Source organism: Malaclemys terrapin, chromosome 4, assembly GCF_027887155.1.
Source record: "Malaclemys terrapin pileata isolate rMalTer1 chromosome 4, rMalTer1.hap1, whole genome shotgun sequence".
Taxonomy (NCBI): Eukaryota; Metazoa; Chordata; order Testudines; family Emydidae; genus Malaclemys; species Malaclemys terrapin.
In genome coordinates this window covers 87044425-87116140 of record NC_071508.1, presented here as the reverse complement: position 1 = coordinate 87116140, position 71716 = coordinate 87044425, and the positions used below count along the sequence as shown (strand labels likewise).

General features: G+C 46.8%; 2 protein-coding genes across 2 annotated transcripts; both read left to right on the top strand.

Moving 5' to 3' along the window:
- Positions 1-29349: 29349 nt before the first annotated feature.
- Positions 29350-56942, top strand: MED6 (mediator complex subunit 6). The gene is made up of 8 exons (XM_054027869.1): positions 29350-29431; positions 36573-36732; positions 38773-38864; positions 49018-49100; positions 50453-50561; positions 51263-51378; positions 55769-55796; positions 56450-56942. Exons 1-8 carry the CDS (start codon positions 29350-29352, stop codon positions 56578-56580), a joined length of 801 nt encoding a protein of 266 aa, XP_053883844.1. The 3' UTR covers positions 56581-56942.
- Positions 56943-67970: 11028 nt separating this feature from the next.
- Positions 67971-70566, top strand: LOC128837046 (disintegrin and metalloproteinase domain-containing protein 20-like). The gene has a single exon (XM_054027868.1). It carries the CDS (start codon positions 68017-68019, stop codon positions 70282-70284), a length of 2268 nt encoding a protein of 755 aa, XP_053883843.1. The 5' UTR covers positions 67971-68016; the 3' UTR covers positions 70285-70566.
- Positions 70567-71716: the final 1150 nt, after the last annotated feature.

Here is a 71716-nt window from a genome sequence, read left to right as displayed (position 1 = left end):
TTCCATGGTACTAAGCAGGCTAAGGTCTGAGTGCACCAAACCCCAAACTTAGTTTAACACTGTTTAATGTTGGACAATAATTGAATTATGTCCCTTTAGCCTATATTCCATCTAAAATAATACAACAGAACCACCTGTAAATCTGCTAAGTCTCTTGATTTTTTTTTGTAGGTAACAGATCTTTGGGTTTTCTTACATGTCTTCAGGGAAATTGAAGCAATCTACTGTTTTTTCTCATGCCAGGCTCAGGCGTTTTGTGTGTGGGGAATTCATTTGAAATCAGAGATTGATCTAGGAAATATCCCTGGCACTAATGTGCATCCAAGTCATCTTCTGTTCCTTTCACTTTTCTCATAATTAGATTAACCAAATCTAGATTCACTGGACGATCACACAGAGAGAAATCGAAACAAATATTCTCCCCCTCCCCCTCTTATTAAATGTCCACATTTTTCAGACTTCTCATTTAATCCCCTTCAAGTTTGAAAGATTCTATCAGAATTTCTTGGGCCTACAGCTCACTATTCAGATTCCCTGAGGTCAGAGAGAAAAGCTTTTGTAAAAATAAAACAAAACAAAAAGGGAATGGATCTGTTGGATTCCCCCCTTTCCATTGTACAACCATAAGATATTATTACTATTTTGGCTTTGAATACAAGTACAATGCTGTTGAGAATTGCTTGACATTCATAGATTTTAAAGCCAGAAGGGACCATCCTGATCATCTAGTTTGACCTGTATTACATAGAACCTCGCCCACTAATTTCAGCATCCTACCATTGGATCTTATTCTACCTCCTTCTGTTGGAATAAAATAGCCACATACTATCAGAAATCTCCTCTTCTTGTAGGTACTTGTAGATCACAAGCAGGTCACCTCCTAACATAGTCTTAGATAAATTAAATAGACTGCGCTTCTTTAGTCGCTCACCATAAGGCACGTTTTCCAGACCTCAAATCAATTTTTTAGCTCTTTTCTGAACTGCCTCTAATTTATCAACACCCTTTTTGCAATGGGGACGCCATAAGCGGGCAGAGTATTCCAATAATGATGTCACTAATGCTATATATAGAGGAAATGCACCTCCCTACTCTAATTTATATGTCCAAGGATTACGTTCATCCTCATAGGGTATGGCTACACAGCAGCTGGGAGCATACTTCCTGGCATGGGCAGACAGACGCACGCTAACTGTGCTTGAGCTAGCACACAAAAAATGGCAGTGTGGCTGCAGTGGCACAGGCAGCGGCTCGGGTTAGCCACCTGAAAACAAAACCACCTGACCTCCTGGGTATGTAGTCAGGTGGCTACCTGAGCCCCTGCCTAAGCTTCTGTGGCCATGCTGCTATTTTTAGTGTGCTAGCTCAAGCAGAGTTAATGCATGTCTGTCTATCTGTGCTAGGAAGTGCACTCCCAACTGTGGTGTAGACATACCCTTGGCTACAGCATTGCCCTGGAAGCCCATGTTGAATTGGGCTATCTGCTGTGACCCTAAAGTCCTTTCCAAGATCGAGTCCCCCATCTTGTAAGTGTGACATCCATCCTTTGTTCCTAAATGAAGGACCTTGCATTTAGCTGCATTAAAATGAATGTTGTTCAAATGATCCAGCACTTCAGATTGCTCTCTATAACTGACCTGTCTCCTCATCCTTATTTACCACTCAATCAATTCTTGTGTCATCTGCAAATGTTACCAGCAATGACTTTATATTTTCTTCCAGTTCATTGATAAGGATACCAAGTAGCATTGGACCCAATGACAGATCTTTGTGAGACCCCACTAGAAACACCGCCATTGGAGGATTATTCCCCATTTACAGTTATTTTTTATTATCAGTTAACCAGTTTTTAATCCATTTTCTGTAGTCTGCATTGAATTTGTATAGTTCTATTTTTCATCAGAATGTCATGAAGGACAAAGTCAAATTTCCCAACAGAAGTCTAAGTATATTATGTCACACAATTACCTTTCTCAACAAACTTGTAACCTCATCAGAAAATGATATAAAGTTTGTTTGACAAGACCTTTATTCCATAAACCCATGTTGATTGGCATTGAGTATGCTACCAACTTTTCATTCTTTATTGATTGTGTCCCATGATTTACACGGGATCAATGCCAGGCTAACTGGACTATAGTTTCCCAGGTCACCCTGTTTACCTTTTTTACATATTGACACAACATTAGTTATTTCCCACTCTTCTGGAACTCCCCCAGTGTAATAAGATTTCTTACAAATCAACATTAATGGTTCAGAGAGCTCTTCAGCCAATTATTTTAATACTCTTGGATGCAAGTTATCCAGTCCTGCTGAGTAAATATGTTTGTTTAACATTAATGGTCACTGTTTAACATCTTCCCTAGTTACTGATGGAATAGAAAGTATCTCATTATCACTGTAAGATATGACTACATCATTCTGCTTCTTTCTGAATACAGAACAGAAATATTTATTAAATACTTATGCCTCTCTCTAGCACTTTGTAGGTTAACTAAGTTAAACATTGGGAGTAATACAAGCATATCTCCACAATGCATTTTAAGATTTGGAAGTTTACATTTCTTTCTTTCTTTCTTTCTTTCTTTCTTTCTTTCTTTCTTTCTTTCTTTCTTTCTGTGTGTGTATGTATATATATGAAATCTATCAAACTCTTTAGGATCGCCACAATTGCAGGCACCTCCATATTCCATATTCCATCTAAAATAATACAACATATTTGGGTTTTGTTACAGCATAACTGTAAAATGGGAAGGCACCTGCTTGTGATGGCTTGTGCCTTAATTATGCAAATATATGCAAATTTCAATCTCATTTTCTGTTACAGAATATTTGCAGGTTTATAAGCATCTCACGTTGTGCTTTGACATTCTGCTATTGTTTATTTAAGATTATTGCTCTTGCATTGACCACACATCTGGTTATGTTACTCTGAAAACGAGTGCTGAAATATGTAGACCTGTAAGAACTGTTAGCTATGCTTGTCCTTATTAGCAAGAACACTTGTGTTATGCTCTGGGACACAGGGAATTAGGCCAACCTGCTGGGAGTTGTGGGATATGTGGGGGCTGCCTTCTTATTGTTTGCTTGCTAATTTCTTTAATGTTATGTTTGCTTTATTGATCATAATTTTTTTTTGCCCTTAGTGTTTTTTTCAACAGGCGTTCATATGTATCCTAATTTACGAAATGCTTAAGGTGCTGCATAAACTACACTCTCTTCAGTGAAATCATTCTTAGAAACAGGGTGATACGCATTGCACACAGATGCTGATGACAGCTGGAGGCACTGTGAAAAGAAACAAAACCCCACTAGTTGATTACTCAAAACCCTGTTACCAGTGACCCCACAACATGATCAATACTGTAACAGTAGCCAGTACTGTTAATGGATACTGACCCCTGTTATATGACTGGGGTATTAACCTTTGTAATTCAGACTCAGGTCAAGTGCCTGGAGCCCAGGATTAAAGTTCAATCTCTTACCAACACTCCTATGTATTGCAACCTTATTATAAATACCACCCGCACCAACAAACCCAGGTCCCTGGTACACATCAGCTAGCACCATCTAGTGGAATAGGGGTTATGTAGGCTTGACATTTAACCACTGCTATTACAGAAGGATGGGGAGTCGGGACAGGTTTAATTTCATTTTGTAAACAGAAGGGCATATGGCAAATTCATATTATGTATTAAAAATGTAATGGGGAAGGAAGGGGAGGAGAATGATCAGACCCAAATGGGTTGATATCCCTTCTTCTAAGCATTTACCACACAGAGGAGGTGACATTTAAATTGTGGGGAAAACTGTGTTGAAACAAATCAGCAGAGCACCATCAGGGCACAGGAGTTGATGGAAACACACCACTAATTGATTATAATAGAAATACCCCTCTCCCCTAAGAAAGCTATGTAATATATGTTCTTCAGGCTGAAGGAGAGCAGTGCCCTTTCACACCACAAGAACCATTTCATATAGCAGCTGACTTATGTATACTGTTGGCATTATGACTGGGTAGCTTTGCGAATGCATTTTGAGAGATGAAATCTGGACATAGCCTTAGCTCCCTATAAATCCAATGTTTATAAATTATCTAGTCACCTGCCTGAGAACTCAGGGTTACCTAAGAAGGAAGATGGCTCCAAACAGGTACTGGACCGCAGAAGTTGTTATACAGAAGAATATTAAAGGAGAGCGAGCCAGCAGTTAGTGTCAATGACACTACGTGCCACATGCAGTCTCCTCTACTCAATCAGGTATGAAACTCAACTGGGCTGAACAAAAATATTTACAATTTCAAAATTTAATGCCTTCCTTTGACCTGGGTGTCTGAAACCTTTTAGGTGAAAAACAAGGCCTCAGGGAAACTAATAAATTCATGGATTTTTTCCAATAGATGGATTGAAAAAATTAGATTTTAGACTAAATGGGTATAAAAGATCGGGGGGAGGGATATTTATTTTAACAAATGGCACATAGCCAAAAAGGGAGAAGGGTAAATGAGTCCATCTTTCCATGTCCACCTTTATAGCTGTCCAAATTGGGACAGTATTCAATTTGAAATCCTTAGGTAAATCTGAGGAGACCATTACACCAGGTTATTTGTTCTGATGTAAGGGCCATTTGGAAGGCGTGAGAGACCCAGAGCAAAACAAAACTGCAAGCCATAACTTCTGATCGAGGGGACATACACTGCAGATGGGAGCGTGCTACCTAGCACAAGCAGACAGATGTGCACTAGTTCTGCTTGTTAAAAATAGCCATGTAGCTGGGGGTAGGAAGGGCAGCAGCTTGGGCTAGTTGCCTAAGTACAAACCTGCCAGGACCCCCTGGGGGTATGTAGTCGGGCGGCTTGCTACCCCCAGCGACACTGCTTTAGCATGTGACTGTCTACCTGCAATAAGAGGAAGCGCCCTCCCAGCTGCAGTGCCAGTGTACCCTCAGTGTAACTTATGCTAGCCTGAAACATGATGTGAAGTGGTCACTTATTTTCATCAGAGCTGGTAGAGATGTGGTAGGCTTAGTCACAAAGGCTAGTAAGCCAGATGTACATAATGTTCCTCGCCTACCACCATTATTCCCTTTACCTTTCATGACACTCATATTGAGCAATTTGCTGCAGCTATAGGTAGCTTGGGAGGGAAAGGTGAAAGCAGGCATTCCTGCCTTGGCCCGTGACTGAGGTGAAAAGTTTCAGATGGTGCCCAGCTGACCACAGCTCCTATAAATGGATTGACTTAGAGCAATCAAACTCATTTAGCAGTAAAGTCTTCGTTAAATCTATATCTTTCTATTCCTTGGATTAGGAAAGGCCATTCAGCATGAGTGAATACCTTGGCTGCCTCTATGGAAATGAAACTAGTGCCAGCAGTGTATTTTTGGGAATGGTAAACTAGATTGTATAACCCTGTAAGATTCCCTGAAGCTCTCTGCAATGAGTCATCACTAAACCTGATGACTCACCCCTGAGCCTGAGTGACATGGAGCCCCCAGGTTATCAACCAAGGCTCAGCCAATCCACAGGTGCAGGTCTAACCAGGTCACCTCAAGGCCAAGTATATAGACTCCCAAAGAGAGGAGCCACTCCTGCCTGCTCAACATTGCTTCCTGGCTGGAAGTATCCTCTGCCATTTGGTGGTTCTGACAGACTTCCTGCCCCAGCCCTGTTTCAACCCTGTTCTTGGTTCCTGCTCTGACCCCTGGCTCCAGTCCTGGCCTGACCACTTGGCCTCACTGTTGCTACTCCAAGCACTGGGCCTGACCATCCACTTCTCAGTTTCTGACACTGTCTTTCTCATTACAAACCGTGGGTCTAGTGTGTAAGGGAGTAGTCTGCTTATCAATTAGATCATGTTATACATAGCATGCAAATGACACCCGCTTAGCTATGTATTTCTATATTAGGCCTTAGACCATTTTGGGGCAGGAATAACCTGGCAGTCCTTCAGCAGTGCTTTCATTCATGCAGGATCAAATTCCACTGTGCTGATCGCCCTGCTTGTCATTTTGTACCTTGTGTTTATACCAACAACACTTTGCATATCTACAGTATGGCATCAAGGTTATTAACATGTCTTTATTATGTATGGGTGGAGTTTATTTGGGGATAGCATTGTAGAATGTATAGCTTGTCTATATTCCTTTCCCAATGCTTAGGGTTACCATTCGTCCGGATTTACCCGGACATGTCCTCCTTTTTGTGCTAAAAATAGCGTCCGGGGGGAATTTCTAAACCACTCAAAATGTCCGGGATTTCCCCCCCAGGCAGAGCAGAGCGAGCGGCTGGGAGGGCTGCAGGAAAGTCACGGGCTGGACTCCGGAGCAGCTGTAGAGGAGCTCCTCCTCTCCCTCCCCCCTCCCTCCCTGCATTCTGAGCCGGCAGCTCCTCCTCCCCTGCAGCCCAGTGCCCCGCTCCCGCAGCACTGTGCAGGGGCAGGGACCGGGTTGTGTGTTGTGCTGGGGAGCGCAGCCACGTGTCCGGCTCGCACAGAGCCCAACACCATGTTCTGAGCAGCAGGATAAGGGGGCCAGGGGGCAGGAGAAGGGGCAGGGAGGTTCTGGAGGGGGCAGTCAAGAAACGGGGGGGGTCGGGAGTTCAGGGGGGGGCTTTTTGGGGGGAGTGGAGAAAGTTTTGGGCAGTCAGGGTACAGGTAGGGGGTAGGGTCCTGGGGGACAGTTGGGGGGGTCTTAGGAGGGGGGCAGTTAGGGGACAAGGAACAGGGAGTCTTAGGTAGGGGGGTGGGGTTCTGGAGGGCAGTTAGGAGCAGGGGTCCCAGGAGGGGGCAGTCAGGGGACAAGGAGCGGGGGGGGGTGGGGGGTTGGGAGTTCTGGGGGGGGGCTGTCAGGGGACAGGAGTGGGGAGAGGGATCGGAGCAGTCAGGGGACAGGGAGCAGAGAGGTTTAGATGGGTTGGGAGTTCTGGGGGAGAGCAGTCAGGGGGCAGGAGTGGGGAGAGGGATCGGAGCAGTCAGGGGACAGGGAGCAGAGGGGTTTAGATGGGTCGGGAGTTCTGGGGGGGACTGTCAGGGGGTGGGGAGTGGTTGGATGGGGCGTGGGAGTCCCAGGGGTCTGTCTGGGGGTGGGGGTGTGGATAAGGGTTGGGGCAGTCAGGGGACAAGAGGCAGGGAGGCTTAGATAGGGGGTGGAGTCCTGGGGGGCAGTTAGGGGCAGGGGTCCCAGGAGGGGGCAGTCAGGGGACAAGGAACGGGGGGAGGGTTGGGGATTCTGGGGGGGGCGGGAAGTGGGAGGGGCAGGGGCGGGGCTAGGGCGGGGCTCCTCCCGTCCTCTTTTTTGCTTGCTGAAATATGGTAACCCTACCAATGCTCCTATTAGTATTATTTATTATTTAGATTATGATAGCACCTAAAAGTTCCAAATAGGGTCCCATTGTGCTAGGTACTTGTAGCGGGGTGGTCCCCTGCTCCACCCCTGGAAGGGTTAAAGCCAGCCCTGGGAGAGGGCTGAGGCTGTGAAGCAAAGCCTGGGCTGATTGGGGAAGACAGTAACAGCTGGGGCCACCCCCGAATCAGGCCCAGCTGGTCCCTATAAGAGGCTGCGAGCCAGAAGCCCGAACAGGCTCTCTCTGCTTGTAGAGAGAGAAGGGCCTGGCCATTAAGGAGGCGAGCAGGGCACTGGGAGTGGAGCAGGGCTGGGGGAAGGCTAGAGGAGCTGGGGAGCTCCAGCCTGGAAAACCCCCAGGCTGCGGGCCTAGCTGAGGGCCTAAGACAAGTACTGGGGTTGCAAAGGGGCAGCCCAGCAATAGGTAGAGGCAGCAGGTCCAGACCCAACCTTGCCTATGATGAGTGGCTGACACTGCAGTCTGCCCCAGGGCGCGGGGGCGAGTTGGTGACTGGCAGTAGCCTACAACTGAGGCGCGGTGGGGGTAGTGGGTTCCCCTGAGTGGGGAGACCCGGAGAAACAGTGCGGGTACTGCCAGGGGGCCAGCGATAGCGCGACACCGGCCGACAGGGTGCTCCAGAGGCTGGAAGCTAATTCCCCAAGACGACCAGCAGGAGGTGCCGCCGGGTAAGTCTGCGCCTGGTTACAGTACTGTACAAACAAAAGACAGTCTTAAGAATCAGTTGCAACAAGAGATCTATGTCTGTACTGCAGCTGAAAGACGTCATTCCCAACTTGGGTAAACATACCTGCACTTCTCTGCTTGAGCTAGTGTGCTAAAATGGCAGTGGGACCATGGAGGCACAGGCAGCAGTTTCAGACTAACCACCTGACTGTCCCTAGGATCTCAGATGGACTTACTCTCATGCAGCTAGGCTGAGCTGGCGGCTGTGCCATCACAGCCACACTGCTATTTTAGAGCACTAGCGTGAGCAGAGCTAGTGTGTATACGACTACCCGATCTGGGAAAAGACAGTTACCTGTTCTGTAATTGGTGTTCTTCGAGATGTGTTGCTCATGTCTATTCCACAATAGGGTGTGCGTGCTCGCCACGTGCACCGGTGTTGGAAGTTTTTCCCCTAGCAGTACCCGTAGGAGAGCGCCCCTAGTGACCCCTGGAGTGGCACTGCCATGGCGTGGTATAAGAGGCACTGCACGCGCCCCCCTCCCTCAGTTCCTTCTTGCCATACAACTCCGACAGAGGGGAAGGAGGGCGGGATGTGGAATAGACATGAGCAACACATCTCAAAGAACACCAGTTATGGAACAGGTAACTGTCTGTTCTTCTTCGAGTGATTGCTCATGTGTATTCTGGAATAGGTGATTCCAAGCTATATTTGTTGGAGGTGGATAGGAGTTCACAAATTCTTGGGACGGAGCACAGCCCTTGCCGAACCCGGCGTCATCCCTGGTCTGGGAGACGATCGCATTATGAGAGGTGGAAGTATGAACTGAAGACCACGTAGCAGCCCTACAAATGTCCTGGATGGGGACATGGGCCAAAAAGGCAGCCGATGAGGCCTGCACCCTAGTCAAGTGTGCCCTTCCAATTAACAGCGGGGGGATTCCCACCAGGTTGTAACAGATACAGATGCACGATGTGATCCAGTTGGAGAGCAGCTGAGTGGAGATCGGCTGACCCTTCATGCGTTCGGCTGAGGCGATGAACAGCTGTGAGGACTTTCTGAACGGTTTTGTCCGCTCCAGGTAGAAAGCCAGAACCTGTCACACATCCAGCGTGTGGAGGTGGCGCTCCTCACTGGACGGATGGGGCTTCGGGCAGAGGACTGGCAGGAAAATGTCCTGATCCATGTGGTAGGCAGAGGAACGAAGGATGTGGGTGAAGCTGGACCTTATCCATGTACGGGGGGCTTGGAGGTCAGGGCCCTGAGTTCCAAGACCCGCCTAGCCGACGTGATTGCCACCAGGAAGGCTACCTTCCACGAGAGGAGAGACCAGGAGCATGTAGCTAGCAGCTCAAACAGGGGGCCCGTGAGGCGGGCCAGCACCAGGTTCAGGTCCCACTGGGGGGCTGACGTACAGGAAGAGACGATCCAATCCCTTAAGGAATCAGCCAGTCATAGCATAGGAGAATAGCGTGTGGCCCTGCACCAGCAGGTGGAAGGCCAATATGGCTGCCAAGTGCACCTTGATGGACGAGGGTGCCAGGCCCTGGGCTCTAAGGTGAAGGAGGTAGTCCAAAATGAGCTGGATCGGGGCAGCCATGGGGGAAATGCCCCACTCATCTGTCCATCGGGAGAACTGAGACCACTTTGCCAAGTAGGCTTGGTGCATGGAGGGTTGCCTGCTTTCCAAGAGGACATGCTGAACCCCTTCTGAGCACGTCCTCTGCTCCCAGCCTAACCACTGAGCAGCCAAGCCGTGAGGTGGAGTGCTGCTAGGTTGGGATGGAGGAGGCGGTCCTGGTCCTGGGAGAGCAGGTCTGGGCGGGACGGCAATGGCCACGGCCGGGCGACCACCAGGCCTGTGAAGGTCCTGTACCAATGCTGCCTAGGCCATGCCAGGGCAATCAGTAGGGCCTGAGCCCTGTCCATCTTTATCTTTTCCAGGACCTTGCCTATCACTGGGAACGGGGAGAAGGCATAGAGAAACTGGCTCAACCAGGACAGGAGGAAGGCATCGGAGATAGTGCCCTGTCCCAGCCCCTCTTCCCCCCCCCCCCCCCCCGAGCTGGGGACAGCGACTGTTCTGCCGAGTCACAAACAGGTCCACCTGGGGAGTGCCCCACTCTTGGAAAAGTCTGTGCACCACTTCTGGATGAAGAGACCACTCGTGCTGAGAGGCGAAGTCCCTGCTCAAGTGATCTGCCCGCGAGTTCCGGGCGCCCAGTAGGTGGTAGACTTGTAAGCAATGGAGTAGCCAGGTGGAACGAACAGGGGAAGCAATCACAAAAAAAGGCGCCACCCGCTGCGGCACTTTTACTCAGCGGGTGGCGCTTTTACTGACGGGGCGGCACTCCGGGTCTTCAGCAGCACTTTGGCAGCGGGTCCTTCACTCACTCCGCGGGTCTTCGGCGGCATTTCGGTCCTTCAGTGCCACCGAACACACCCGGAGCCTGTTTGCCTTGGAGGACCCAGGCTGGGGGGCAGGTCGAGACTGCCTCTGCGGGTGTTTCTTATAGTCCCATGACTTTTTATAAGCAGGCTCGTATTTAGAGTGGGCGGCCTGGGCGGGAACCTTCTGCGGCTTAAACTTAGGTTTAGCTGGAGCCGGAACATAGGGGCCCAGAGTCTGAAGCGTTATGTGGGAGTCTTTCAGGCCGTGCAGTTTTATATCCGTTTGTTCCGCAAACAGAGCTTTGCTGTCAAACGGGAGGTCCTGCAGGGGGGTCTGCGCCTCTCTGGGCAGCCCAGAGAGCAGGATCCATGACGCCCTTCTCATGGACATCACAGAGGCCATGGACCACGCGGCTGTGTCCACCGCATCTGACGCTGCCTGCAGGGTTGCCCTGGCAGCCACTGTACCCTCCTCCACCAGCGCTTTGAATTCAATCCTGTCATGCTCCTGGAGGAAGTCCTCAAACTTGGACAAAGAGCCCCACAGGTTGAACTCATTACTGGCCCAGGAGAGCCTGATGGTTTGCCACCCGTTACTGGAAGCTCAAGAACGAATAAATTTTCCTTCCAAATGAGTCCAGCCTCCTTGAATCTTTATTTTTCGGAGTAGGGGCAGGTTGGCCCTGCCGCTCCCTGTGGTTGACCAACTCGACCACCAGGGAGTTAGGGGCAGGGTGGGTGTATAGGTATTTATGCCCCTTGGCGGGCACAAAGTACTTGTGTTCCATTCTCTTAGAGATGGGGGGCCAACAAGGCCGGGGTTTGCCACAGGGCATTTGAAATTTTTGCCACCCCTTCGTGGAGAGGCAAGGCCATCCTGCCCGATACTGAGGCGGACAGTACGTTAAACAGGAAGTCCAAGGGCTCCTCCACCTCTTCTGCCTGGAGGTTGAGGCTTGATGCCACTCTTTTTTTAATAGTTCTTGGTGGGCCTTAGAGTTCTCCTGCAGGATAGAGGGAGGAGGGGCCGTAATTGCCTCATCAAGGGAGGGCGAGGAGGCCGGCGCCATATTTTTTGTGTCCACCAGCACCAGTGGATCCACCTCCTGGTCGATCTCCAGGCACAGTGTCAAGGATATACGTCCCACCGACTCCTTCCTCGGTGGCCAGGAGAGGGAGGCCGACGGCCCTTCTGAGGCTCCGGCCACCAAGTGAACTCTCATCGGGGGCTGCATCGGGGGCCACAGTGCCCACTGGTACCACTGCGCCAGCCACAGGGCCCGGTGCCACTGCACCTGCTGTGGCGCCGGGGGAGTGGGCTGTTCGGCCTGGCTGGCCTGACCCATTGATGGACGGATACGAAGGGAGGCTGGGCTGATATACAACCTGCCACTGTCCCTGGACCAGGAGGAGCGGTGGCACCGGTAGCAGTGCCGACCCCGAGACCACAACCTCGATGTGGAGGACTGGTACTGTCGGTAACAGCTGCTCGGTGATCGGCTCCGACAGGCGGATCCGTGACGGCGACTCGCCAGCAATCGACACCCAGGGCGGCAGAGGCGGTGCCATGGCGGGGTCCTGGAGTGAGACGACGAACGGGAATGGCGTCGATGTTTGTGTTGCAACCGGCTACGATAGCCCCTCCGAGATGAGGACCTTCGGTGGCATCTGCCTCGGTCCCGTCGGTGTTCGTTCCGCAAGGCGGAGCAGTGCCTGGAGTCTCGGTCAGATGGAACCCAGCCAGACAACCTGGTGGGAGTGGACGGAACGGTTGCTGAGTGGCAAACGGCGTCAGGAACGTTCCCTTGACCGAGACCGGTACTGAGTCGGGGGTGACTGCGGAGATCCCAGCGGCGGCTTGCCTCCGGAGCGTGGAACCAACATTGGCGGTGCTCCTGGTACCAGCATGGACATGACGTCCCGGGCCGCCTGCAGGGCCTCCGGTGTGGAGGGCATCTGGACATCTGGGGAAGCCTGCTCTGAATGGGCCAGGCTACTACGCTCGACTTGAGTCGGCGGCCTGGAGGCCAGTGGGGATCAAGGACTGCCCAACATGGGTCTAGTCTCTGCCCCAGATTTACTGCAGTGCTGCAGCAGAGAAGGCCTCTTCTTAGCCTTCTTGGCGTGCCCTGTTGATGGGGAGCGATGCTGACTAGTAGATGGCACCGGGGGGTTGCCACGCATTGACATCGCAGTGCCTGGTGTCGACTCGGAGCGGCACGCCGGAGCCGGGGTCAATGCTGACTCCATGAGGATAGCCCGGAGCCTAATGTCTCTCTTGGTCTAAGGCTTAAACGACTTGCAAATCTTACAGCGATCGCTGAGATGAGTTTCAACCAAATAGCGTAAACAGTCTGCGTGTGGCTCACTCAGTGGTATTGGGCGCTTACAAGTGTCGCACGACTTAAAACCCGGGGTGCGGGGCATGCCCTGGCCTGGGTGCACTAGCTAAACTGAACTAAAACTAATCGAGTAATAACTACAGGTCACCTACACTGACGAACAAGAATTCTGGGGACAAGCTACCGGAAAGCTGGAGCAGAGCAGTTCAGAAGCACTGTCACTGGCGGCAAGAAGGAACTGAGGGTGGGGAAAGCGAGCAGCACCCCTTATACCGCGCCAGGGGTCGGTAGGGGAGCTCCCCTATGGGTACTGCTAGGGGAAAATCTTCCGACACCAGTGCACGTGGCGAGCACGCACACCCTATTGTGGAATGCACATGAGCAATCACTCGAAGAAGAATTACACCTTCCAGCTGCAGTGTAGCCATACCCTAAAAGGTTTGATTGTGCCTACAGCAGAGCTGGGCCTGAACCAACACCTTGCTCCTGCCACCCCACAGCTTAGCAATGCATCTAACTCCAGTAGGCTGAGTGTAACTTGTTATGTTATCCCCTCTTCCATGTCTTATTTTTCCCCTTAATGAATGAAAATATTTAAAACAGAAGAAAAACTCCAGATGCACATGAAACATTTTGCTTGTTCAGTTGAATAAGACCCTAAGTGTTCCTTGCTACGTGTCCCATTGCATCTATAGAATAATGGGACTGATTTCTGCCAGATGTGCAGCTATCATAGAATATCAGGGTTGGAAGGGACCTCAGGAGGTCATCTAGTCCAACCCCCTGCTCAAAGCAGGACCAATCCCCAGAGAGATTTTTGCCCCAGATCCCTAAATGGCCCCCTCAAGGATTGAATTCACAAACCCTGAGTTTAGCAGGCCAATGCTCAAACCACTGAGCTATTAGCATACACTATAAAGTAGCTGCATACCAACTGACTTCAATGCGCTGTGCAAAGCAGAGCACTTCTATGCAGCTTTTAATTATACAGATGAGGCGCTTTGCGTAAGCGCAGGTTAGTTATTTACTTGGAAGATATCATACTTCCCTGTGTTGGAAGCCTAATTAAACTTTTTTCCTGCTCCTAAACTCCTGCTGTAAAATGCTAAGCAACCAGCCCCATCTGGTCTAGCGGAGAGAATGCCACCAAATGGAGCTTTGCTGATGTGTGAAATTTATTGGAAAGCACTTGTCTGCATCCCAGTGGCAGTTTCTTTACCTCTTGAGCTGGACTGTTACTGGCATTGCATACAGTGAGGGTAGGTTTACATCTGCAGTCTCTCCCGGATCTATAGGCTGAGGCTATGGCTACACTACAGAGCCTACAGCGGCATAGCTGCACTGCTGCGGCTCTGCTGCTGTAAACGCTCTAGTGTAGCCACTCTAAGCCGATGGGAGAGATTTCTCCCATCGGCTTATTTACTCCAGCCCCCGCGAGCAGCAGTAGCTATGTGAGCAGGAGAAGCTGTGCCCCGACATAGCTCTATGCACACCAGCACTTAAGTTGACGTATTTCACTCAGGGAGTGGCTAATTCCCACCCTTGAGTGACATAACTGATGTCGACTTTAGCTGTAGTTTAGCCATAGTCTCACACTGCAAAAGTAATATTGCATCCTTACACAGCAGAGGGGGAAATACCTGTCCTATCTCATAGAGGTGGAAGGGATCTTGAAAGGTCATTGAGTCCAGCCCCCTGCCTTCACTAGCAGGACCAAGTACTGATTTTGCCCTAGATCCCTAAAGTGGCCCCCTCAAGGATTGAACTCACAACCCTGGGTTTAGTAGGCCAATGCTCAAACCACTGAGCTATCCCTCCCCCCACTGTCAAGGTAGCACGTGTGCAGCCCCAGACATCTAAGGGCATCACAGACCTGTTATTGCTCAATCTCGGGTGGCTGAACACCTTGTCAGCCTTGATCACATGACACTTGGTTGAGTGGTGTGGTATTCACAAAAGCCCAGGCTATCCTATCTGGCAAAAACCCAGGTAGGAGACTGGAAACTCCACAAGGTTCCTCTTGTGGGATTTCCTAGACAATTATCTGTGAGGGGAAGTTTGCTCCTCTTTTAGGAAATAAAAGAGGAAGCACGTACCCCAAAAGTGAGGATCCCCCATGAGCTGCAGGCCCGAGCTATTTGAACAGAGTCCCTTGGGCCTCTACATTGGCTCCAGGCCCAACCCTCTGGCTCTACTGATACTCTCCTCCCTGCACAGAGGAGTTCTACAGCATGGAGTAAGTCCATATAAGAGTCCGTATTATTACACATTGTGAGGATTTCCTGTGGGTTTTAGGAAATTAGCCTCTTCTCTATTCATGGAACTCCAGCCCCGTGCAGCAGCTTCTGAGTGAAAAGGAGGATAAGGCCACAACCTTACTGCCCATGGGCACAAGGCCCTTTGTGGCCAAGCAAATCCTCTTTCTAGAAAATGCCTTGTGTGGACAAAGGAGGCAAAAAATTCCTTCTAGCTGCCTAAATTGCTAGTATCCCCACACAAGCCTTTGAAAATTCTGCCCTCTAGTTCCTTCTATTCACTTACATTTATTCCCCCAGTATGATTCAGTAGTCATATGTGTTGCATCACAAATTTTAATCACCTGGCAAATAAAGCTTTGATGCTGCTGGTTTCCTTGACAGGTATATACGGTGTTAATATAGCACATATTACTGTTTCAAAGGATCAGCAAATTTCCCAGCCCCACGCCCTAGGGCTTACCTAATCTTCAACTACTAATTCATTTCTTTTCTACAGGCCCTGAAGATGAGGCTCCTGGGTGCTTGGAGGTGGAGAGCTGGAGCTGCCACTCGATCTAGCATTGGAATCAGGAGGTCATCATAAGAGGTTAAGATATTTGATTCAGTGGCATAAAGTACATTCTCCATCAACATTATTGGAGTAAACGTCATTCTCTGTTGGTATCAGTGGAAAAAGGTTATGCCAAATAATATGTACAAGTTAACTTTTTCACCTACTCTATTCTGGAAACATTATCAATATCTAGTAAATAACGGGGAAAAAAAAGAATTACCGGTAAGTTATAATTGAGATTGCTGATGGAATTCAATAACTGATACAGCATCAATAGTACTAAAACATATTTTAAAAACCTGAACATTATATGAGAATCCCAACCCCTTCTAAGATGTCTTTGCCCTGCGGAGCAGCATACAGGGACCCTCACCAGCCCTAACTGAATCCCGAAATTGTGTGAAGTTGGTGTAATGGGCTTTTCACTGGCTCCTCCTGATCACACCCCTTCCTTGCAGACCCTGCAGGGCCATTGTGGGGTGGGTATGTTTTGGGTAGGATGACCAGACGTCCCGATTTTATCGGGACTGTCCCGATATTTCCTTCTTTGTCCCGCGTCGGTCGGGACACTGGACAAAAAAGCAATTTTGCCCTCCGCTCCGGCGCTCACGCCCCCCCACCCTGACTCCGCCCCCTCCTTCCCCCATTGGATCCCTCCATGGAGGGAGGAGGTTAGGAGGAGGGATGTGTGGAGGGAGGATGGAGGGAGGAGGGTCGGGCATCTACCAGGAGCGTGGGAGGGGAAGGGAAAGTTGCCGCGGCTGCCAGGGGCTAGCTGGGCATGGCTCGGGCTGCGTGCAGGCAGCAGCCGGGGCTGGCTCTGGCCTGGGTGGGCAGCGCGGACCGGGGGCGTGGGCTGCCGGAGCCCCGCGGCGAAGAGGGACTGCGGGGGCGAGACTTGTCCCAGGTGGGGATGCCGGCGGACAGGGGCGAGGGTCCAGCCAGGGTCCCCATAACCCATAAACTTCCCCGCTGCTGCCAGGGAGCCCTGCGCCTCTCCTGCTCGGCTGCGCTCCAGTGGTTCGCCCCACCAGGAAGGAGCCGCTGGAGCGCAGCCGAGCGGGAGAGGCGCGGGGCTCCCTGCCGGCGGCGGGACGCGCCGCATGTGCCCACGGCGGGCTGGGGGGCAGGAGGCTCGGCGGGGCTGGGAAAAGCCCTGGCTCCCGCCTGTTGCCCAGCCTGGAGCCTCGGGGAGTCCCTCAGGAGACCGGCCGCTGCTGTGGCTCGGCTGTGCCAGACCCGGCCCCCTGCACGCCCGCGCCGCGCTGCCCCCGGCTCACATGCACCGCCGCTGCCCCGCGGCCAGCCCCGGGCTCGGGGGCGCCTGCAGCCACTTCCATGGGAGAGACCGCTTTGTCCCTGCCCGGTCCTGCTACAGGCTCTGCCTCCTTACACCCATCCAGCCTGTGTCCTGCCCGGGTCCCCGCTTTTTTTGTTTTTTGCTTCCCAGCACTTCTTATCGGGTTCCCCCCCCCATGCCCTCTTTATCCCCAGCCCCCTCTGCATCGGGGCCAGCTTTTGCCCTGGGGTGGGCAGCACGTGCGGCCGGCGCGGCTGGGACCTGCTAATGCCCCCCACCCCTGCAAAACTGCTTTTTTTTTTTTTTTTTTTGCTCTGCCCCCCATACGCCCTCCCCCACGTCCCGATATTTCATCCCTGTGATCTGGTCACCCTAGTTTTGGGTGAAGAGTGAAGGCTGGAGCATGATGCTTTTTGCTAACTTCCAACCACTGGACTGGTCCCTCAGGAGCCATTCTAGCTGGTGTAGGTTAGGACAGGCTGCTCTAACTTGTGGTGATTGTTTGTTCATCTCTGGCTGGCCCAAGGTCTGAGGAAGGCATTAAGGTCACCTTTGACACTCCTGACGTTCCGCCCTAAACATTTGGAAATCATTAAGTAATATTATAGGAACATTTCTGACACCAACCCTACTACCAAGCACATAGACTATTAAACAGAAAACATCCAAATGATCAGGATCCAAACAACCTTAACTCTGTCCTCAGATTTGGTAGTGGTTTTTGAGCCAATCCAACTTCCAAGTGGACCCTTTAACATTCTATTTTACATTCAGCATAATATTATACTTTACAAGCGTAATCAGCCTCTTTAACATTACACTGCTGGAGAACTGAATACATACATTGTATTTGTTCTGAAGTACCAAGGTGGATGTTAGGACGTGAACAGTTGCTGTTTTAATGAAAGGGACTTCACTTCGAGTGTGTGTGTGTGGTGGAGCAGGAAAGGGAATATGTGGTGGCAGGAGAGTAAAATGGGAGAGGAGAAGGAATCCGATTGGGACATGCAGGGCTGTGGGGTACAGGCAAGGCATGGGGGATGTGATAGGTTTGCAAATGTAAGGAAGCAGTTGGGGACTGAAGAAGCATGAGGGTGAATGCTACATTGGGGAACATAGGAGGGTGGAGGATTGGGAGCTCAGGAGGAGTATAGGAGTGCTGGACAATTTCAGGAGGTTGGGGAACATGGGAATGAAGGGGACTCACGGGGAACACAGTGGTGGGAAGGGCGACTTTCTGCCAGATTTCCTCTGGGATGTAGGGATGCTGAGCACCCTGCCCTCACCCACCCCTCCCAAGCCATGGATTCCTGACCCCACGGAGAGCTTCATGCAGGTACCTTCCATGTTGGCCGAAGGGAGAGAATGATTGGTCTTTCCCGGGGCTCAGAATGAAAGGGGTAGGAGGGTGAAGTCTCTGCTTATCCAGCTGTGCAAATGGTTGTTCATTTAAACAGAAAAGGTCATTACAAGTGTTTCTAATCTTGCTGAGTGACAAAAAAATAGGCTCTGATCAACATTTTGGTCACTTGATGACCTTCAAGAGGCGGTGCTAGGGAGTCACAGACGGACAAGAAAGACACCACTGAGGATATGAATGTTGGTAGGGAAAAAAATCGTGTAAAATTAGTGGGAGGGAAAGAAGGGGACTTAGGGTTACCAGGCAACAAGCACTGGTAAAGAATAACATGAAAGGACAGCGGGGAGGAAGCCCTCCAATCAGTTGGCTGCCTGGGTAATTAGGTGCCTGAGAAAGTGATGAAATTAACATATTAACATTCCATAGAAGGTTAAGAAATCTGTGTGAAGTATGTAGAAGGTGCTGAAGAACAGAGATTATTTGAACAAAGGGGCACAGTTGAGATGAAAATTATGCATTAAAAGAAAATCTCTTACCTTAGCCATTAATAATACCTTTGATTATTCAAATGGAAAGAAACATAAATCATTCATTTGCTTTCCACCACTGCTGCTGTTTGTTTAATTTTGCACTTTCATTCATCTTGAACAATGAAACTAGGCTTTTCATTTTCACTTTCTGCATCCAGTCCAACTTGCTGGGTTTCGTGCATGCCAGTTGAATTAGGTTATCAGTTCTGTGCTGTTGAGGAAGGCTTGAAACCAAACAAAAATGCTATTTTCAATGAAATTAAAAAAATGAAAAAATTTATTTCTATTTCTCAAAATCGTGAAGTCCTTATTCAGTCAAAACACTCATTCCAATCAGTGAGTGTTTTGCCTGAGTAAGAACAGCATCAAACCCCAGGACTTCACAAATTGATCCTGTTAGGTTTTCTAAAGCCTTGCTCAAAAATTAAAATGGGAGCCTACTTGACACTATCCTGTAAATGGCTAGATTTTTAGTGAGTCTGCAGATACTTTTATCATCACTATTTTTTTCAGTGTGGCAACTGCAATAAGTGTGCAATACACATAAGCGCTGATAAAAGACTGCTTTTTATTTCCCTGGTCCCAGTTACCTGATGTGGGGTTACAGTTACAAAAGATTACTGCTTCCTGCCATAGGAACAGGCATCTGGCTCCACTGAGGCCAGTGGCTACTGGTGATCTTTTTTTTCTTTTTGAAAATCAAATGCAAATAAAACATAATATCAATCAAAACCAAAGCCCACAAACTAATCCAGCCAATTGATAAACCACAGAGAGAGTCAAGTAGGGCAGAGGTCAGTCAATGACTCTCTCTCTCCTCTCCCCCCGCCCATGACAGAGGAGAGGATTATTTTGCCTCTTATTGGACATCTGTCAGTTGCTACTATGTCTGAATCTCCATGGCTTTCTGATCACATGGTCATTCTTGTTCACTTAACAGTTCCTTCTGTGCCACTGAGATGTAGCCACCAGCTGAAGCCTGTATATGTTTTTCTTTATTAATAATTAGGTGGGCTTTTGTGTTTCTTCTACCAATGCTGCAGCACTGTCAGTAGCATTCCAGATGTTCTCAAGAAGCATACAGCTAGTGACCTCCCTGTTTTTGTTTATCTGCTGTTCCTCCTTTGGGACTGAACCCCAAGTGTGGTTATAATGTATGACCTGGGGGCATATAGAATAGCTATTACCTTATGTTTAGAAGCCAACATTCTCTCCTGCTTGCTATGGAGGTCCTGTTTGGCATTCTTATAATAATTCTTCTGTTCTATCATCCTGGTATAGAACTATATTGCAAGTCTTTTTTTTCAGGAAGCTTGTTAGATGTTGGCAAGATTTTTGTCCTTCTTCCCATGAATCCTTGAACTGATGACTCTAATAAAGCATTGTGAGGGTGTGATGATACTCTAACAGTGCCAAGCAAGGAGCCCTTTAATGCCCAATGCCTCCCCCCCACTCAAGTTTTTGCAGTTTGTACTCCAACACTGTTAGCAATGTTAGGAACTCTAGTCTGGACAGGTCATCAGCTGCAGTCATCACTGTAATTACCATATCAATTAGATCTTCTCTGCTCTAGTAAGAAAATGATACAAGCCAGGTCATTTTTTTCTGTAGTCAATGCATATCTTTAGCTGTAGTTATGAAAACTATATGCATGGACAACAGCCTAATTGAAGGGAGTGCTCTAAGGAAGATATAAGCCAGTTCACAGTTTAGGGTTTTTAAAGAAAGTAACCCTCCAGCTCCATTTTCATGACAATGTTTATGAGCACAAAATCCCCTGCACAACCCATGTTTATGTATACAGCATACATTGTGTATGTAAATGACAGACTGTCTGTAACTTGAAGTCTTTAAATTATAATTTGAGGACTTCGATAACTCAGCCAGAGGTTAGGGGTCTATTTCAGGAATGGGTGGGTGAGGTTCTGAGGCCTGCAATGTGCAGCAGATCAGACTAGATGATCATGATGGTCTCTTCTGACCTTAAATTCTCTGAGTCTATATCAATATAATTATTGGAATATGCACCTCAGCTAGCATCAGGTTGAATGGCTGCAGTAATTATTCAGAAAAGGGATGAACATTTGGCAAATTAAATAGATGTGAGGTTCAGAACTCAAAAGACATACGGTATTTGTGGTCTGGTATAGACACAGGGCACAAATACAGTGTGCACTTCTGTAGCAGCTTTCATCTAAGAATCTCAACATGCTTTACAGCTATTATCCCGTTAAGGCCCACAGTGTCTTTGTGAGGGAAGATGACTTTGGGGATTTCCAATGGTAAACACAGAGCTTTTCACTTAGCTCACTGGTTCAAATCAATTGACAGTGACGAAAAGTATGAGAAGATCGACATTAGCATTCTGACAGGTTTCAGAGTAGCAGCCGTGTTAGTCTGTATCCGCCAAAAGAACAGGAGTACTTGTGGCACCTTAGAGACTAACAAATTTATTAGAGCATAAGCTTTCGTGGGCTACTGCCCACTTCTTCGGATCCATATTGCATTCTGCACGTTAGATGCTGGGGAGCTGGGTCTTGGAGTAGGGAATGGCATTACAGAACATAACGGCTCTGAAGGAGTCTTTATTTAACATATGTATTACCTTTCATATGCACGTTGTATGAACCAGTGCTTAGATATCAAGATTAAAGGCACTCCAGAAATATCAAGATAGATAGAACTAGTTTTAATCATTGATCATTACATAAACTCCATTAAACATTAATATACATTGTATTATTATTTGTACATAGTATGATGTTGCAAAGAGATGAAAAGGTCAGGGTGCTATATATATGAAGAATATTGAATTGTGTGCTAGATCGGATGTCAGGACTCAGGAGTACAGAAGAGAGAATAGCACCTCCGTGTTGACAATACAGTGCTCTGAAATCCTTTGGGATGGAATGGGCTATAGAAATGTGAGACCATTTGTAACGCGTTCGGTCACAGCGACCCCCTTGGGACTGTCACCTGATGTGCTGAAACTACCTCTGAGCCTGTTTTCCCTGTCAGCTTGGGATTCCAGAACCCTGTCTTGTGGAGCCAGACATGCAACACAGACCCAGGGTCTGAACTATGCCCCCAAAGCTGCAGGCTTTAACTGAAAACCACTCAGCAGGTACTCCTGTCTCCCAAGGGGATCCAAACCCCAAATAAATCCATTTTACTCTGTATAAAGCTTATACAGGGTAAACTCATAAATTGTCTGTCCTCTATAACACTGATAGAGAGAGATGCACAGCTGTTTGCTCCCCCAGCTATTAATCACTTACTCTGGGTTCAATAATAAATAAAAGTGATTTTATTAAGAATAAAAAGTAGGATTTAAGTGATTCCAAGTAATAACAGACAGAACAAAGTAAGTCACCAAGTAAAATAAAACAAAACATGCAAGTCTAAGCCTAATATATTTAGAAACTGAATACAGGTAAATCTCACCCTCAGAGATGTTCCAATAAGCTTCTTTCACAGACTAGACTCCTTCCTAGTCTCGGCCCAATCCTTTCCCCTGGTACAGTTCTTGTTAGTTCCAGCTCAGGTGGTAACTTGGGGATTTCTCATGACTGCAGCCCCCCTTGTTCTGCTCCACCCCTTTTATAGCTTTGGCCCAAGGCAGGAATCCTTGGTCTCTCTCTGGGTTCCCACCCTTCCTTCTAAATGGAAAAGCACCAGGTTTAAGATGGATTCCAGTATCATGTGACATGTTCACATGTCCTGTGAGACTTCACATACACAGGAAGGCTTGTAGCTAAACAGAGCCATTTACAGCCAATTGTCCTAGTGAATGGGTGCCATCAAGATTCTAAACCACCATTAATGGCCCACACTTTGCATAATTACAGTAGGAGCTCAGAGTTAACTTCATATTTCTAGTTTCAGATACAAGAATGATACATACATACAAATAGGATGAACACACTCAGTAGATTATAAGCTTTGTAATGATACCTTACAAGAGACCTTTTGCATAAAACATATTCCAGTTTACATTATATTCACACTCATAAGCATATTTCCATAAACATAGGGAGTGCAATGTCACACCATTGTCATATACCCTGAAAATATTCTGCATTTAAAATAAATTATGGTTAAACAAAAAGAACATTCAAGCAGCAAAACTATCATCTTGTTTTAATGCTACGTCTGACAAATTCACAAAGGCCAGTGTCAAAATAGACACTGGGTCTGTAAGTCAAGTCCTTCTGTCTGTCTTTTTTTCAGTGATGTCCTTTTGAATCTTTGCCCTGCATTGCCCAGCATTTTTTCAGAGTTACTTGGTGTTACTTCAGTGGGTACTTTGTTCTGTGGTTTCATATTGTTCTAAAGCCAGAAGAATTTCAAGGAATTCTCCTAGCACCATTTACTGTAAACCCAATATCAACCCACTCATATTTCATAAGTAATTCAAGCCTTGCAGTTCTGCATTAGTGTAGGGAGTGTATTCTCTGTGCATACACTTTAGAATTGTGCGTGTGGGGGACTGGTAATGGGAGATGGAGCTTCTCGCTATTTGGGTGCCAATTCAAATACAGCACATGGGGGTAGTGTCCAAAAGGTTGTTCTGATCTGCTAGCTTTTCAGCAGCCTCTGAAATGAGTTGAGAGTTGTCTAGTGCTTAATGGCAGGTGTATACACAAAAAAACTACCACCTGACTGACATTAATTGGCTTCCTTGCTGTGAGTGTCAGTAGACTGCCCAAGGATCTACATGGGCCATGAAGCCAAAGTTCCCTTTTGTTCCTAGAGGTGATCCTTTCAAGTCAGAGTTTAGGTACATCTGCTAAACAGCTAAAGTGAGGCTTGCACTGCCACTGCTCATGCTGTACCTATTCTATGGGTAGAGGACTGTAGTCTCCAGGGCTATCAAACCTTTTATATACTGAGCTGTTTAGAGTACTGTCTTTTTTATTATATGTATGTACAGTGCCTAGCACAATAGTGCCCTGATTCCCGGATGGGATTGCTAGGAACTACCATAATAGAAAAAAAACAATAATTGTACCAGGAACAAAAATCATTAAATAACATGCGAATAACAGCACCATGAAGAGTGCCAGTTTTTATCTAGTTATTTATTTAGATTTAAAAAAATACAAAAAAGATGTCTGTCTTTTTATTATTCTAGATATCAGGAATCAGGGCTTGCTGCCCTTCCAAGAGTACACCAGGATTCTAGTGGTAGTTGATCTCCTGATGAAGATGGCACATTTTATACCATGTTGCGGCCTCCCCACCACCCAGGAAATAGCCTGTCTATTCAAAGACAACATCTTTCACCTTCATGGGTTTTCCACAAGCATAGTATCCAACTGGGAGTCCCCGTTCATTTTTTGCTTTTTGTGGGAATTTCTGCATCTTTTTGGCATCAAACCTCGTACCTCAACTGTTGAGTGAGTCAATCAGGTCCTGAAGTAGGACCTAGGCTGCTTACTAAACTACCAGGACGATTGGCTGGAACTCATTCCCCACACTGAATTCGCCTACAACTCCACACATGCCCTGAATCAACAGACCCTTTTCTTCACGAATTATGGGCTCCATTCTTGGTATCACCTCAAAATCTTCCTCAACATTCACTAAGTACACAGGGCTGCTGGAACAATTTTTATAGTGGGGGTGCTGAGAGCACTTGACTCAAGCTGTAAACTCTGTATATAATGGAAACCACTTCAAGCCAGGGGGTGCAGCGGCACACCTAGTTCCAGCACCTATGCAAGCGTATCAAGGACTCAAGCACAAGTTAGAAGAGATTAAGACAATATACAAATGCCATGCTGACACTCACCATCAGACGACCCCCAACTTCACAGTAAATGACAGGGTTTGTCTTGTGCATCCGTGAAGCTGGGCCACAAGTACTAAGGCCATTTGCAATCACAGAACAACATAACTCAGTAAAATTTTGATTGCAGCTGCCAGAATCCCTTAAGAGTCACCCTGTGTTCCACATCTCTCTCTTGAAATCTTTTGTTGAAAATCCCTTCCCGCACTGCTCTGCTCCTTCCCTGCCAATAACCATGCAGGACCAAGAAGAATACATGATCCAGCAGATTCTGGACTCCTGCCGAGTCCAAGGAAGACTCCAATATCTGATTGACTGGGATGGCTATGACCTGGAGGAGCGGCCATGGGAACATATGGAACACGCTCATGTCCTGAACCTCCTGCTCGCCTTCCATTGGGCCTACCCTGAGAAACCCAGCCCAAGTGCTTCTGGAGAGCAACCCCAAAAGGAGAGAGGTGCTGTCAGGGTCAGATCAGCTAGGATCAGCTGCTGGCCTTCTCCTTGAATAACATCACTATAGGCAACCAATGAGCCCCACTGCACTGCCTTGGAATTGACAGAATAGCCACACCACCTCATTGGCTGTTTGTTTAGCAGCCCTGCTTACAGGCCTGGCATCCACAGGAGATCAATGTCTGCTGAATGTGAACCACACCCACAGCTGTGCTTCCCTGGCTCTTGCTTTCAGCCCTTGCTCCAGCCTACTTCCGCTCCTTGGTCCTGCCTGGTTCCTGCCTTGCTCCTGCCTTGTTCTTGAACCTTCTCCTGCTCCACCTACCACCCGCACAGGCTTCTGACCTCTGGGTTTGATCCTCAGCTCCACCTCTGGCTTATGATACTGGTTTACTGTACATCTCTGACATTTGGCTTTTGTGCCTTTGGTACTGACCCTCAGCTCATTCCTGGACTCCAGGGCCATCCTTACCCATACACAAAGTATGTGTAGGGCACCAGGAAATTTGGGGCAGCCCCTCCCGCACTCCCCCCCCCCCCGCTTTCCGCCCACGGAGGCCTGGGGCTCCACCGTAGGGCACCAAAATAGCTAGGGATGGCCCTGCTGGACTCTAACCACCCTGGACCCAGCTCTAACTGTAGATTGAACTCTCATTTCAACCGTTAGGCCTGACTGCCTATGGCCTGGTTGTCTACAGAAATATGATCTAGATTAAATTACTATAATATAGGTGCATATCTGGTTGAAAGACTGTACTCAAAGAGCAGTTATCAGTCTTAGAATTGAAGGACTGGAAGGGACCTCGAGAAGTCATCTAATCCAGTCCCCTGCACTCATGGCAGGACTAAGTATTATCTAGACCATCCCTGACAGATGTTAGTCTAACCTCCTCTTAAAAATCTCCAATGATGGAGATACCACAATCTCCCTAGGCAATTTATTCCAGTACTTAACTACGGTGACAGGAAGTTTTTTCCTAATGTCCAAACTAAATTGCCCTTGCTGCAATTTAAGCCCATTGCTTCTTGTCCTATCCTCAGAGGTTTAGGAGAACAACCTTTTATGTATTTGAAAATTGTTATTATGTCCCCTGTCAGTCTTTTCTTCTCCAGACTAAACAAACCCAATTTTTTCAGTCTTCTCTCATAGGTCATGTTTTCTAGACCTTTGGATAATTTTTCTTGCTCTTTTCTGGACTTTCTCCAATTTGTCCACATTTTTCCTGCAATGTGGCACCCAGAACCGGACACAATATCTATTTGAGGCCTAATCCGTGTGGAGTAGAGCGGAAGAATTATTTCTCACGTCTTGTTTACATCACTCCTGCTAATACATCCCAGAATGATGTTTGTTTTTTTTGCAACAGTGTTACACTGTTGATTCACATTTAGCTTGTGATCCACTATGACAGGGGTGGGCAAACATTTTGGCCCAAGGGCCATATCTGGGTATGGAAATTGTATGGCGAGCCATGAATGCTTGCGAAATTGGGGGTTGGGGTGCAGGAGGAGGTGAGGGCTCTGGCTGCGGGGGCGGGCTCTGTGGTGGGTCCAGAAATGAGAAGTTCAGTGTGCGGGAGGGGGCTCCGGGCTGGGAGCAAAGGGTTCGGAGGGCAGGAGGGGGATCAGTGCTGGGGCAGGGGATTGAAAGGCGGTCAGGGGTGCAGGCTACAGGTGGCGCTTATCTCAAGCAGCTCCCAGAAGCAGCGGCATGTCCTCCCTCCGGCTTCTCCGTGGAGGCGTGGCCAGGTGGCTCTGCGCGCTGCCCCATCTACAGGCGCTGCACCTGCAGCTCCCATTGGCAATGGTTCCCAGCCAATGGAAGCTGCGGGGGTGAGACTTGGGACGGGGGCAGTGTCCAGAGCCCCTTGGCTGCCCCTATGTGTGGGAACTGGAGGGGGAACATGCCACTGCTTCCAGGAGCCACGTGGAGCCACAGCACGCACGGAGCAGGGAAAGCCTCTGACCTCATTTCCCAGCTGGAGCGCCAGAGGGGGGCAAGCCCCGGACTCTCCTCCCCGGTGGGAGCTCGGGGGCTGGATTAAAATGTCTGAAGGGCCGAATGCAGCCCCGGGGCTGTAGTTTGCCCACCCCTGCACTATGATCTCCAGATTCCTTTCCACAGTACTCTTTCCTAGGCAGTCATTTCCCATTTTTTATGTGTGCAACTGATTGTTCCTTCCTAAGTGGAGTACTTTACATTTGTCCTTACTGAATTTCATCCTATTTACTTCAGACTATTTCTCCAGTTTGTCCAGATCCTTTTGAACTTTAATCCTATCCTCCAAAGCACTTGCAACCCCTCCCAGCATAGTATCATCCAAAAATGTTTAAGTGTACTCTCTCTGTCATTATCTAAATAAGTGATGTAGATATTGAATAGAACCAGACCCAGAACTGATCGCTGTGGGACCCCACTCGTTATGCCCTTCCAGCTTGACTGTGAACCACTGATAACTACTCTCTGGGAATGGTTTTTCAACCAGTTATGCAGCCACCTTATAGTAGTTCCATGTAGGTTTTATTTCCCTAGTTTATTTATGGTATGCTATCAAACTGGGAGGACCCACAGGGGTTTGTCCTGGGTCCAGTATTATTCAATACCTGTATTTTCATTAATGATCTGGGTGATGGAGTATACACTTTTAAAATTTGCTGGTGACTTCATGCTGGGAGGGGTTGCAAGCACTTTGGAGGATAGGATTAGAATTCAAAATCATCTTAATAAATTGCAGAATTGGTCTTCAAATCAGTAAGATGAAATTCAGTAAGGATAAATGAAAAGTACTGCAATTAGGAAGGAACAATCACTTGCACACATACAGAATGGGGACTAACTGGCTAGGCAGCAACAGCTCTCCCTTGAAAACTAGCTTTGTCTTTCCCTTTTCATGCGGTCATATTTTATCTTCTTGAAGTACAGATGGCTACCCTGTTTGTGGCCCAAAGGAACTTACAATGTATCTGTAGCCACCTTCATCTTTAGCATGGAGAGGTGGCCCACAAAGGCGACAGATACCAGCTTGCACTGGCCATTACAGTGTTGTCAGTTCTCACCATTTTATCCCAAGTGTTGTGATGCATAGTGTTTTCCTTAAAGCCCCACCTCCGGGAATCATGCGGTTATGTCAGAATCCGAGCTTTGTGTTTTGGAAAAAGGATGTTTTTACCCTGTGTGTTGGTGGTGGCAGGCTTGCAAACATGACCCCTGAGGACTACATACAAGAAAACCAGCAGCAGCAGGCAAACAGTAAGCACCTCGTTTTGTTAATTTTAGAAACCCTTGTGATTTGTAAGCCAATCTGTGATTTTTTTTTTTCTTTTGGATCCTGATTCACGAATGCTCGGGGGTGACAACATTCAGCATCCTCTGCCGCCCCGGGGAACCTGTGTCCCCGTGGCCCAGGCCGTATTAACCTGGGGAATTGCTCCATGTGATGCCAACTATAGGGTTACCATATTTTGAGCCTCCTAAAGGAGGACACTCCACGGGCCCCCGGCCCTGCCCCTTCCCCAAAGTCCCCGCCCCCTCCCGTGCTTCCCGCGAATATTTGATTCGCGGGAAGCCTGAAGCAGGTAAGGGGGGGGGGAGGAGGTGCGTCTCCAGCCTGGGTCCGCCCGCCCAGCACTGCCGGCCCCCGACCGCCGAGCCGCCAGCCCCCGACCGCCGAGCTGCCAGCCCCCGAGCCCCCGGCTCGGCCGACCCCTGACCCGCCGGCCCCCGGCCCCCGAGCCGGCCCGACTGACCGCCGGCCCCCGGCCCGACCGACCGCCGGCCCCCGAGCCGCCGGCCCTCAAACCCCCGACCCCCGAGCCGCTGGCTCCCGAGCCCCCGGCCCAGCTGACTGCCGGCCTCCGAACCGCCGACCCGCCGGCCCCCGACCCGCCGGCCCCCGACCCGCCGACCCCCAAGCCCCCGACCCGCCGGTCCGAGCCCCCGACCCGGCCGACCGCCGGCCCCCGAGCCAGCCGACCGCCGGCCCGCATGTCCCGATTTTCCCGGATATGTCCGGCTTTTTGGGATTTCCTCCCGGACGGGGATTTGGAGCCCAAAAAGCCGAACATGTCCGGGAAAATCTGGACATATGGTAACCCTAGCCAACTAGCCCCTGGCTTGGTGCACTCGCCCCCCTGCAGGAAGCCTGGGGCTGCTGGGAAGGAAAAATAACCCTGTGCCGCGCAGCAGCAGCTGGGTCCAGACCCCTCAGGGCCCTCTGACTTCGACTAGAGCAGAGTCCCACGGGGAGTCCTCCACCTTCCCTGTCCCCCGCACTGTGGCCCTTGCCGCTCTAGTCCTTCTCTCTATGGTTTTCTGTCGCTCTACTGCACTTCCTGCTCTCTATGATTTCCTGTCCCGAGGGCAAACCCCGCGCTGGGCGGAAGTGCGCCGTGCTGGGAATTATGGCGGCGGTGGATATCCGAGGTACCGGCTCCCGCTCTCTGTTGATGGGACTGGAAAGCGATGTGAATGTGCCGGCGGGCTGTGTGGGGGGGAGGGGCTATAACGCTGCAGGCTCCTTGCCCGGCCGCCGAGGCCATGGCGGCTGGGAGCTCTTCGCCGGCGAGGCGGGCGGGCACTTTAGAGACGGCCCCTGATGTCCCGGGGGATTCGGCACATCCAGACCCAGGGCTCATCTGTAAAGTACAAACCACAGTGCAGCCGCTGGGCTTAAACCGCCCCCGGAGATGGAGCGGGGCCGAGTCCTGTTACCATCCCCCAGCCCCATGCACCGACCCGCCTGGGGTGGCTGGAGCTGGTGGGTTAAGGGTTAATCTCATTGGCCTTGGTGGCTCCTCTCCGCCCTGCTGGGGGTGGCTGGGGGAGCAGGTGGCGGGAGACGGGCGCTGTGCTGTGAGCACCCCTGGCCCCCTCGCCACTTGAATATCCTACGTGCCAGACAAGAGACTCTGCAGCACAGGGTCTCTGTGGTCTGTCTGTGTTGTTAGCTCCTGAAATGCTGCCTGTCACCCTTCCTGCCCTCACAGGCAGAGCCCTGCTGCTTTCTCCTTGCTGTTACTGCTGCACCTCAGCAGTGGTGGTTGCTGTGTGGCATGTTGTTATGTGCCATGATATTGGCATGTCGTCCAGGGAAACAAGCTGCAAGCCTGTAACTGGTGGCAATGAGAGACCTGTATTATCTCTGTGTATCTTTGTCATCTCAACACCCTTTAAATCTCTCAAGAAACTGAATCCCCCTCTCCACTAAATAAATAAATATACATAGAGATGTAACAGTCCAGAAGCTCCTTTTCTCCATGTTACATTTTGATGTTAGCATGGGGTTATTTTACATGTAGTCAGACCTTCTTGGAAGTACTGCCTTTCTGTAGTCTGTAATACTGATCTTTGATTATATAGTGACTTTTTACTGTAAAGGATCCCAGAGTGACTTATAAGCTATAGGCCTGGTTTTGCAGTTCCTGTTCAAACAAGACTTCCACTGAGGTCAGTGGGAATCTTGCCTATATAGGGACTGCAGGATTGTGCCCTAATTACATGCAGAAATCACTCCACTTATTGTGGAATTTCAGTCAACTCTCTGTGATATGGAGACTGGCAGCCAAGTGGACAAGCAATGCATGTCACCCTGCAACCGTGGGAAAACAAGAAATTATGTGCATACATACCAGGCAAATGTACTCTAATTGAAAACGCAGTGGAACAAAGCAGACAGGATGGCCAAATTACTCTCACATGGCAAGGTGCTTAGTACTTGATCTGATTTAGCTGTTGTATTTCTGAAGTTCCCTATTACTTTGGTAGAAAAGCATTGTATTATTCGAGAAGGTTTGCCTGTGGAAAGAGCCAGTGAATGAGATTAGATTAAGCTAAAGACTGCTTGTACACCTCTACCCCGATATAACGCTATCCTTGGGAGCCAAAAAATCTTAACGCATTATAGGTGAAACCGTGGTATATCGAACTTGCTTTGATCCACCGGAGTGTGCAGCCCCGCCCCCCCAGAGCACTGCTTTACCATGTTATATCCAAATTCGTGTTATATCGGGTCGCATTATATCGGGGTAGAGGTGTATTTAGAACATGTCCCCCTATTTGTCAAAGCTGTCCGATCCTAGCTACAACAAAAGTTGAGAGAAAAAAGAAGGGGGAACAGGATGGTGGAGGAGCAGTGAGAAACAGAACCCTCACCCACAAGTAGAGTTTCCTAGAATCTGTGAAGACAGAGGAGAAGAATCTATTCTGAAATATGCTGTGGACTATCTTCATGCAGATCTGATTTTCCCTTTCACTGTCTGTATATATTGATGGGTGCTATAATGCCTGTCAGATTTAATTCAGCAGATGAAGGGTGGAGGAAATCTCAGTATTTCAAACCTGTGGGTTAGATCAATGTAACATTCTTTTTGGCTTCTTTCCATTTCCTGAAACAGTTCTAGAGCAGTGAAAAATAGTTGTTGCCTGTCATTAAAGTTTTCCAAATATTCTGAGCTGACACTTCTGCTTGCATTATCTTCAACTTTTAAGTACTCATATCTGTATATAGATTCATCAAATTTAAATCACAAGTGTTGAATCATGAATAGAGAATAATTGGGTAGGCAGCAGTACTGCAGAAAAGGATCTGGGAATGATAGGGATCACAAATTGAATATGAGTCAACAGATTGCTGTTGTGAAAAAAAGGCAATGTGATTGTGGGATGTGTTAACAGAAGTATCATATATAGACACAGGAGGCAATTATTCCTCTCTACTTGACACAATTGAGGCTTCAGCTGGAGTACTGTGCCTAGTTTTGTGCAATGCACTTTAAGAAGATGTGAACAGTTGGGAAAGAGTCCAGAGGAGAGCAACAAAAAAAAGAGGTTTAGGGAGTCATGACCTCCGAGGAAAGATTGAGAGAATTGGGCGTATTGAGTCTAGAGAAGAGAAGACTGAGGAGGACATGAGAACCATCTTCAAATATGTAAAAATATGTTATAAAGAGGATGGTGATCAATTGTTCTCCTTGTCCTCCAAGAGTAGTGCAAGAAATAATTGGCTTAGTCTGCAGCAAGGAAGATTTAGGGTGGATATTAGGGGAAAATTTCTAACTATAAGGATAGTTAAGCATTGGAACAGTTACCTAGAGAGGTTGTAGAATCCCTATCATTTAAGGTTTCTGATAACAGATTAGACAAACATCTGTCAGGGATGGTTTAGGTATACTTGGTCCTGCCTCAGCATGGGAGGAGGGACTGGATGATCTCTTGACTGCACCACTACTACCAAGCTGTCACACTACTTGGATGAGATCAGCCCATGGATGAAGAACAGCTGGCTGAAGCTCAACTTGAGCAAAACAGAGGTCATACTGGTGGACAGAAGAAAGTATTTTGAAGAATTTGCAGCCATGGTGCCATCTCCCTTTGGTTGAGGGGTCACATTCACAATTAGTCACTTCAGTCTGTAGTCTAGGAGTACTCTTGGATTCCTCGCTGATGCTCACTTGTTACATAGCAACAGCCGTGAGTAATGTTGTTTGCCATTTCTGGCTGGCTAGGAGACTCTTTCCCATCCATGCAGATGAAGACCTGGCCTTTGTCATGTCTTCGTCATTTTTTGGCTGAGCTGCAGCAATGCAATATACCTGGGCATGAAGCCTTTAGTATTTAGGAAACTCCAACTAGTACAAAACGCTGCAGCACATCTCCTCAGCTATCACAGCACATCACATGTGTCCTCTGGCTCTCTACACTAACTTCCCATAGAATTTTGAATCAAGTTCAAGATTCTCAGTCCTTATCTTCAAAGCACTCCATTGCCTGGGCCCAGGATACCTAAAAACCATCTAAAGCTCCAGGACAAAGACTGTGGTCAACAGTTTCGCTCCTCGGGCTTGATGGACCTCTCTACAATAAGAGTAAAACTCATCTGTGCAGGAGAGAGAACCTTCTCTGGGCACGATCCAGGACTGTGGAATGAACTCCCCCAGAAACAAAGGACCATCACAAATCTCCTCACTTTCTGCTCCACATGCAAGTGGCATTTCTTTGACCTGTTTTTTCCAATATAAATACATCACAACAAGTATATTTCTTTATTTTTAAAAACAACCTACCAAAACAAGACACTTAATGCAGATGCTTCTCCCTGTGGAGAGAGGATTTGAGAATAAATGACTGATGTGTAATCACAATCACGTTGCTTAATGCACTATTGCAAGGAGCTCAGAAACTGCAGTGATAAATGTGGTATAAAAACCTATATAGAATAGATTGAGGTGCTTTCCAGCCCTACATTTCTATGATTCTATTAAAACAAGTTTCTCAAACGTTAATCACATTCCCTTTCTTATCTCACTTCAGTATATTATTACTTGTATTATAGTAGTGTGCAGAAAGTTCAATAAAGTGCAGGGGCCCATTGTACTGAGTGCTGTGCAAACAGACTACAAGACAGTGCCTGCCCAAAGAGCATGCAGAGTAATTAAAAAGAGGATGCACCATGTGGGGAAAAGCACACAGATGGCCAGTGAGGGTAGTAAGAGTATATGGTTACTTAGACTAGAAATGTTAATTCTTAGGACTCAAATTTCTTGGGATACTGATGAACAAGAGTTTTTAATAGTGTGGTACAGGTTGGTGTAGGGAAGGAATTTGGAGGTGACAGTAGTGGCTTAATAAATTGGTTCAGAGTGGGTGTTCCTGGGATATGGGTCAGCATGGAAGAAAGTGCAAAGATACTTGTGGGAGAAGCAGACTGGCAATTGAGGCAGGCATTGTTGACGGTGTGGTGAGGTCATGACATGACAGGTAAAATAGCATAACGGATAAAAAGGAGAAGCTAGGTTGTGAAAGGACCTTGAGGGTCAAGATTAGAAGTTTGTGTTTGAAGTCATGGAAAAATGGGAGGCAGTGGAATGACTGAATGGGGTGACAAAGCAAAACGATGGGCTGGGCAGATGTTCTTAACAGTAGTTTGAATGGATCTGGGTGAGGCAACGTGAACACCAGGAAAGCCAGAGAGGAGGATGCAGTAATTGAGAAAGAGGGAGGGAAAGGGGCCTGGATGAGAATATTAATGCTGTGGATAGGGAGAAAAGGATGGATCTTGATAACGTATGGACAGAGACGTAGTGAGCGCCCTCCGACCGGAGGGGGCCCCGCAAGGAAGGGGGCCCCTAAAAGTGGCAAAATAAATACGGCATTCCAGTTTCTGCATTGTAAGGGGCCCCGCCCGGACATATGTTTGGAGGGGGCCACATTCTTTGTTGCTACGGCCCGGCGTATGGAGGAAGTAGTGGTAAGATTTAGATGAAGTCTAGAAGGAGGGTGGATTTGAAGACAAGCTTCAGGTTACAGGGCTGGGTCACTAGGAAGACTGATGGTGGTGACAGAAAGTGGTGCAGGGGAGGGTTTAGGAAGTAAGATGAGGATCTCTCTTTTTTAGCTTACTGTACCACCATGGATTTCTGTGTCCCTTAGTTTTGAGTCTCTGTCTCACATTAAACTTTGAAGGTAGATTGAGAGGAATGGTACAGACAATTGGTGGTTGAGATGAGGATATTCCTCAAACTCTATTTAAATGCATTGAATAAGATGCCTTTTTTGAAAGGATTGGGAATTATAGTACATTTTTTTGCACACATGAAAATGAAGTTCCCTTCTGAATAGGAACAATTGATATATGGTATCAGGGTTGCTGTTTCCTAGAGGATGGCCTGTTGTATATTATAAAAGCAATAATAAATGGACTACTCAGAAGTAGTGGCCAATAATAGTCTGGTCCTGGAATTGGAACTTTACATTCAGTTTTGTGGCATATTTACTTTGAAGTTCTAGTCCTGCCTGGGAGAAACTTCTGCAGAAATACAGTTATTCTTCTGACACAAATGAGATTTTTTCATGCTGCTTGAAAAACGAAATGAGCAGGTGTCCTGCCAAGAATATGAATATTGAGAGGTTTGGGTACCTTATTTTCATTGAGATAAAGGCCTTGTTGTCATATATATTTGGAAAGCATCTAGCATATTGTGGGTGCTACTGCAATATAAATATTAAATAATAAAATACCTTTAGTACTGGAGGATCTCCTATTTTTATGATGAGGAGAAAAAGTAATATATGTGAAATAACATAAAAACCTCATTTTCCCATTTTATGTAAGAACTAGACTAGCAGCTCTGAGATTGACAATACAAAAATGAATTATTCATTTATGTTGTATTAACCATGGTTTGCTGACATTTTGGATCTGAATCTTGCATTCCTTGTGCATTCAAAACTTCAGCTGAAGTAAAACATCTACAAGGGAATGACTGTAGTAGGAGCTTTTGGTTTGCAAATAATGCAGTAGGCCCATTACATTCATAGAATAGACTCATAGACATTAAGGTCAGAAGGGACCATTATGATCATCTGGTCTGACCCCCTGCATGCTGCAGGCCGCAAGACCCTTCCCTGGACTCTACCGTTGAAGTCCCCAATCCTGTGTTTTAGTGACTTCAATCGGCTGAGACCCTCCTGCTAGTGATCCCTGCCCCATGCTGCGGAGGAAGGCGAAAAACCTCCAGAGGCTCAGCCAATCTACCCTGGAGGAAAATTCCTTCCCGACCCCAAATATGGCGATCAGTAATACCCCGAGCATATAGGCAAGAGTCTCTAGCCTGACCCTTGTTGGCCATTATGCTGTTCATGTACCATTGCTTGGTTTTCCTTGGCTACTATGTTTTATCATTAAACCATTCCCTCCATAAACTTATCCAACTTAATCTTAAAACCAGACAGGTCCGTCGCCCCCACCGTTTCCCTCGGAAGGCCGTTCCAATATTTCACCCCTCTGATGGTCAGAAACCTTCGTCTAATTTCAAGCCTAAACTTCCCCCCGGCCAGTTTGAAAGGGTTCAATCCTGCATGCAGTTTTCAGTCACTTTTCCACCCATGCTATCTTTCTTTTTTCAGTGTAAAACTTGATGCCTTATCATTGTGTTTCCTACTCTCCCAGGAGTGGAGATTATTGCCACTGTGGCTTAAAATTATTGAATTTTTAGACCCTTTAAATTTCATGCAACCATGGGAGGAGAGTCTAGTAAATGTTAGTACATTTATCACTTGACTACTGCATCTACTGTCTCCACAACTTTGTTTGGTCTGGCATTTAATGCTGGCTGCCGCTTACTTACTGTATTAGGTTTTCTTTCACTTTCAAAGTAAAGATCATGCTTAGTTTGCCCATTCCACTTGGCAAATGCTGCTGTTCTTAATCTAAACCATGTACAGTATGACAATAAGTGCAAGTGCTAATATTTTTTTTCCTACTGGCATTCCTAAAAAATAAAGGTATCTGTGCGACTACCATATCTTCATGTAATAGCCAAGGAAAGAAATACATACAAAAATATTATATGGACTGAATTATTCCTAAATAGTATATCTTGTTTCCCTCTGAGGAAGAAAATTTTGATTTTTATTTTTTTTGGTCAAAATTTTGAATTTTAGGGAAATAATTTTCATGAAAACTTTATTTTGTTTTTTGACATGCTCTAATTAGTAGGCCCTTAATTGGTAGGAATCCATAATCGTACTGACTGTTTTGGTGCTAATTTTAATTTTTTCTTCCAAGATAACCTCCTGGGAATTTCCTGGGTTGACAGTTCCTGGATTCCTATATTAAACAACGGAAGTGTGTTAGACTACTTCTCAGAGCGAAGTAACCCATTCTATGACCGAACATGTAACAATGAAGTAGTCAAAATGCAACGGCTGACCTTGGACCACTTGCAGTAAGTTACTGTAAGGAATGCTGAGTTAACCTGAAAAATTGCTTTTGGGTTGGTGATTTCCAACTTGTCTTCTAAAGTAGGGTTACCATATTTGCACAATCAAAAAAGAGGACACTGGGGGGGGGGGAGGAGCCCTGCTCTAGCCCTACCCCTGCCCTGCCCCACCCTCATCCACTCCCTCCCACTTCCCACCCCCTGACTGCCCCCCTCAGAACCCCCAACCCCCCCCTGCTCCTTGTCCCCTGACTGCCCCCTCCTGGGACCCCTGCCACTAACTGCCCCCTAGGACCCCATCCCCTATCTAAGCCTCCCTGCTTCTTGTCCCCTGACTGCCCCCTCCTGAGAACCCCCCACCCTAACTGCCCCCCTAGGACCCTACCTGTCCCCTGACTGCCCCGACCCTTATCCACAACCCCACCCCATATTCTCACCCCTGCCCCCAGACAGACCCCCCCAGGACTCCCATGCCCTATCCAACTGCTCCCCACCCACTGACAAGACCCCCAGAACTCCCGACCCATCCAACCCCCTCTGCTCCCTGCCTGCCTCGACCTCTCTCCACACCCCTGCCCCCCTGACAGCCCCCCCCGAACTCCCGACCCATCCAACCCCCCCCACCCCCACCCCACCCCCGACCAGGGCCGGCTTTAACAAGAGCCCAGGAATTGGGCTGCGCTCCGGGTGGCACCGCTTTTTGATCAATAAATAGCTGACTGGGGGGGAAATCCTGGACATTTTTAGATTTTTAGAAATCCCCCCCGGACAGCTATTTATAGATCGAAAAGCCGGACATGTCCGGGGAAATCCAGACATATGGTAGCCCTATCTAAAGGGTGTCACCAACAGCTGAATTGAAGAGTGAAGGGGAAGTTGTGATCCCGCTTCTTTTCCCTGTCTCTGTTCTTTTTTGGAGGTTGATTTACTCAGCCACTTGCAGCTGGGCCCTATCCTCTTTCAGATGCCAGAAGCAATTTATATTCTCCTAGTTCTTGTGGTGCTTCCTGTGAAGCACTGTAGGTAGGATTTTGGGTATACCTGATAAGTTTCGGAGTAGCAGCCGTGTTAGTCTGTATCCGCAAAAAGAACAGGAGTACTTGTGGCACCTTAGAGACTAACAAATTTATTTACACCTGAGATTGCAGGTTTACAGAAATGTCAAAAAAGCCAATTAGCTAGAAAGCTTTGTTTTTTCTTTTTGCAGAGAAGCTACAGACCAGGATAAAAATTGTGACAATGTTTGGGGACAATGGCTCAGCCTAATTTTGTAATCAGATGAAGAGGATTAATTTCATGTCTCTTGAGTGGGATCTACTGTAGCTGGACACTTTGAGCTTTGTCACAGAATTGTGAATCAGAGTGTCTACATTATTATTTAACCTGTGGTTCCTGCCAGATTGAATTAGGTGCAATTATTAAAACAGATACCCCACCGTAGGAAGATTCAGCATGAGAAGTCTGACTTTTAATTTGGGCCCGAGGGGAAATGAATGGGTAGGCAGTCCTAATTACAAGTGGCCATTTATCAACATGACAGCAATGCAATTGGCTTTTTTTGATTTGGGGCCCTGGCAGGAGAGGGGCACATGTAACTGCATTGACAGAACTATTTGGGGACCTAGGAATAGGCTAGTGGGGGACAATGTAGATCACACTAAATGCTCACTGGTAAAGTTGTGTGCATCTGGTATTGGAGGGGAGGAGCCTTCACATCATCTGCATACATTCTGGTCAGTGCTGTTGGTCTGTCACTTCCAGACATAAACAACATCTGTAACTATATGTTCAATTTTTCTTCCATTTGTTTCTTCTTCTGCCAGTAACCTACCTATCTGCCAAGAGGTTGACTCCAGGATTTTTTAATGCACTGTGAGCACAAGGCTAGGTTTTGCTATTTATCTTGGAAAATCCTAATGCAAGAGCTTGTGACCCATCAAGGGGTGACCTTCGGGCCCTGTGATTGTTGTTTTGGTGGGCTTTCACATCCTATATTTTTAACTTTCAGATGAATGGAGTTACTTATTCTGGTCACTTGTCTTTTAGCCAAATGATTGGAGTGGAATATATCCTCCTTCATGCTCAAGAGCCCATCCTCTTCATAATTCGAAAGCAGCAAAGACAGTCTCCGACACAAGGTAAGAGCTCACACAGCTTTTCCTTTTAATGAGAATGTTGGTGCTTGTCTGTCTGCTCTGTTTTTGCTCTGTGTGTTCACAACACAATTTTGCTCTGGTTTTACTTAGCCTTAAATTTAGTTTTGCTTTTTAGATAGTGGCATTAGGTCTCAGGGTGTGTTGCATCTTGGCATTTTTGAGTGCTGCCTCCAAAGGCTGACCTGCACTCTGATAATAGCAGGGGATTGCCCTCTTGTGGCAAAATACTAACAGTGCAATGAGAAAGTGCTGCTTTTGCAGTAAATTTTGCCATGGGCAATTGATAGTTGTTAGTATGCATGATATGTCCTATATTTATGATATGCTTTACATAAGGTTTTCAGTTTAATTAGTTAAACATAATACTAATTTTGTGCTTGCCTGGGGCTGATTAGTGCAAATTAAATTTCATGCTAATCATTCTGAGTGATTATCATGCAATTTGGAAATCTCTGATTTCCACTTATTAGGATAAGGGGAACATTCACATTGCTCTTTGCATAATGCCATTTTTATTCTGCAGCCTTACCACTTTGTACTGTGAGCTTCTCAGATGCACATGTTAAATAGGGTCTTCTAGTAAATACATGACTGGGAGACCTCCTAGGAAAGAAACTGGTGATTCAGTAGGTGAACCATAGCACTCCGGAATATTAGAGGGTGCTGAGGTAGTGTAGATGCCATCATTTGATTAGACATAAAATCAAAGTCCTAACTATCTGGGGTCAGTAAAGATTCCATGACACTTTAAGTGAGAGTAGAGATATTACCACTGTGCCATGTCTAAATTCCAGTTGGGATAACTGCATTCTGTCTCCCTATTACATACAGTTGGATTCAGTATTCTTCATATCTTATCCTAAATTGACTTGTGTTCATGTGAACTGTTAAAAGTTTCCACATTTCAGAACAGGGTGAAATGTGTTCTGTATTTACTGTACATAATCTGTAAAGCTCTTTTGGATCTTTTAGAATAAATGATAATGTAGTAATGTAAGGTTTTATTTTTGTTCTAATGAGAAAGGGCTTTTGTAATGGACTCATACCTTTCTAGTGCTGCTCCTAATTTGCTTGGTTTCTGGCAGTGGAAAAGAGCACCTGACTGCTTCTTAGATTAGATTGAATTTAAAATCTAAATTGAACCTAGGTGTTAAAGGTGTGTGCCATAGCCCAATGTATCACTTCACTGCTTCTCTTGTTCCTTAATATCCAACTTTTTAAAATCTGGAGTGGAGTTATGGCTTTTACAGTATAAACATTCAGACTTCAGCAGTGTAATTTGATCATTCATTATAGGGAGTTTAGAAGAGAATGATTTAATAATACTCTTTTCAGTTTGTGCAAGATTTCGTAGTTACATTGCTTAGTTCCCTGCCTTGGATGTTCTCCATATCTTGGTAGCTTGGCACAGATTTTAAGATCTTAAAGGCAGATCAGCTAAAGAAGAGAGTCCTACCTCCCCTGTGCTTATGAGTTTCAGAATAGGTAATCAGTACTCTCATGGGATTGCAGAAGCATCAGTTTCATACTTTCCACTTTTTAAAAGTACCTTGTCAAAGTATTTTAGGCCCAGAGTTTGATCTTTGTTAAAATGGTTATTATCTGGTGGATGATGTCCTCTTGACTCTAAATATTGTTTAAGGAGAAATATCAGTTGCTAATTTATTTGTAGTGGTGTTGCTGTGTTGGTCCCAGGATACGAGTGAGACAAGGTAGATGAGTTAATATCTTTTATTGGACCAACTTCTGTTGGTGAAAGAGACAACCTTTCTAGCTACACCATGCAGACCTGAAGAAGAACTCTGTGTAGCTGAAAAGCTTCTCTCTTTCATCTACAGAAGTTGGTTGCCCACCTTGTCTCTCTCAGTTGCTTAGTTAGAAACACAAGCATTGCTGCACTGGGACAGACTAATGAAACATCAAATCTGGAACTCTGGCAAAAAAATAAATAAAAAATCATGCAGCTGACTATGGTGAGTTCTTCCTGACCTCGTTAGGTGGTCAGTTTGTGCCCTGAAGCATGAGAACAGAGAGTCCTTATAATTTTATTCTAGTTACTGAATCTACAAATGCTATTCTTACTCCTGGGTCTGATTCTTTAAGGAAACATTTTGTGCTATTTACCTCAGTTATATCTGACTGTAGGAATTGCATAGGTTAAATGATACTCTGGCTGCGTCTGTTATCATAGTAGGACTATGAGAATAGCTATGGGAGCTAGCATTGCCCTCCTTGTCATTGTGCCTGTGGCAGGTACTCCAGAGAAGGAGCCCACCAAAAGTTCCTCCTTCCTCTCTAAACTAGCTCTGTGCATTGATCATCTCCCTCCTCCCAGAACCATCTCTCACTTCACAAACTAGCTGAGAGTATTTGATTACCCTCATCTCCCAAACTGATTCAGACTCTCCGCACTGGCTCTGGGGCAGTCGGTGATAATCAAAAACAAACCAAAATTTGTTATAATGGAAGTAGGGATTGAACTCCCTCCCTGCTAGAATGTAGCTTTATCACTAATCCCAGTGCTACAGAGGCTACTGGGTGGAGTGCACTTTCATCAGCAACAAGAGTAGAAAGCAGGAATAATAAAGACCACAATGCCAGTGTGGATGGAAACAGCTGCCCAATACACAGTAACATTGCACTGCCCAGGATACCACGGCAAACCTCTACACTTATGAAAAGTGCAATTTGGTCTTTAACAGCTATGCAGAGCTGCAGTTTCTAAGATTCTTGCATCTTAAACTACATGACATTTATTTAACTCTGTCAGAATTGAAACCTCTGGCCAGGGAAAAGTGTTTATTTCAATCCTGAGTCTTGGACCACTGAATTGTCTTTTCTCCTGATCTAAAAGGGAAATTCTACACAGAGCGTGGGGTTGTATCCCTGATCATCTTGGCTAATAGCCATTGATGGACCTATCCTCCAGGAATTTATATAATTCGTTTTTTGAACACTGTTATAGTTTTGGCCTTCGTAACATCCACTGGCAACAAGTTCCACAGGTTGACTGTGCGTTGTGTGAAGAACTTCCTTATATTTGTTTTAAACCTGCTGCCTATTAATTTCATTTGGTGACCCCTGGTTCTTGTGTTATATGAAGGAGTAAATAACACTTCCTTATTCACTTTCTTCACACCATTCATGATTTTATAGACTCTATCATAGCCCCCCCTTAGTCATCCCTTTTCCAAGATGAAAAGTCCCAGAGTTTTAATCTCTCCTCAGATGGAAGCTGTTCCATACCCTTCATCTTTTTTGTTGCCCTTCTCTGTACCTTTTCCAATTCTAATATCTTTTTTGAGATGTAGTGACCAGAACTGCATGTAGTATTCAAGATGTGGGCATGCCATGAATTTATATAGTGGCATTATGATATTTTCTCTCTTATTATCTATCCCTTTCCTAATGCTTCCTAACATTCTGTTAGCTTTTTTGACTGCTGCTGCACACTGAGCAGATATTTTCAGAAGACTATCCATGATCACTCCAAGATCTTTCTTGAGTGGTAAAAGCTAATTTAGATCCCATCATTTTGTTGGGATTATGTTTTCCAACGTGCATTACTTTGCATTTTTCAACATTGAATTTCGTCTGCCATTTTGTTGCAATTACGGGTAAGGGGTAAACATTCACCTGTGATGGAATAGCAATGGGGGGAATGGAGCAATTCAGAGGGTGAGTTGCTCTCCTGTTGCTTCCTCCAAATTAGCACCTGAGCAAACAGCTCAGTGTGACATCTGCATAGAGATACTGAGGAGGAGCTGCTGCCCCATTCTTTGCCCCTAAGAACTTCGGTGCAACAGCCTGAGCCCTCCCCAACTGTCCTGAACCCTCAGTGATCTGTTACCTTGGGTGAGTGACCAGGGTTCATATAACAAGGGCACCAGCTGAGTCCTGGGGTTCCAGAAGAATTATAAGTGTTGAGAAAGATGGAGGAACTGGAACAAACATGGGCAAGGGTCAGGGCCTTGGGAGGGATTGACTCTCATGTCATCACTGCGACTAGGACATTGTGCTAAGGCTAACATTGTTTAAAGGTAGTTGTGCTGTCTGGGCTTGTCTGCACAAGGTGGATAGGGGTTAACCCGCAGCTTTTTGATGAGCGTCAAGTAACATGCGGTAGTCAAGCTGCACTAATAGTGTGCACATGGGACAGTGTGCCCTCTCCCAATGTGCATCATTGTGTACACACAGCAGTGGCTTGGGCGTTCTCAGAGAGTATCTCATGGTTCTTTGCTTTACTGCTGAGCTGCGTGCATTCTGGGATTTTTTGCAGTGGGCACTGTGGGATGCATAAGCAATACATTTTTCAAATGCTATGTTTCCTTTGTCTCCACCCCATACTTTCTGGGCAGGCTAGCACCATCTGCAAATTGCTGTCAGCCAGTGTGGGCCCAACAATGCTTCATGCCAGCCACTGCGAATAAATAGAGGCTGCTTGGGCTGTATTTCAGCACTCAGTGCAGGATGAATTTGCCTTTGGACTCTTCCCACTGTACCACTGAGCAGGTGATGTGGCAGCAGCAGCAGGAGCTTCAGCGCAGATGAAGCGGTAGGAGGATGAGGAAGTGGAGGAAGGCACTGAGTAACTGATTATACAGGAATTATGCTAGTTCCTGGGGCAGTTTCACACCATGCAGTGTGGTTTCTGGGCTCAGGAAACCTGCATGGGTTGGTGGGAAAGGGCTGTTCTGAAGACCCGGGATGACCAATTGTGGCGAGAGAGAATCAGGATGGGGGGAGGCAACCATTCTGGAGATCTTGGCTGAACTGACCTTGGAGCGGTAGCGTACCAACATGCAGTACCCCATACCCATGGACAAGCAGGTCGCCATTGCTATCTGGAAGCTGGCCAACCCAAATGCTCCCGGTCGGTGGCCAGCCAATTAGGTGTAAGGAGACTGACTGTTGGGGCCATTGTTATGTGGGTATGTGATGCCACATATTAGGTACTGTTGCACTGGGTTATAAAGCTTGGTAATGCTTAGGAGATTATCGATGGCTTTGCATGCATAGGGTTCCCAGAGTGCATTGGGGCAATTGATGGGGACCCATGTGCTTATTATTTGTGCATGCCACATCTCTCTCTTCCCCCACCCCAGATAAGAATTTCTAAACAGAAAGGAGTATTTCTCCATGGTGCTCCAAGGGCTGGTTGATCACATTGTCAGGTTTATGGCCATAAATACAGAGTGGTGTGGAAGGGTTCACGAGCTCTTTCGGAACTCAGCTCTGTTTATGTTAACGGAGAAAAGACCGTTCGCTCTCAGGATCACTATGGACATTAATGGTGAAGACATTGTTCTAGTTATCATGGGAGACCCAGCTGATCCTCAGCTTCCCCTGGTTAATGAAATGATTCACAGGCTGCTTGGATAGAAGGAAGGAATTGTTTAAACTACTGCCTCAGAATGGAATGGAGTGTGCATTTGGCTGTTTGAAAGGAAGGTGGTGGGAATAGATTGGAAGCAGCTGGGGAAAAAAGTCCCCTAACCTAGCAGCATGTTGTATTTTGCATAATATTTGTGAGAGTAATGGAGAAAACCTTAACAATGGATGAGAGGCTGAGGGGCAGAGACTTGCTCACTGGTTTGAGCAGCCAGCCAGGTGTCCAGTACAAAATGGAAACAGCTGGGCAATATTGTCAGGGATGCCAGTTGCTCTCATTTGGAATCCTAAACCTGAAATTGTGCAGCTGTATTGTCCATCCACTCCCTCTAGAATGGATTGTGAGCAAGTCAGTGTTGTTTATGGCTGGTGGAGGTGCAATGTTGTGGCACTCATTTTACCTTGTGTTTTTGCCTAGTTATCTTTGCAAAACCTTATGAATTCTATAAATCAATATATTTCTGTGTTAAATACACTGTTAACTTCTTATGGATGATTTTTTTCAGTGTTTTTGTTATTAAGCAATGTAGTGTGTAACAGGCCAAAATAAAGGTTTAATTGAAATGATAATGAAAATATTTTTTAATTATGAAACAATTTATTGTCTAACAACTACAAGAAACCTTTTGTTAAAACAATAGGCAAACAAAATATCAAGGTGCAGTGCAGGGCACAACACATGGGGCTTGAAGTCACAAGTGAGTGTATGTCTTGCCTCTACCTCTTCTTGTTTGTGGCCCTTCTGGAGTTGAATGTGAGGCTTGATGTTACCAGGGGTGTTAGAGGGCTCAAAAGATCTGGGCTCCTAAGTGCAACTATTCTCAGTACCCTACCTTGGCCCTGTGAAGGGAATGGCCCATGGAAGCATTACTCTGGGGAGTCCAACAGGGAGGAGTTGCTGGTGTTCCCAGTATCCTGTATTGTCCAGGGGCTGCGGAACATAGCTGGGTCCTGGAACACTGCAGTGCCTGCTAATCTTGTGCTACAGCAGAGCATTTTGGCTTTGTACTGCCTCCAGGAGTTGCTTTTGCATTTCCTTGTTTTTGTTTTAATACTTTCTTTGGCCATGGCTGTGCTATCCCTAGCAACTGCCGTCTCCTTTGGACTCTGCCCACCCGTACCACTGAGCAGGTGGTGTGGCAGCAGCAGGAACGTCTGCAGCAGAGGAAGTGGGACGAGGATGTCCTTTGCAACTCCCATGATCTCTCTGGAGAGCTCCATATCTGTTTCCCTCTACACCTGCCAATTGTGCCTCCATCCCTCCGTTATTTTCAGGGTTTTTTGAGACTCTGCAGTGATGTCAACAAATATTTATCACAAGTTTTCTGTTTCCTCCCCGTCAGGTTTGGGAGCTGCTCAGCCATTCATAAGGGCAGTGGCAGGTGCCATGCCTGTGAGAGTGTTAAAAAAAAGTGAAGTGATGGTGTTCATATTCTGGAGAGGCTGAGATAGCATTTTTATATGCATTTTTGACTTTACCTCCCTGAGATTCTTCCCACTCTTGGGAGAACCTCAGAGATGGTAAATGGTGTGTGCATTAGGATTTTTGTCTGTGCGGGATGTGCTGTTTGGCTTTGCTGTTGTGCCTTCGAGGGTGTATGTTGCGTGGGTTGAGATGGAGGGGACAGTGTTGCGAATTTATGTTCCCAGTGTGGCTTTGCAGCTTTGGTGTGCCCTGGAGGTGCCTATATGGTGTTGTAAGGATTAGCGGGAGGCATCTGAGGGTGAGCTGGATAGTAATTCCCCCTACAACCTGTTTAAGGCTAGCCTAACTCTGGGATGACTTTACAGTGAGGCGAGTGACTAGGAAGCAAAAAATGCCCTTATTCAAAAAGGCAAAGAGCAGAACAGCAAAATACGCAATGCAGATATACACCAAGATGGTCCTCCCCAGAAGTGCTGCAGGAATGGAAGGGAGTTGTGAGCTACTCCTGTGGGGGTAACCATGAAGCTGTTCCTCATTAATGTCCAGACAAATGTGGAGCAATTTCTCAGTCATAGATTTTGCTTTATCTCCCCTGTAGACATGGTGAAAGTGCAGAGAAAACCCGGGTTCTGCCATGTCTGTCTGAAACATTCACTATTATCAGTCGTTATCTATGGGTATGTTTACAGTGCAACACCCCCTTCACTTCCCCCCCCTCCTCATCCCGCGGGAGCAAGTCTCAAAGACTGGGTCAAATTGTTTTGGGTTTGCAGGGCTCAAGCTACAGGGCTAAAAATAGCTGTGTAGACATTCCCGCTTGGGCTGGAGCCCAAGTGCTGAAACCCAGCAAAGGGAGAGGGTCCCGGAGCCTAAGCTCCAGCCTGAACTCAAACGTCTACACTGCTATTTTTAGCCCCGCCGGTTGAGCCCTGCAAGCTAGAGTCAGTTGACCCAAGCTCTGAGACTTGGTGCTGTGGGGTGTTTTGCTGTAGTATAGAGGCACCCTGGGTGAGCCTGTGAAAAGGCATTAGGAGCTTTGCTATCCCTATGGTAAAGCTTTTGTACTGTAATGTGTTACAGGGCTTTTATTACCTCAGCAGGACCTGCGTCTTTGTAACTTTATGGGTCAGTAGTGTCCATGTATACCTCATGTAAACTGAGAATATGAACCAAATTTCTTTTTCTGTAACCAGTATCTCAATAAACTTCTGAATGTTGCACAAAATACCGTTTTCATTATTCAGTTCTGCCACAGAAGGGGGCAGGGTAGAGGCTGCGGCTGAGCCATGCTGCTGGCCACCATTGTGAACTGGCCAACGGGGTTTTTGGGAGGAGTGGAGTGTTTGCTGGGTGAGGGAAAGGGAAACAAAAATAGGTAAATGGGCATGTGCACTCTATGGCCTGGGCCTAAAAATGGCCACTAGCCGAGCATTAGCATGAGATAGACTGGTTGCCCAGTTGGAGCAGCCACCATTTTGGAAATGTGTATGGGGATGCTAAATGGACAGCATGGGGGGAGAAAGGAGGGCAGGTGGGGAGCCTCAGTCTTGGAAAGGCTCCTAGCTCACATCTGCCTACAATGCCTCTGGTCATGGGGCTCCCGGAACAGAAGGTAGCATGGCAGTATAGCACAATTGTAAAGAGAGATACTTACATGTTGCGATTCACTCCCTAAGATCTGCCTCCTCAGTCCTGGCCTGAGTTCCTGCCTGGGACTTGGGGTTGGTTGCTGCAGGGCAGGAATCAGGCCCACCTTCTACCTGGCTGGTTTCAGGGTCCTGAGTCCTGAAAAGATCCTGGCTTTTCCAGGAAATCTCTACACTGGCCTCGTCATGCTCATCCCCTGATGAGCCTTGCTTGTTGTTCTCAGGAGGGAGGGGAGTGAGCAGCAGACTTCACAACTTTCCTAGGTGTGGTGGTTATGTAGATGTTTAAAATCCTGTCCAACTCCTCAAAAAAAAAAAAAAAAAAAGACAGGTTATATGTCCCCTGCCAGATGCTTTCCCTGGCATCCCTGGTGTTAATACAAGTCCTCCTGAGCTGTTTGTTCTTTATCTGGCATTGGTTGGCATCCCAGTCATGATCTGTTTGGGACATCTGCTTAGCAATTTCCACAATGAGATCTTTATTCCGGTGGCTGGCCATAAGAGCTTTTAGCGTCGATGCTTCTCCCCAGATGGCCATGAGATCCAGGGTCTCAGCATGGCTCCAAGCAGCTCCTTCAGGCATGTTGTAGGACTTCTGGAGTAATATCACGGTAATAGTAATATTCTCAAATCCAGGGAAATGGGCAAAATTTGGCCCTATGCCAGCTTTAAATGGGGGAGGGGGCATCTGGTTAACTTGACACCAGAGCAGGAAAGGGCACACATGTAAACAGACAGATCAATGATGGTCGCCTGCAAAGCAGTGTGGGATAGCTGTTGGAGGACTGCCAAAGCAGTGCTCAGCAGCATTACGTGCACACAAACAATACACCAAACTAACTCTATTTGCAGCAAAGTTAGTGCACTTTGCAAAAGGACACCAGAGTTTGAGGTAAATGCAGTTAGTGTGTTATAACAGATTGTCTCGTGTATGCAAGCATTTTCAAACTGGATTATTTTGACTTAATCCGGTTTAAACCTCCTGTGTAGACAAGCCTTGTGTCTGCCCCGCAACTTCAAAAAAACAACAAAGAAACCTTGTTCGACAGATTAAAGAATGCTGTTCAAACCCTGAAGGGATCACCTCCAACCTGGTTTAGCTGTAGTGGACAGGGCTTTGCAAGATTTATTGCAGAACCATATTAGTTGAGTCTCCCAGGAAAACCCACAGTACAAGGCCTGAGTCCAAAAAGGTGAGTGTTTGCAGAGTGAGACATTTTCAAGCAGTAATGCTGGGGAGGTCAGAGTGAAAGTTAGGAATGATTGGTTCCTATATCATAGCTTATTGTTTGGTTTCCTTCAATGGCAAAACACATTTGAACTGCATCCAGGACTGCTAGTCTGGGTGCTCTCATGTGATACTGAAAACAGTTTAACTTTCTGTTAGTTGTGTTTCTGACAGTGGAACAGGAATATAAACTGATGCTTCCTTGTTTATAAAATGGGCTTAATATTTTCCCCACCTCACAGGTGTAGTGTGAGGCTTAACTAATTTTTGTAAAGTGCTTTGCTATACTTGGAGGAAAAGCCTGAAAGTTCAAATTGTCCTGACCAGGTGAAACAAGTGGAAAAACAAGTCCACTATGTGACAATTGAAATTAAACAACTTTGTCCCTTGCTTACCCAGAGCTCTTCTTATTGACTAAACTGATACAATGTTCCTTATTTACAGTCATCCCATTAGCTGATTACTATATTATTGCTGGAGTGATTTATCAGGCACCTGATTTGGGATCTGTCATAAACTCCAGAGTGGTAAGTGTCTCTACTATGCATTTGGTTGATATAAAACAGTTATCAGTTCATATCCTGCTTTTCTTTACATTGTTCTTCCAACCCAATTCAAGAAAAGGAGATGTGTGTTAAATTTATTAATCTTATTTGGGTTATTGCTGATTATGTACTATATATATTGTATTACTTTTTAAACCTACCTTTGTACTTTTGAATAATTTAAGCACTATACCCAGATGTACAGACACTCTTGATCTATGTATTATATAATTTTAACATTAGCTTTAAAAAAATAAGATGACTAATCCAGTTTTTTATAACCACAATTTGTTAAACCCTCTTCTTTCCTGCCCGGTCCTTCTCACCCTCCCTTTCTTTCAATGTCTCTCCTCCCTTACTTTTTCTTTCCATTTAGCAGTTCCCGTCACCAAAAAATAAACAAATTGTGGAACTAACATGCTGTTTGCTGCCATCGCATTGATCACTCTGCTCTACCTGTGTGTTCTACCCCTTCCCCTACCCTGTATCTGTTTTTTCGGTTTTAAAATGTAAATTTTTCAGGGCAGGGACTGTCTACTGCTTTGTGTGTGTACAGCGCTTAGCACACTGGGACCCCATTCTTGGTTGGTTCTTAGTCACTAGTGTAATAGTTTATTACTAGTCAAAAATGTACTGTATACCGAGTACTCTACATTTGCAATGAAAGTGAAATGTTCCCAGAAGAGTGTAGTGTGCCTTAATAGCTCTGACAGGCTGTTAGGGATGGAAGAATCTTAATGATTGAAAAAGGAGAGAGAGATTAAATTTTAAAATAATTCAGAGGGACAATGTCAGGCTTAAAATTACTAAAGAAATCTTTTAATTTAAGTTGCTAATTTAACTGAAAGAGGTTAAAATGGAATTTACATTTCACTATTGGTGCTGTTGGCACTTTTATTATCTTGGATACTAAAACGGTCATTTTCACTTTCTGCTTTTCATGCCCTAGTATAAGCTGCAATATTTGTGTTGGATAGAAATATTTTTGCAAACTGTTCTCAAAGAATACAAAAATCACAAACATATTTCTGTTCATACTAGGCTTTGTAAAAGTCTCTCTTATAAACAAAATCTAAATGTTATTTCAAATAGCAACTGTAAAATAATTGGCTGATGGAGGGAAAAGCTACTTTAATGGTAAAACTACATTCCATAGTAGTTCACAAACTTGGTTAGCTTTCTACCAACATGCAAAAAATATTGTATGTTACACTCTATCAGTCACTATTTATGTAACACTATCCAGGCATAGAATTGGCTGTTTGTTTGTATTATATATTACTCTATATATTATAAATTCCTGAACATTTTCTTATGTTGACTTCTTCTGAAAGCTCACTGCAGTGCATGGAATTCAATCTGCTTTTGATGAAGCCATGTCATACTGCCGATATCACCCTTCCAAAGGCTACTGGTGGCATTTCAAAGACCAGGAGGAACGAGGTATGATGCCTGGGCCCTCAGTGCATTAAGCAACTCTCCTTTTCTTTGGACTTAATACTTAAATTTTTACCTAAGGTTTACTTTAGCATCCATAACTCCTATAACAAGTGTTCCTTCTATTTTTTCCTACGCATGTGTGGAATGAATTTCGTTATGTGTACCAATATGGAGGTGATGTGTGATTCTGGCTGGGGGTGCGGGCTCTGGGGTGGGGCCAGTGATGAGGGACTCAGGGTTGGGGTGGGGGGAGGGTTGAGGGCTCTGGCTGGGGGTCCGGGCTCTGGGGTTGGGCCACGGATGAGGGGTTTGGGGTGCAGGCTGCCCCAAGGCTATGGCAGGGAGAGAGGAATTCCCCCCAGTTCTTTCTCTCCGCAGCAGCACCTGGGCTTGGGGGGGGGGGGGGGGGGGAAAGAGGTGCCTCTCCCCACTGCGGCAGGGCTGGAGCTGCAACTGCAGGATAGGCACTTCTCCCCCATCCGTGGCAGGTCCAGGGCTGGGCTGGGTTGGGGCAGGGGCACCTCTCTCTCGTCCGCGGTGGGGCCAAGCTCGTTTGTGGCAGGGGCGCCTCTACCCCCCTGATCCGCGGTGGGGCCAAACCAGAAAGAACAACCCTCTCCAGGAGCAAAGAACAGATAAAAGAGAACTAGGACTTCCATCATTTGATGTGATGTTGCATTTCAGCCTCTGTATATGATTTGCAGATAAAGCCAAACCAAAAGCCAAGAAGAAGGAAGAACCAAGCTCTATTTTCCAGAGGCAGCGGGTGGATGCTTTGCTTCTAGACCTGAGACAAAAATTTCCACCCAGATTTGTTCAGGTAATAGTCATGTGTGTCTGCAGTGTTACTTCAGCATACACATCAGGGCTCCTCAGGTGGACAGCTTGTGGGACTTCACTGTACTTGGTGGAACGGTAGCATTGGTTGGAATAGGAACTTTGAAAACAACAGGTTCTCTTCATGCAGAATGTAGAGGAGGATTCCCTAGCATAGGTGAAGGAGTTACCCAGAAGTGTGCACTGTAGCCTTGCAAAATTGCCATGAAAATTTACTAACCCAAGTGGATCAGGGTTTATCTCATCAGGTGTCAGACCCTGCTGCTGCCTCAGTTTTCCCATTACCACAACCAAACAAAACTGATACAACTGATGTTCTGTATTTACTGTCACCTCCTGGGGACCGGTTTGTTGGAACATAAAACTGCTGGACCAGAAATTCTCAGCCTTCTTCTAGAGGCTCACTAGTTCGTTATGCCCCCTTGGGCTCAGCAGTCCATTATGCCCCTATCAAGAGTGTTGCTCCTTCCCCTCACTGCAGGTAGCTTCAGTCTGGCCTTTTTCTCTCACTGCTATGGAGGACTTCTTGGATCACCTGCAGGAGCTTCCCTGCAGGGTTCTCTTGCTCTCCCTGACTCTCTCCCTGGGTTGTAAGGAGAGTATTTCTGTGTAATAGCAGCTCACACAACCTCCCTGCTCCTTTGTTTCTCCCTTAACTCAGTAAGCTCATTGAACTCAGGCTATCCCTATTATCTCCCAGCATGCTCCAGTCATGAACCGACTCATTCCATTCATTCGGGAAGGTGAATTTAGCCTGGCACAAGCAGTGAGCCCCAGTCTCCTTCCAGGGCCAGCTCCCCCTGTTATACCAAGATAAAAATCTACTCACCCACTCTTTACCAAGATGTCTGATGGGGAAAGAACAAACTAACAAATGCTATTTATTTGCCTGTTGGGGGAAAAAAATTACTCTCCTTCACAAGTAGAACTTCTGTGGAGCTGGCATTGTGTATGCAATTGTTGATTTAAAGGGACATGGTAAACATTTCATGAAAGCTGGTGATTCAATAGTTGGCATTCTTCCCTCTGAGTTAGTATTGAACCAGTATCTCAGCAGTGCGATGGAAGCTCTGCACTGGTGGAGGAAACTACCCTTGCTTGGATTAAATGTAAAGTAGGTATCCTTCTAGTCAGACACTTTTTTTGGAAGGTACACATTGTTAGCTCCACCAGGCTGACCAAATTCCATTGTGAATAAATACATGCCCCACATATTTGTAGTGGATTCTTCTTCTCTTCCTATCCTAAGCTGTCATTGCCACCTTCCACTTCAGAAGTGGCTGCATTTCATCTGTTGGTGAAGGCATTCCTGTAAGGAACTCTGGGATCTTTTGTGATGAAATGCCCTATAGCAGCAGTTCTCAACCCGCAGGCTGCATGTGGCCCAGCTGTGTGCTAAAAAATATTCAAAATTTGCCACTCTGGTCTGGCAGGGGGTGAGGCTGGCTCAAGGGGAGACAGCATCTGGCAGCCTGCTGGAGCGCTCCTGCCAGCAGAGGGCTGGTGAGTGCCGCAGGAGGGCAGAGGGCAGTAGAGTGGATCCTTTGGCAGGTTTGGGGGGTGGGGCTCTGGGTAGTGAGGTGGTGGGGCATGCTGGAAACTAGGGGCTTACAGGGGCCTCCAGGGTTTAGGTGGGGCTCTGTTCCTGACCCTGTGCTGGGGGTCCTGGCTGCCTGGCCCCGGGTGGTGGGTCCCGGGGTCCCGCTGCTGGCTGCTCAGCCCCACGCAGCAGGGTCCAGATCCCAGCTACTGGCTGCCTGGCCCCATATGGTGGGTGCCGGGTCCAGGGATGCCGTCTGCCCAGCCCCACACGGCAGGGTCTGGGGTCTGGCTGCCAGGCCCAGGGCTCCGCTCCTGGCCCCGCTCTCTGGAGGGTCTCTGGGCAGGGGGTGCTGTGCATAGGGTAATGTGAGAAATTTTAGGGGGGACACGCTGTGGTTCTCAACCTGTGGCCCATATAACACAATGTGGACCGCATATGTGGCCCACTATGATGAATAGGTTGAGAACCACTGATCCATAGAGATATAAGGACACACTATTAAATACAACAGTTCAGGCCCAAAATTTGACCTATTGTTAAAATAGTTAGGTGGGGAATCATCCTTTGGATTCTACATGCCTGTTTATTCCCCTTCTTAAGCCCAGCACTCAGTCACCAGGAAATTATAAAAAAGATAGTGTTTCTGTAAGACCTAAAAATAAAATCCTTTGACATCAACAGATAAAGGCATTCTGTAAGTGCACGGTCTCTTGCAAAAGGTCGATAAGTATCCTCTACACCAAAGGATAAACCAATGTCAGAAAAGTCAAATAACTTGTCCAATGTCAAACAGCAAGCCAGAGACAATCAGGGATGGAAGATAAATGTTGTGTCTCCCAGTCTGTTGTTCTAACTACTACACATGATGCCTCCCAGGGTCAATATTTAGCACTGTTGTGCTTCAGCTGTTGTCCCTGCAACAGCAGATTCCGAATTGTATTCCCAAAGCTCTTCTGAAATAATAATATTGAGGCACAAATTAGTAAGGAAATGCACAGCGCAAATTGACTTTCCTGACTCAATAAAATATATTTAAATGTCCAAGGCTGTGGGTGAGCTGTTGCCATTATGCACTCGGCTATTTTGCCTACAGTCTCTGCAAGGGCTAGTTTCTAACTAATTATTATAAAACATTCTGGAATACTTTGAGTAAGGCAAGCACTAGGTCAGACCAGATTCTAATCTACTTCCAAATTCAAATACCTTCCGACACCATTGGAGAAAAATCAGTGTTTGCTCAGTGGAAAAGGACATCATTGGTAGGGAACTGCATTTTAAATTCTTAACTATTTAAATAGAATAATACCTTCATGGCATCTGTCATCCAAAGGTCTAAGTATTTTACAAAAATTCACTACACCATACGTGACAGATTTCAGAGTGGTAGCCGTGTTAGTCTGTATCAGCAAAAACAACGAGGAATCCTTGTGGCACCTTAGAGACTAACAAATTTATTTGGGCATAAGCCCAAATAAACTCCTTAGTCTCTAAGGTGCCACAAGGGCTCCTCGTTGTTTTAACACCATACGTGTGAGACAGGTAATAGGATACACAGGGATCACTTCAACCACAACTGAAGTATAGCCACTTCTGGAGTGGGATGCAACTCAGTTGCAACAATGCTGTGCAACATTTTACATCAAGAAATGAAGAATATTGACCCTGCCCATTGCTTTACTGGTTCATCTGATCAGATCACTGCAAAGAGCGGCAAGACTGCAGGCAAATTACAGAAAAAAATTTATTACAGTCATAGTGCAGGCTTGAGTAGAGAGAGAGCATAATTCATGTGCGATGTCCTATGGACTTTGGTATCCAGGTACCGAAATCCAATTCTTGTTTGAACAGCAGCAAGACACCTTAAAAAAAAGTACATATTGAACCATTGTTACACTGAAAGATGCTAATGGCTGCCATCAAGTGAATCGAGGGTCCAAGACAATCACAGACCATGTTAAAGCCAATGGGTATGCTACACACTGTTTCAGGTTCAACAGAAAGAGCAATCAGGCCATGGTGGAGAGCGCCCAGAGCAATATGTTGCATGGCAGGTCAGAGCTAAGCCATGTGAACTAAGTGGTTTCACTGATTGCAAACGCAGAGGCTGGGGCATTGTTTTGCAGGGGGCGTGTGTTTTGGAGGAGAAAAATCAGCATAAGGAGTAGTGAGAGGAAGCACAAGGGGAGAGGTTGCTGGCGTGGCAGACTTTGGGGATTTCTGAGCAAGGAAACTGCCTGCTGTTTATTTCTATTGTGTTCATGGAAACAGGACTTCGTGTATATTTTTTGTAAATAAATAAGATTACACCAAAAGCATATCTGACTTGTATCACTGACTTATCATCCTAGTGAAAACTACCCTGCAAAGTCCCAAATATTAGCTAACTGCCTGGGCCAAAAGGGTAGCTCTAGAGTCAAATGGTCTTAATTAATTTCCTATTCTTTACAAAATTAGATTATCTTTTGCACTGCTGGATTTGCAGACCTTTTGAGCCATATTTTACAGCCAAGGAAAACAGGCATTAGTGACTGGGAGGAGATAAGGTTCTTTGCATGACTGGAGAATAAAACATTTAATTTTTGTGTGCTATTCATTTTACATACAGATTAGAATTTAATTAGTGCTTCTGGAAGACTTGCTTGTCACTCTTCTCTTGTTTGACATCCCCATAATTTTCCCATTCACGTGAGGCCTACCCTTGTTGATATCCCTCAGAACCCCTCTTACTAGAAGTATTCTACAGTGAAAGATGATATTTTAGTCAGTGCTAGGAAGGATAATAATAACAAAGCTCCAGTTCATCTGACTTTCTTTTCTTCTTTTTTGATAGCAAAAGCCTGGAGAAAAGCCCATCGCAGGTAAGAGATCTCACATTATCACAAGATTTTAAAAAGGACCCCAAATTCAGGTGTGATATAGGTTCAGTTGTGAGGCTGAACTAACTAATGGGCTCACTCCTGCTGCTGAAATTGTTGGGAGTTTTGTCATTGACTAATATGAGAGCAAAATCAGGCTCAATATGGGCCTAATTTTGCAAGGTGCCAGATGGAACTTCACCTCTGTGCTTAGGCTGTAAGATGTTCCATCCCATCCCTTACCCTCTGGAGACTATCCCCTGTGCAAGAGGCTCCACCCCTCTAAGGGAGCTGCTGAGCCAAGAGGCCATAAAACAGGAGATGCTCTTGGGGAGACCAATGGCCAGGTTGATTCTGCATCCTGGTGATTTTGCACCAGGGCCATTGCAGCAGGGCTGCAAGCTAGGGCACATCGAGGACTGCCTGAGGGGGTTGTGCTGGTGTTCAGCAATGTCAGAATAGGGGAACTGCCAGCTGCTTTCCCCTCCCAGTCCCTGTACCATGGCAGCCCTGAATGTCTCCTGCACAAGTATTGACTGGCTTCTATTCTCTTAAAGTCCATTATCTTTTCAAAACAACCTGAAAAGAATTTGAAAAAAAATGTAAAACTCTCAAAGCTGAGTTATAATTTATTTTGATCGTTGTTTTTTATTAAGTGGATCAGATCAAGAAGGAGCCAGAACCAGCCCCTGAAGCTATAAAGCCAGAGGAGAAGGAGACTGTAAAGAATGCCCAACAGAGTGCTGGCACTAAAGGGCCCCCAGAGAAACGGATGAGACTCCAGTGAAGGGATGGACAATTCCATATCTAGATGATTCAACGTCTGGAGAAGAATTTGCAAGTGACTCCTGCTCCCGCCTTAACTGTATTTGAACATTTAGGATTGTGACACTGCAGGATTTAAAACCCCTTGCAACAGCTTCTTCTCTCAGCAGAAACCTATTAAAAAGCTGCCAATGGAAAGACTTGAGCTGCACCGGGAGGGGTTTTTTCAGCCTTCTCCCCATTTTGGATGTTAGCTTCTGACTGAATTTCACATTAATGCATTTTGCAACTTCCTTATAAAACCCCATTTATTTTCATGTCCTCTGGTAGTTGTGTTTTCTATGTAAAAAGAGGAACTTTTAAATAAAAAGTTGTACACCAACATTTGGCTGTTGAAGTGCCTTTCTTGCTTACTCTCTTGATTACCTTTGAAATGGTTACTGAATATGCTGTGTGTGCTGGTAGTAGATTTCAGTTGAATGTCAGGGTATACCATGATATTATGCATGTTAACCTTTCTTGAGGAAGGTGAGCGTTTCCTATGGCATTAAAGGATTTACGCGGTCTGCGATCAATTGCTGTGCCTGTTAGAAGGCTGGGATACAGATCAAAAGTTTGATAACTGGCAGGGCTGAATCCATGTAATTGGATGTCAACCTTCAGTTAGCTCTCAGATTCTTTTAAAATATTTTTAGCCTTCATACTTATCATGCCATCCCATTTCACTTAAAGAAAAATAATTTTTAAACCATCTGGTGCTCATTTGGATAGAGCTGTCCTTAATCTCTCACTTTTCTTGGTCTTTACTTAAGATTGTTTTCATTTAGTGGATCACTCTAGCTGTTTTTTGAGAGGGAAAAGATTTTCCAGCTTCTTTTCTTCTTCCTACTCTCCTAGTTTTCTTACAGTGTAGTTGACAAGATACTAAACAGCAGAAAAGCAAGGACAAGTGCCCTAAATAATAGACAAAGTTTAAATGTCTGTAATGCAGGCTAGAGTGTGCTTGGATGGACTGTAGTGTCAGACTCCCTCTCTAAGCTATCAGAGGTAGGTGACACTGTCAGTAACTGATGATCAGTTTTGATTGGGTAGCAGTGAAATAATGGAAAATATTTAGGATCATATGACACTGTCTTGGCCCATATGATTTTGTCTGGTAATATAAGGTTTTAATATTCAATATGTTAGAATATGTATAGAAATATAGTTTCATTGTTGATACAGCTGTAGATATAAAATTGGCATATTGATGTATATGGGTGGTAGTTGGGCCAAATTCATTGCTAGCTTAACTCCATTCAACCTGGGTTGAGTTGGGTCTGTTACACTTACTAACATAATCTTTTTTTTTTTTTTCTCTTTAACATATGGATATTTCAAACTAGCACGAGCTTCTAATTAAAATGATAGAACTAATGCTAAAGAGGAGAGAACAGGTTTATCTCAGCATCCTGCTGAGAAGTGCTGAGCATTTTCAACTCTTCTCTGAAACCAGTGGAAAATCAGTACTCAACACCTCACAGAAGCAAATCATAAATACTGCCGGGAACTGGGCAAGCTAGCTGTGATTATGCACCAAGATTATCCATCATTTAATTAAAACGATGGGAACAAATTTGAAAGACAGAAGAGGGAGGCACCGTATATGTAGAATTGATGATGGTGTGTAGGGTTACCATATTTTGTGCCTCCAAAAGGAGGACACTCCACGGGGCCCTGGCCCCGCCCCCTCCCCCGCCCCAACTCCGCCCCCTCCCCAAAGTCTCCGCCCCCTCCCCTGCTTCCCGCGAACATTTAATTCGCGGGAAGCCTGGGCAGGTAAGGGAGGGTGTGGGGGGAGGAGGTGCGGCCCAGGCTGGCCCCCCCGGCGGCTCCAGCCTGGGTCGGCTCGGGCCCTGGGGTGCCGGCCCCGGCCGACCACCCCCGGCCCGCCCAGCGCACCCCCCCGGCCCCCGGCCGCCCAGCGCACCCCCCCGGCGGCCCGACCCCGCGGCCCAGCGCACCCCCCCGGCGGCCCGGCTCCCGGCCCGACCCCCCGGCTCCCGGCCCCGCGGCCCAGCGCACCCCCCCGGCGGCCCGGCTCCCGGCCCGACCCCCCAGCTCCCGGCCCCGCGGCCCAGCGCACCCCCTCGGCGGCCCGACCCCGCGGCCCCGGCCCGGCTCAGCACTGCGCCCCTGGACCCCGGCCCGGCATCGCGCGCCCGGCCCCGCGACCCCGGCCCAGCCCTCCCTCCCGATTTTCCCGGACATGCCCGGCTTTTGGGGATTTCCCCCCGGACGGGGATTTGAGCCCCCAAAAGCCGGACATGTCCGGGAAAATCCGGACGTATGGTAACCCTAATGGTGTGGTAGTGTTGCAAGTTTGGGTAGACTGTATTATGGCTTCTGGCAATAAAGCCTGAATAGCACAGTAAGCCCTCGTGTATTCTATTTTACACTTTATATTTTTGTCCTTCCCCCATCTTCATTTCCTATTTTCCCACTTCAAAATACATTAGTTACTATGGAAACAATATAATTAGTATGGGTGGAGCTTACTGACAATCACAAGCTCAGAATACAGTTCACTTTATATCATGGTTTGGGATGTAGATTGTGGATATTAATGGAGTTTGATTTTTCCTGCCTCTGTGTGGTATAAATAAATGTATATTCTATCTATCTGGATTTATCACATTCCTCTTTTATTTACCTATTTGCTTTGGTTCTACTATAGACAGATTGCTCTTGGCAGCTTTTGAATCCCATCATATAATGTAAATCTCTGTATTGTATCAATGTAAACAAATTACAGTAAATTGTTAAGGCTTTTATATTCATTGCCAGCACCCAAAGATGGTGAGGTTATGGTTTGGCTTGAAAGCTGCACTGTAACATATAATGGTCCAGTAAAAGCCATCCTGTAATACTGGGGAATTGCCCTATGAATGACTTGCCCTGTTTGCCTGCAGCAATATAAGTAAGTTAGGATGAGGGCTGGTATAGCTGTTAAGCTACCGTGGGCTTGCTTGATCTCCATGGAAAGACGCCCTCTGAATGAAAACAAAATTAACAGGCAAGAGTGGGTCAGTTTTCATCATGGCTAAAAGTTAAAACCAAGGTACCTCAAGATTACATACTACGTATTGTTGATAAGGATCTGGAAGAGGGGCAAGTAATGAGGTACCAAAATCTGCAGATGACACAAGGTTATTTGTTAGGACCAGAGAGGTCTATGAGGAACTTCAGAGAAACCTAACCAAGCTAGGTGTATGGGCAACACACTGGTAAGTGAAGTTCGGTGTTGATAAATACAAATAAAGCACATTGGACGGGGGGAACTAACTCATACACATAGCAAGGGTCTATATTAACAATCAACTGAGAAAAGGAAGCTTGGCATCACTGTAGACAGCCTAATGTACAGCTGCAGTCAAAAAAGATGTTCAGCTGCATAAGGAATGGGATAGAAAACAGTACTGAAAAATTATAATGCTATCTTATAAATGATGTGCCTCATCTGGAATAGCATATGCAGTACTGGTCACCCTCTGAAAAAGGATATTGTAGAAGTAGAGGGAGCTCAAAGAAGAGAAATTAGATTGATTAGGAGCCTGGAAAAACTCTCATAGGAAGTGACATTAAAAACACCAGGATTGTTTACCTTAGGAAGTGGATGAATAAGAAGGGACTTGATAAAAGTATATAAAATGATGACTGGAATAGAGAAGATGACACAAGACTTATAACACAAGAACAAAGTGACAATAAAAGCAGTCACATTCAAAGTGAATTATTTAACCTCATGCTTCAGGGTTTAAGCTGATCTCTAATATAGAGATCTGGCAAAAACCTAAAGGTGTGTGTGTGGGGGGGAAAGCGGGCAGACTACCCCACATTTGCCTACCATGGGGTTATTATAACTTCCTCTGAAGTATCTGGTACTGGCCACTTTCAAAAGGATACCAGACTAGAAGGAAATCTGGTCCAATCAAGTATGGTAATTCCTATGTCAGTTTAATAACTAAAGGTACTTGCTACCTGTGTGACATGTTCTCCCATAATAGTATTTGCAGTCCCATTTACCCAAGGAACAAAGCACAGGATGGAAGTTAAATCTGAGTGTCATAACAGCTGCTTTTATCTGTATTTTCTTCTTCCTAACCACACTTGGCTGCCATTCTGCTCCTTTACTTCTGGGTAAGAGTGAGATGTATGTAGCCACTTTGAAAGATATGACATGAGGGAGTCCTAATACTGTAATTGTATTTCCAGCCTTTTCATTTGCCCTGGAGTATTCTTTCGGTGACCCATCCAAGCTTATGCCTGGAGGGAGTGGGCAGCCTAATTTACAGTGCCAGCATCTAAGCTCCTGCAGGGCCAATTAATGATTTTAATGTACAAGCCTGGTAATACCGGGAGTTACATTACATGCCCTTTTTGTGAAAATGGTCCCTTTTTAAGAACGTTCACAGTCTGACAAAAGTGTACTTTATATTAAAGCAGAAGAGAGCTTCCATTTCCACCAGTGAGAGCTTTCATTTCTTAGCCAGTGACTTCCAGTAATCCAGAAACCAGGTTTACTTGTCAAGATTCTAATGAAATCTTTTCAAACTCTGTTACTCTCGTTCAAGTTATCCCCCCAAAATTATTTTATCAACCAAATTGGCTTTTGATATGAACTGACTCAAGTGACATCAGATATGCAGTTAAACTTCAAGTAATGTACTTTCAAATAACTATGTGGCATTGTCTCTGTTCTTTTGTCTGTAATGATATTTTTAGTATGAGATTCTAAAGTTTCTCTCTATGGTATTTATAACATACCTATCAGTGTGGTGTTTGAGTACCAAAATGTGAGATTCTTGAGCCTGCATTCAATATTTCTAATGCCACAAAGTGTTGGAGAAATGAGCAAGTAGCTCCAGAATTTGTGTTGTGAGTCACCGTGTGTGTGTGTGCGTGAAAGATGAGAGAGCTATATAGTGGATCTATGGTCCCTGTTTGTGTCACTGTGCTCTTAGATAATGACAATTCAGATCTAAGATTAGCTTTCCAAATCTTTCTTGGCACAATAGTTATTTTGGTGGCTAAGCAATATGAAACCGAAGGCTAGTGTATTTAACTGAGAGTCTAAGCATCAGTGTGTCTTACTGAATATATTATATAATGGGGAAAATCCTCTTTATAGACACTACTGTGATAAGGCTAATGAAATCTGAGATGCAGCTGAAATAAAAATTGATGTAATATTATTCACAAATTAATGGGGGCTGCATATTTTTCTTTCCCAACACTTCTAGGAATCCTAGGAGCTGCTATTTCCTCTTCATCACCCTCACATACAACACATCTTAGCAACCTTCTCTGCCAGGCAAGGAAACTTAGGAGCCCACTGTCTCCACAGCCTGTTAGCTGTCCAAGTAGGTTGCTTGAAACCAGGTGTAAGCTCCCTCTCTTTCTTCCCCCAAACAAACAGCCCCAGGAAGAGTAACATTTGTGTGTCTGCTTCTCACATTGATCACTACTGGAAAGCCAGATCTACAAAAACAGTTGTTAACCCTATTTCCAGGCACACAGATTCCCCATTAAATGAAACAGATGAAGGTTAATATGCAAAAGCATGGTTTCCAGCATTTGAAGGGAAAACAGAAGAGGTTTACCTCCTGCCCCCCAAAACTGAAATACAAGTGGATGGATAGTTTTGGGAGGACAGAATGAAAATATTATCCGTTTTGGTATTAAAATAAAAAAGTGAGCCTTCCCTAAATAGACAGTTGGAGTCTGAACAAGATCTTTGATGTGATATTGACTCATTGTTCTTCATATATGTATAGATTTATATTTCCTTAGGAGCATATTCTACACACATGCTTTCCTTCCAGCCCCCACATAAGAAGAGCTTTTCCTGATATGGTATGACATGAAGGTAGGGTAAGGGTAAAATTATTTTGCTGCCTATGGAAGCATTTATAAATAGACTTCACAGTAAAACTGCTGCTCCTTTCCATCTACTGAACTTATCATGATGTGGCTGACAGACAGGGCTGGTGCTACCATTAAGGCAAACTAGGCGGTTACCTAGGGCGCCAAGATTTGGGGGCGCCAAAAAATGGTGCCCCCATTTTTTATTTTTTTTTACAGCGTTCCTGGGCTGGGCTGCCGGTGGTGCGCTGACACGTGTGGCTCAGACTCCCTCTCCCAGTGCAGCAGCCGCTCCACTCCTCCCGCCTCCCAGGCTTGCAACGCCAATCAGCTGTTTGGCACCGCAAACCTGGGGGGGAGGAGAATTAGAGCGGGGACGGCGTGCTCGGGGAGGAGGTGGAGCAGAGGTGAGCTGCGGTGGGGAGCTGCCGCGGGGGGTGGGGGAGGGTGAGGAGCTGCCACAGGGCTGGGGGGGGGGACAAGGTGGAAGTTTCGCCTAGGGCGTGAAACTTCCTTGCCCCGGCCCTACTGACAGATGTGTCTTAAAGGGGAAATGTGTGGTGTTGGTTTTTTTTTTTATTCTCTCTAAGTTGAAGTCTTTAAATATAAGATTTGAGGACTTCAGTAACTCAGCCAGAGGTTAGGGGTCTATTTCAGGAGTGGATGGGTGAGGTTCTGTGTCCTGCAATATGTAGGAGGTCAGACTAGCTCCCTTCTAATCTTAAAGTGTATGAGTCTGTAATCGAAACACAATTATGTAATCTCTTTGATATGACCTTGATTTACTGTAAATGCTCAGCACAATAAAATCATGAACTATTAGTCACCTACACATGCATCAATACCAAACATTTAATCAGCTATGAGTTCAACAGCTGAACTAATCTCTTGTGTTATATGCACATTTGTATATCAAAGTGAGGCAGAAAGCAATCAGTAACATTTGCAGGTGATGCATCCCACCAATTTGGCAGAGGGCTTTAGCAGGGACTACTCCTGAGGGAATTTTGCATCACTGCGCATGCGCAGAATTCATGTACTCTGTGGATTTCTTTGCTTTCCCGCAGAAAAATGACTTCTGATGGGGAAGCAAAGGAAAAGGCACAAGAGCAGTTTGTTTGGGCACCCGGAGCAGCTGATAGAGATGTAAAACATCGCTGGGGCAGGGGGGCAGGGTAGTTATGTATGAGAGAGAAAGAGATACATTCTGTTCCTCTCGCTTGCTATTGCAGCACACTTTGCATGGAGGGGAAGGCCTTTGGGGTGTTTCTGAGGAGGTAAGCCTGGGGCAAGCTCTGTTCCCCTCAGAGCCTGCCTGCTTAGTGAATTGTTCCCATTGTCTTTGTGAGTTCCCCCAGGAGTATAGAACAGGTATAAAAGTTTTAAGGCTCCTTTACGTTGCCAGAGTGGCGTAAAGGACAGTATGGCCTTATAAATGCTTATGGTGCTTTAGTGATTAGAACTGGTCTAAATTTTGGACTGAAAAAAATTCCTATGAAAAGGTGCTCCATGAACTGTTTGCTACTGACCTTTCTGGAGATGGTTAGTAGCCAATATAAATTGTGCCTGAATATATTTGTTGACTAATAACTAGAAATAAAGGGTCAAACCTAGATACATTAGTTTTCAATTATTTTGGTAATTTATTTAACCAGAGTAATTATATTGCGTTATTTTGACAAATAAAATATGCAGAATAGTGCAGAATTTTAAAATATTTTGTGCAGAATTTTTAATTTTTTGGTGCAGAATTGCCCTAGGAGTAAGGGACTCTGATAAACTAATGCGAGGCTTCACCTAGCAGAAAGATTAATTTAAAAAGAGTCCTAGAGATATTGTCCTTATATGATAGCACTTTGCTATTACAGTTGCTGTGACCTGAGTTATATTTATTCCAGAATACATAATCTGACCTAATTCTCAATTCTGATGTACAAAAGGGATAGTGATGGAACAGCAATTAAGGTGCTGGAACCTCAGTAGAAGTGGGGAGGGCCCGTCCTCTGCTCCTCCTCTCCCTCTCAGGCCTTGGCCAAGCCAAAAGTCAGAGCCGGGCAGTGGTAGGAGCCCCCCAGGGAACCCGGGCCATTGTGGGGAGTCACGGATCCTCCACCTGCACTACGGGGGTGCCAGAGTCCCCAAAAGCAGCCCACAGCCCATATCACTCCACCCCCACATTGGGGCGAGGATGAGGGCTAAGGCCCACCTTTCTAATTGCTGGTAATTGAACCCCCAGGGCCCCACCTCTTCCCCCACAAGGCCTCATCCCTGCTCCACCTCTTCCCTCCAGGCCCCGCCTCCTTCTCCGCCTCTTCCTCCCAAGGCCCTGTCTCCATCGCTGGGTCCTCTCCACCTACCCTATGGTGACTGTATGTCCCGTTTTGGCTGGGACGGTCCCTTTTTTAAACCCTGTCCCGGCCGTCCCAAATTTTTTGGCAAAAGTGGGCATTTGTCCTATTTTGCTCTTGCCAACTAATCATCAGTTGGCAAGAGCAAACTGGACAAATGCATAGTTTTGGCAAAAAAGTGGGGTATGACCCCTAGCGAGGCATGGAGGAACATGCTGGGGCGACGGGCAAAGCCAGCCCTGCGCGGGAGGGAGGGTTTGTGAGAGTGCCTTGGGCTGGCACCGCACGTGGGTACAGGGCCGGCTTTAGGCCAATTCCACCAATTCCCCCGAATCAGGCCCCGCGCCTAAGAGGGCCCCGCGCCCAGTGGCAGGGCTGCCGGGGTGGGGGCAAGTGGCCAAGAATCCCTTCCCTGGCTAGAGGCTCCTTTTTAATTTTTACTCACTCGGCAGCGCTCCGGGTCTTCGGCGACACTTCAGCGGCGGGTCCTTCACTCGCTCTGGGTCTTCGGCAGCAGGTCCTTCAGTGCCACCAAAGACCCGGAGCGAGTGAAGGACAAACTGCCGAAGACTACTAGTGCCACCCGGTGAGTACAAGCCCCAGATGTTTTTTTACGTGTTTTTTCTTTTTTCAGTCATCCTTGCCGGGGCCCCATCAAAACTGTTCGAATCGGGCCCCGCACTTCCTAAAGCCGGCTCTGCGTGGGTAGGCAGCAGGGGGGCTCAGGCCAGCCCCGCGGGCAGGCAGGCAGCAGGAGGGCCTTCGGCCTGCCCCGCGGATGGTAGGGGGGGGCTCGGGCTGGGCAGGAGGCAGAGGACTTCAGGTTGGCACTTATGCTGTCCCATTTTCCATTTGGGAAAATATGGTTACCCTACCCTACCCCTCCTTGCTCGCTGGATTGTCTCAAGGAGGCTGCCTGCAGCTATGAGGCAGCCACAGCTGAGCAGGGGCTGGTTCTGGTTAATGATCTGGTGCCTCATCTCGCCCCATGATAACTGGACTTTTGGTTCGGGTGCCATTTAGGATTGCCAGGATTCCAGCGCCCTGAGCCAATGAAATGTGAAATTCTATAGAAAAAAGGTCTTGAAAGGTAGATTTCTGAGGGTTCTCTCACCTTCAACAATGTTATGTGAAAATCCAAAAACTGCATATAAATCAGAGAGCAAAAGTGTGTGTGTGGGGGGTTGGGGTTGGAGGTGGGGGTTCATAAGTAGCAACCACTACAGTTAGTCCAAAGGAGTAATAAGTCAGGTGTAGATATGGATACACGCATGGGCGGCGGGTATCATAGGCAAAAGTAGGCTGTGCCTTCCCAAACAGCCTAGCGTGGCCCTGCCCTCACTCCGCCCCCCAGCTCAGGCCCCCTCCTGTGGTTCCCAGAGCACTCGCTGCTCTGCCTTGGCTGGCCCAGGCTTTCTGGGGCTGGCTGGCTGGCCTGCCTCCTCTAGGGAGACAGGGCAGCTGGTGCTGGGGCCAGGGCCATGCTGCTGGGAGTACTGCTACCCAGAGCACCAGGGCCGGGAGCACTACCATCTGGTGCACCGGGGCTGGCCGTGCCGCCCGACCACCCGAAGCACCAGGGGCTGGGAGCGCTGCTGCCTGGCACATTGGGGCTGGCCATGCCACCTGACCGCCCGGAGCACTGGGTGCCGGGAGTGCTGCCATCCAGAGCACCGGGGCTGGCTGCACTGCCCAGAGCACAGGGATTGGGGCCTCACCTTTGGCCGCCTAGCACTGGGTGCCATGATGGGGGTGCTCTGGGTTCCTGCAGGGGAGGGCAGAAGGGGGGACAGATGGGCACAAGGGGTGGGGCCTGGAGCTAGCCTCCCCCAACGGCCAGGTCACCGGCTGCCCATGGATACATGTATGAAGATATTGGTGCATTGCTGAAGCATCCATATGTTGCTGGCACAGAGTGCCCAAGGACAGCAACAGCGGGGTCTGTTGCCCGGTGTGCTTCGCGCCAATGAACACACCAGGGTGGAGAAGTAATCAAAGTTTATTTGACATCTCAAAGTGGTGCAAGGAGACAGGCACATCTCAAATCAAGCACACCAACATAAGCGGCCTTTACCTTTTATACATTTTGCAGCTAACCCTTTCCCTTCTTCCCCTGCCCTTTCTCACCCCCCCCCCCTCCTCCATTCCCACCTCTCCCCCTTTCTCCCTCTGGGTACATTACACGACCTTGGCTGTGCAGCTTGTTCTCGCTGTTTCTTTCTGCAAGTTATCTTGTCCTTTAGCTAGAAGTATGTAGGTTTCCCTTATCACTACTGCTTCCCAGCTGCTGGCCTGTGACGTTAGTAAAGTTTAACATGCAGGGGCTTTGATTCACTTAGGCCTAGAGCAGGGGAGCGGGGGGGAGCTTCATCGACTCTTGAGTCTTCCAACCCCCCGAGTTACCTAGGGTGATGCCTAGTGACACCAACACATATGTATATGGTGTAGCCATTGTGCCCAATTAATGCCTGGTTTAAAATAACTGACCATACTGGAGTTGCACTAGGGATTAATTTAGTCCACTAGGTTTAATAGGTGGTGGGGGTGCTGCTGCATCCCTGGCTTGAAGTGGTTTCCATTATATGAAGGGGTCACAGATTGGTTCAATGGCTCTCAGCACCCCCACTAAACAAATTGTTCTAGCCCCCTGCTAGGTTTGTCAGTATCATCTTTTTTCTTTAGCTTGGGGGTGTCCTGTGCTATCAAGAGCATCCTCAAGCCCACGCCTGAGCTGGTGCGCAGGGCGAGCCCGCCTGTGTTTGCTGGAATTGGTGTTTGTTATTTAAAGGCTATTTTTAAGGGGGGGGTGGGATATTTTTCAAACGGCAAATTGATCCAGCCCCACCAGTGTGCGGGGTGCCCGCCCCCGTTGGTGGGAGGCTGGCTGCGGGGGTGGGAGGGGCGCTTAGGGGCAGAGCCAAGGGGGCGAAGCAGGCTTTGCGCCTGTTGCTAGCAGGGGCTACTGATGAAGGCGGGGCCAAACCCTAGACCGACGACAACTGGGTGGGGCCGGGGGCTGCCTGCCCCCGACACTGCCCCTTCCCGCCGCTTCGAACGACGCCCGCCTGGTTCTCAACGGTCACAAGGGGGCGCGCGCGCAGGGGCGTGGCCCAGCCCAGCCCCACAGCCGCTTCCCTGGCGAGGCGGGGCCACAGCCGCGGTTTCAGCCCCGCGGCCCGAGCGAGGCGCCGCCGCGGAGCGGTGCGATGGGGGCGGGCGGCCCCTGGCTGGTGCTGCTGGGCTTGGGGAGCCTGGTGGGGGTCGCAGCCGGCTCGACCCCGCCCGGCGGGCGCGGCACCGCCTCCTACGCCGTGATCGTGCCGCGGCAGCTGGCGCCGCGCGCCGGGCAGGACCCGCGGGAGGTCTCCTACCTGCTGGAGGTGGAGGGGCGGGGCCGCGTCGTGCACCTGAGGCAGAAACGGCTCTTCGTGCCCGAGCACTTCGCCCTCTTCACCTACCGGCTGGGCGGGGCGCTCCAGCGGGACCAGCCCTTCGTGCGCCGCGACTGCTTCTACCAGGGCTACGTGCAGGGCAGCCCCGCCTCGCTGGCCGCCCTCAGCACCTGCTCGGGCGGGCTCCGCGGCATGCTGCGCACGGCGCAGGGCAGCTACGAAATCGAGCCCGTGCCGGACTCCGCCACCTTCCAGCACGTGCTGTACCGGGTGGAGGAGGGGGCCGCCGGCCTGCGGTGCGGCTTGACCGACCAGGAGCTGCAGCGCCAGGCCGCTTTGATCCCTGGCTTAGGGGGCCTGTTGGCCAGGCAAGCGCCTGAGGACGTCTGGTGGACACATACCCGCTACGTGAAAGTCGTCTTCGTGGTGGAGAATGAACGATTCGTCCAGTCAGGCAGAAACGAAACCACAGTCCTGCAGCAAATGCTAGACATAGTCAATATAGGAGACTCGGTGTACGATCCCCTGGGCGTGCGCTTGTTCCTTGTGGGGCTGGAGATCTGGACACAAAACAACCTTATCCCAATTAAGGATACCATAAATGCGATGCTGGGCACTTTTAACGACTGGAGGAGAAATGAACTGTATCAACGGCTGCCCCATGATGCAGGTCACTTACTCACATATAAAAACTTTGGAACTGCCCTTGGATTAGCATATGTAGGAACAGTGTGTTCTCATCATTGGGCATCAGCCGTTCTTTCTTTCAGGGCTGAGAGGTTGTACTCATTTTCCATTGTTTTTGCTCATGAATTGGGCCATAACCTCGGCATGAACCATGATAATGGTGATTGTAAATGTAAACGCAGTCAGTGCATCATGGCTGCGTACCACAGCGTCACTGATCTGTTCAGTAACTGCAGCTATATCTACTATTTCAATTTAATGACTACTGGTGCAGAGTGTCTGCTTGATCCTCCAGCACCGGAGAAAGTTTATACACTCAAGTACTGTGGCAACAAGGTGGTGGAAAGTGGAGAGCAGTGTGACTGTGGCTCAAAATTTAATTGTGAAAAGGATCCTTGTTGCCAACCCAATTGTACATTGAGTGCAGGTGCAGCTTGTGCTTTTGGAGAATGCTGTGAAGACTGTCAGATACTTCCAGCAGGAAGACTATGTAGAAAAAGTACTGATGAGTGTGACCTTCCTGAATATTGCAATGGGACTTCAGAGTGGTGCCAGAAGGATGTATACGTGCAAGATGGAGCCCTATGCCAGAACGATGCCTACTGCTATCGTGGAAACTGCTCTAGCCATGATCGACAGTGCAAAATGATTTTTGGTACACAAGCAAAAGTTGCTCCATTAGTTTGTTTCAGAGAATTGAATACTCAAGGTGACCGGTTTGGCAATTGTGGTCTTAATAGCAATACTAAATATAAGAAATGTCAAGCAGAAGATACCTTATGTGGTAGGGTCCAATGTGAAAACATGAACAGAATACCATCTTTGGAGAACCATAGTACCATACTTCAAACTCCAGTTGATAATAACTGGTGCTGGGGTACAGACTATCATCATGGGATGGATATAGCAGATATTGGAGCAGTGAGAGATGGCACATCTTGTGGTCCTGACAAGATTTGTGTTAAGATGAGTTGTGTCAATGTGTCACTCCTGAATTATGATTGTAATATAACAAAGTGCCATAATAGAGGAATATGCAACAGTCATAAAAACTGTCATTGTAATTATGGCTGGGCACCTCCAGACTGTCAACATAAAGGATATGGAGGGAGCATTGACAGTGGCCCACCTCCACCTGTGAAGGCCCTCGGGGGAAGTGCTATTGGAATACCAATATTCCTTGCTGCTGCTGCTGTTCTTGGGATTGGGCTTTGTGTATATTTTAGAACTGCACTAATGGGATGGCTTAGAACATCAGTGGCCAGATTCCACCCAACACAGCAAGCAGATGCTTCCAGTGATGGAAAGGGAGTCCCCAGTCGCCCACGTGAGACAACTGCTACTGTGTCAAAACCTGTCGTAGAGTCAATGGATAAAGCATGGGATTTTCTGTAACAGTAAATAATGTATAAACAATATATTTACCTCTTTTAAGAATAAACTCAGTCTTAAGCATTGATATAGCCTTTTAAAATTGTGTATTGAAGGATTTGGTCTCTGCCTAAACTCAGGGAGTTAGGAAAATATTAGGAGTATCTATATAGCCCCTTTCATCTCAATGCTCTACAAACAAACTCTCTCAGTGCCTTGTGAGGTAGGAAAGTATCCCCATTTTACTGATAGGTAAACAGATCCAGCGTGGTAAAGTAATTTGTGCAAAGTTACTCTTTAAGAGGAGGAAATGTTTTGAACACTCCACATGCAATAAAAGAAAAAAAAATGTTCTTGTCATTTTACATTCATTCACTGAAGTGACTCACTCAGACTTGGGTGGGAAGCAGACCTTCCAGTCAGATGCAGGTGTTTATGGAGAGGAGAAGGGACCATAAATCCTAACCAGGGGCAGATGTGCAGAAGGAGAAAGACCATGACTAACCAAGAGAAGTTTCTTTTAAAGGTTGGGTTGCCAGCACTCTGCAACAGGAAGTTTTTCACTTCATGGGATTGGAGAGACCTAACTTCCATGTTCACAGCTGATAAACTTCTGAATGTTTGGAAACCGATCAGCAGCTTAGTTGATATCAAGCTTGACATTTCACAAAAATATCTTTTTTTGGAAACATTCCAATACCTTTTATGTGTGGCTAGGTCAGAAGCACTAGGTGCCTTATTTTCAATGGGAGTCACTTAATGAGCATGCAAAAGTATAAATGAGAGCAGAATTTGGCTCAAAGTCCTTGCCCCATAGGGTCTTATAATAGTGGGGCCTGATTCCATAAACTGGCCTCACATGGAACTCTTGCTGGATTTAACAGAGTTCTATCTACCTAAGTATCTACAGGGGCCCCTTCACTACATTATCAGCCTCCCACCCCTAAATAATACATTTATCCTCAACGCTGTGGTGGGGTAATGGAAGTATTGTAATCTGCATTTTACAAAGAGTTAAACTGAGGCATAGGGGGGTGCCATGATGTGCCCCATTTATACAAGCAGTCTGTAGTACCACCAGGAATAGCATCCCAGGGGTCCTATTTTATTTGTTATTGTATGCTTTATATGACAGTAGTGCCTAGAACCTCCACCCAGATCAGGGCCCCATTTTGAAAAAAATCCCTTACACAGACTGCTAACAATATATGTTGAAGACCAGATACACCAAGCGGTTATAACAAATGGTGTGTGTTGGGGGGGAACAGTAATACAAATTATTTTTTGGCAAAGACGAGCTTTGTGCCCAGTTTGTAGGAATTGGAGGAGAGCTTTTTTCTTGTTTTGTTTTTTGGATAGATAAATGTAGCAGTATGCCAAGCTTGATATCTACCTAGCTGTTGTTGGCTAGCAGCATTCTACAAACATCATAGTAGAAACCCATACTCCTGAGACC

Coding starts and splice junctions, on each gene's coding strand:
- LOC128837046 (XM_054027868.1), top strand. CDS start 68,017: ATGGGGGCGGGCGGCCCCTGGCTGGTGCTGCTGGGCTTGGGGAGCCTG.
- MED6 (XM_054027869.1), top strand. CDS start 29,350: ATGATTTCCTGTCCCGAGGGCAAACCCCGCGCTGGGCGGAAGTGCGCC. Junction 29,432..36,572: donor GGCGGCGGTGGATATCCGAG/GTACCGGCTCCC, acceptor TTTTCTTCCAAG/ATAACCTCCTGGGAATTTCC. Junction 55,797..56,449: donor TGGAGAAAAGCCCATCGCAG/GTAAGAGATCTC, acceptor TTTTTTATTAAG/TGGATCAGATCAAGAAGGAG.